The sequence below is a fragment of the Oryzias latipes genome, chromosome 17 (genome assembly GCF_053564925.1).
Source record: "Oryzias latipes strain Hd-rR chromosome 17, Olatipes_Hd-rR_3.1".
Lineage (NCBI taxonomy): Eukaryota > Metazoa > Chordata > Actinopteri > Beloniformes > Adrianichthyidae > Oryzias > Oryzias latipes.
The window spans coordinates 12616492-12688580 of record NC_136253.1 but is presented as its reverse complement, the minus strand read 5'-3'; the positions used below and the strand labels follow the sequence as shown (position 1 = coordinate 12688580).

Below are 72089 nucleotides of genomic sequence, written 5' to 3'. Positions count from 1 at the left end.
AGGCCAGCAGTTCTCGTGCCTCATGTTGCAGTTCTCGTGCCTCATGTTAGGGGGCGCCGGTGAGCCCTGAGATTATGACGCTAAAAAATAATAGAATAAGTGATAGCAAGCGGCAAGTCATTTTCTTCAGGAGGAGCGGCGTATGGACTTTATTTACAAGTAAAGGTAAGATGATAATAACATTTGTGCTTTTTTCTATGCTGCAGTTTGTGTATGAAAAAAAAACACGTTGAAATGATATTTTAAACAAAACACGTTAACTGTTGTCAATTAAATGGTGAATAAGTCACTCAGTATGGTTCAGATGTTTGTAAATCTGACTGATGACGTCAGTGCCTCACCAGCCATTAACCTCACCGCACGTCACTGTCCCTCACATACAGTTATTTATAAAAACAAGCACTGTGCATCATATACATCTGCTAAATTATTTAAACTCAGCTCATATAGTACAAGTGATTGAACCGACATACAGAGAGACAGCAGTACCGTCTGACTGCATAGGTATTGCGCAATCCAAGGTGAGGCTCAGCGGGCTGGTGCCTCATCGCACGTCACTTAGTATCTGAACGGCAAATGCGGAAATTCAGCGATTTTGAAAAGAAAAAAACACCCAAAAATGGTACATTTAAATGGAAAATGACCGCAAAGCACAACTTACTGATTAAATATAATAATTGAATTTATTTGTTCTCTTTTCTTCCCATAATGACAGGTGAGGCTGTGCCTCACCTGCCTCTCCTGACTGCACGTCACTGCTCCAACACACATACACACATGCACACCTACAAACACACAAACATTATACTAAGGAGGGTGGGACCACGGACCATCTGTCCCCTACCCAATCCCTGGTAGGGTTAACAGGCCCTTGGCAACGGTGGCCGTGTTCCTTGGGTGCTGGCTTCCTGGGCCCGACAATCCTCTCTTCACGCAGGGAGAGGGTTCCCTATGCTCTTTGGGCCGGCGTTCACATCACACCTTATCCGTGTCCCTGTGGTATGGGTTCTGGTCCTCGCTCTCGAGTCTGGGTTCTGGTCCACGCTCTCCAAATTCCATCTATGGATGAACCTGGTTGGACCATGGTAACAACACTCCTTGTGGACACCCACCGCTCTTGGGGGTCTTCCTCCTGGGCAGGGGTGGCTGGCCCCTGCCTAGCTCTCACCTAGACCAACCGTGGACAGAGTGGGCGGTTGTCTGGAACTTCAGGCGGGTCTCTCCTGCCATCCCTCTCTATTCTTCCATTCTTTTCTTTTCTGTCCAGTCCAGCAAAAGACTGTTACAGATATGAGTAAGATGAATGAAGTTTAGCCTAAATTACATTATTATATATTTAAATATACACCTGGTATTTCAAACGATTCATAATCCCTATTGTAACAGTCAAATATGTCCAACACAAGACACAAGACTTAAACATGTGATTTCATTTTGATTTTAAAAGACATTTAAAACACAATTTTGTTTTCTGTGAAAGGGTGTGCCAGTAACTATCTATTTTATTTATTTATTTTGCACTTTCCACCACCAGCCAAGGGGACCTTTTAAAAAAAAAGTTATTAACAAATAGTACACATACAAAATGCCATAGAGAAAACTCTCGTTTGTTTTTGTTTTTTATTGACATCCGGGTCATTGTGTCGACTTTCTGCTTCCGGTCTCTAGCTGTTACTGTTTGTTGTCACTGGCAGTGCTTGAAAACTGCGTTTTGTCATCAAGACACACTATTTCACCGAAGCTTTTTGCTGTTCCAACCAACAACCCGACTAGAGCTGCATTCAGCTGCTCCTCCGTTAGTTTTGCGTCCACGGTAACTGGGTTTTATCATTAAATACGGTGTGGTGTTAACCAAAAATGCTAAAGCTAAGCTAGCACAGCTGCAGATCTACTTTAATTTACTAACGGAATTACTTTTAATGTTGTTTTGTGGCCGGAATGAAGGTACGTCTTATAAATTTACACGATTTAGCTTTTTTTTGACAGCTTTGTATAATTTTAGTTATTTTTATTTTTCTAAAATCCTAAAATATAGCCATGTCTGTCTGTGCTTGAATCAAGCTTCACAAAGATCATTACAGTAATACCTTCAAAGAACTGATGCTCATTTCTTTTAATATTAACACAGCAGGAGTTTGGTCAAGAAATCCAGACAACACAAGATAAACGTTTCATTTGATTGTATGATGAGAACATTGTATTTTGCTCCGATGAACCGTTTCTTTTCTCTGTGAAGCTTCATCAATGTCCATATTATCAAAAATCCTGTTTGCTTTCATGCTAATCATTTTCCTGGACTCTGGCACCTTTCCATCTTTGCTCAATCCTCCACGTTAAAACCTGTTCTTCTAATTCGTTGCTGGCGGTCTTTGCACATCCTTAACGCAATTGTTTGCTTGTTGTTGCACTATTCTCTGATACATTTAGGATTCTCCCTAAACGTCGTGCAGATTCCTCACCAGAATATTATTTGGCGAATTCAACTGCACAAAATTAAAACGCTAAATTTAATGAATTACATTACTGAACATTGCAGGTGAAGTTTTCCAGATTCGTTGTATTTCTGTGTACAAGTAAGGAATTAATGGCATATCTATTCACATTTTAGTTTAAAAAAATTTAACCCACTTGTTGTTTTTCCACATCAAAATCATACAAATTATCCATATTAGATCATTTACCACACTGTATGGTCAGGTCTTTGCAAAATTCAAAGTGTTTCCACACATTGGACTTGAATGATGGTTTGATTATTTCATGCTGTCATCACATGTGCTTTGGTGTCACTTAGCCGTTTTTGCATTATTCTAAAGATAAAGCTATTGTCTCTCAGTCCTAATGGTATTTTCCAAGATCAATTATAGATCGATTATTTTCATTTTAAACCGTTTTTTTTTAAAGGTATAGTTCGATTTGATTAACAACTTGCCTCAGACAGATTGATCTGCTTGAAATAATTGTTACACCCCTATGTGGACGCCTAAAGCGTGCATTTACATGCATTTATATGGACTTTTCATTAAAAAGTGGGTGCTTGAACTCATGTTGTCGAGTCTGGTGTGACCGTCGCATAAAAGTGGACTTCCTCAAATATTTAGTTCTCAATTGCTTCTTTTTGGAAATATTAAAATACTGAGAGATGGGATTTGGGTTTAAAATGTAGGAAAAAAAGTTTAATAAAAAATTCTATAGAGAATATTCTCTAATTGGATGATTAAGGATCTTAACAGTTGATATATAAGTCCCATTAATAAAAGTTTGGGTAATAAGGTGTCTGTAATGGATCTTATAAAACACAAACAGAAAGAAAACTGAGTTGAAAATATTTTGAGGAATGGCCTAAATCATTTGATCAAAAACTTTATTTGTGACCCATAAAAAACGGAAACCCTCTGGACATGAAGTGGTGCGTTAAGCACCGTATTCAATTTTCAAACTACTTTGGTGCAAAAAGTTTTTTGTTTTCAAAGTTATGTACTGACAGTTCCATAGAGGAGTGTTATGTAGATTGTAAATTTTCTTTATAAATTAGTCTCCAATAAAGAAGAAAATAAAATTACAAAATTAGCTAAATGGGTAACTTTTTTATTTTGAATTCACAACTGAGTAAAAATGTGATTCCTGATAGATCAAAAAATATTCTACTAGAAATAGTAAACCAAATACTGTTATGATTTGTAATACATTATTTTAGCCAGTTTATTTTTCAGGTGCCATTAAGGCTGTTTAATTATGCAGCATGTAGGCTTCTATCTTTGTATTTTTTGTTAGATTTTCCTGTTTAATATAGTGCGTTATTTTTTTACTTCGGTAAAAATTCAAATTTATTTGATTAGTAGAATGAACGGCTTGTTTAGGGACACATTTAGAATAGGCCGGTATTTGAAATCTCACTATACTTTCAATGTAAGTAAGTGGAATCCTACAAAAAATGGATCGATCTCTTTTCCAAATTATTTACCAGCAGAAGAGAGAAACAGTTTTACGACAGAGGGCTACCATAAAAATAAAAAATAAAGTGTGAAAAAAGTTATAATTTTACGAGAATAAAGTTGTACGTTTATGATAGAAGTTAGTGAGTTTTCAAGGAAGAAGCTATGCTTTTTTTTTTTTTTTTTTTTTAAATATAGTTGGTTGTGTAAACATCCAATCCATCAATGCACCCAGTTGACTTTGCTATAAGGCTTCAGTTTGACATAGAAATCCATGTCCCTTATTGCATTTGGACTTCTTCAACTAAACTGCCAACAGTGACAACGCGTTCCCACCAGAAATCCACTTCTGTGGGTCAACAATCTTTTTCTGAAGTGGCCCACTTTTCTGCAAATTCTTTTAAATGTCCTTAGATTTATAATAAAACAAAGTCTTTCTCAGTGTAAGACTTACTATTTCCTTATTTGTGAAACCAATGCTGAAGTCACTGCTAACTATCTGCTTTACATCTCATACTGAAACACTTTTTTGTTGTTTTTACTTTTTCAGTATAACAACTTTTGCCTCAGAAATGCTTAAATCTGTTACATTCTTAATGTATACATCCTGAAATTATAACCTTGTTATTATAAAAAATTGACTACTTTACTCATTATTCTACAAGTTTATTGTTGTAAATTCACAACTGTTTTCTCATTCATGTAATTATTTTCTTATTTTCATGGTGCTGCAATACTTAATCATACATTTTTCTTGTTTTTCCCCAAATATTAAGCTTTTCCAGGTTACCATGGTATGAGTGCTAAAAATGCATGTAAAAGGAATGATAACATACAATAGATCATTTACATTGCTAATAGATAAGACCCCAAGTTCAGTTTGAGGCCTGAGGGTTTTAAAAAGAAGTCAGTGGTTTAAAGTATAATGGAGATGTCACGTTGGTTATTTAGGAATATCGATGTATCATCAGCTAGTTGTGTATTTGCAGCTGACAGCTACCAAAGTCGGCTTCTTTAAGGAACAGAAATAGCATTTCTGTAGCTGCAGTAAAAACGAGGTGAGACTGAGTTTTATGCTTTTGCTAATATTAAATCTTTGAGAGTATTCTGCAGTAAACAAACAGAACTACAGGTTTCATAATAACAGGTTTTAACTGCATTAAGGAATTTGAGCCTAAAACAAAAGTATTTTAGTGTTTAAAACATGAACTTCTCTTCCATTCTGTTTAAGGACTTGTAAAAATCTCAGAATAAAACCTTCCATATCAAAATGATTTCCTTAGTCAATCAGATGTAGAACGAGGCGTACATTAAGATTTGAGCGACCTTCTATTAAAACAAACTGATTTTTCAGTTATTATTTGGGTTAAATCTGATTTAAGTCTGTTTGCAAATATGAGTTAAAAGTTTGTGATGACTGTTTAAGAGGGTTCTGGAGATACTTTGGGTCTGTGGGATGGGGGGGTTGACACCCTGTGTCATAGTTTGTGTTTGAAACCCGTTTTGAATTACTTCATTAAATATTTAATAAGTTCAAGCTTTTATATGCTCCTTCACATCCTGGAGGTCTATCTTTGGACAGACAGCCTTTAGCTTTTTCAAATTCTTGCATAGTTATTTCTGATTCACTAGAATTTTTTTAATTGTCATTAATCTTAGGAATCAAATCTATAATTGACTGGAAGGAGGAGTCCAGACGGGGTTTGGAATCCCAGCAGTGCCAAACATTTGGAAATTCATCATGGAGGAGAAGTTAATAATTGCCGTTTGTGCCCGGCCGGAACTCTATGACACCAAGTTAGTCATGTACCGGGATAGAGCGGTGAGGAAAAAAACCTGGTGCAGTGTGTCGGAGGAGGTTGGATTACCACGTAAGTCATTTGCTTATTTTGAGGTCTTTGCTTACAATGTAGCATATGTGCTAGCATACGCTAATATTCTTTACTGTTTCAGCGGATCAGTGCAGGAAAAGGTGGAAGAGTCTCCGGGACCTCTATATGAGGGAAAAGAGGAAGGAAATGCAAAGAAGGAACAGGCCAGAAGGGGGTCCATGCAAAAGATGGAAATACTCTGCTGTCCCATCCTTCCTGGACCCGTTCTTCTCCCCACGAGAGATGAACGGAAACATGGACGCAAGTTCAGAGGACAATATGGTGGAATACGATCCTCAGGCAGAAGCAGCAACAGCGTCATCAGGTGCACAGAGGAAAGCTTTTTATTGGAATTGTTAAAGGAAAAACATTATTAATTGTTATGTCATTCATTTTATAGATGCAGTGAAGTATGTGTTATTAAAATCATGTTTTGTTGTTGTTGCAGCAATGAATGACTTCAGTGAGCCCGCCTCCCCTTTCTCAGACCAGGATTCTCTGCTGGGACCAGCTACTGCTTCTTCCAGCCCATCATCAGCTCGTGCCCGCTCCTCTTCTCCAGGCCCATCCACCTTTACCGGACACTTCTCTTCTCCAGGTCCATCTGCTGCTGCAGGACAACCCGTTTCTCCAGGGCCATCCACTGCTGCAGAACCCACACGTGCGTTTGTTTGAGGCTTTCAGAAGACTTGATTGTTATTACCACAACTAAAACAGTGTCATGTTTCAGCGTTCCACCATCCCAGTTAATAATAATCTTTTTATTTTTTACTTCTATAGGATCAAGAAAGAAGAGGAAAAGGTCCTGGGACGAGCATGTGGACTTTGAAAGGGAGATCCTTCGAGCTCTGCAGGCTGAGCCACAGCCTCTCCCCCCTCCACCTCCTCTGTCAGAAACTGAGCTTTTTCTGAAAAGTTTAATTCCAATGATTGACAGGCTCCCTCCTATGAGGAAGGGCGCTTTAAAGTTAAAAATACACAGCCTTGTTTTCGAGGCAGTATCTGAGTTCATGTAAAAATAATCGTCTTCATGTATATTGTGGGTTTACTTTGTACAAAATTATATTGTTGTGGTTTCTTACACGACTGACTTAATTTTACCTTCAATCAGGCCAATAAAAAGCCACCTTTTTTTATTTAGATAGGCTTTAATTACAGTGTCAGTAAAAGTAGAAAAGAACTAAATTTTCATCTATTGTGGTCTTTAATTTATGATTATGCCGTTTTTGGCTAAAACCAAAAAGCCTGTGTTGTTTTTCAAGACTTTTTCTGCAAGAGTTCAGGAGACTGTCGGCGCAGAAGTAATTCTAATATCCCATCATCCCTTTGTTTGGACTCTCTCCGGATGGTGTGCATCCCCTCACAACACCAAGCTAACATTAGCGGTGCAACAAAAATGACAAGCAATATCAGAACTACCTAGCCATAAAGTTTTTCAGTTTTGTGGCTGAGATGAGAAAATTGAAGATATTAATGTATTTGTTTGTCTGCAAGTGAATGTGTCAGAATGGAGCGGAGCAGGGAGACTTTGGCCCTGTCATTTCAGTCTCTGCATCGTGGCTGAGAGTTTTTCAAAAAGCGGGGTTTCATCTGCTCCTGATCCATCATGATTACACAGTATGTCAAAAACGTGCTTGTAAATTGATTATCTAAAATGAAATAATTGAAATTCTAAAAATGTGATATGCATTCTACAGTGACAAGATTTACATTTGCAGATTCATGCAGTTTAGAAAGCAGGACATAGTCTCATCAAGAGTGTGTATTGTTGTTGTTTTTTTGTATGTACACTGGGGGTGTACACTGTTCCAGATGGTAAATCCCTTAACAGAGAGAACAGATTGTCCAGAATTGGTCCGTCTGTAGGGAACCATGCAGTCACCCCTGACTACAGACCATGTGGATGCACCAGCTCTAGACTTAAACTTAATATATTCCCTTGATGGAGCAGCTGGAAGTCAGAGAAGGGTTTTGTACATTGTACATGCAAATTTAAAGTATTTGTAATTTTCAAAATTCAAGTTTCAATTCAATTAAAGTTTCTATGGTAAATATTTGGTGATGTGAAATTGGTTTCCAATGCACTTTTGTAAAAAAGATTCTGTTTTTGAGAGTTGCTAGTGAGTGTTTGGATTGTAAAATAATCTACATGTGAGAACACCACGCCATCAAAAATATCCTTGCTGCCATTATTGTCGTCGATTGTCTGATGTGTCTAAAATTTTGCATACTAAGATTGATTGTTCTTGATATTTTCTGGAAGTGGTTTCTGAAAGTAAGCGAGGAGTCAAGAATCACTCCAAGATATTTAAATTCTTGAACTAGTTTAGTGCATCTTGGTTGCCCAAAAATATTTTAGTTGGTGTATCGGTTCTGTTGTTTGGAAGATATCATACATAGTCTTTTTGGTGTTTAGAAGGAGACATGACATTGGGAGACAGTCTTGGAATGTACCATTGCTGAGGTAAGAATACGGCCAGCTTAATGTCAGGTTTTTGCAGGCATAAATATTACTGCATCGGATTCAATCATAGGATTCAATGGATTATTGGAACTACAGAAAGCATATTGATAGGTCTGTAATTGTGTTTGTCATTTTTAGCTCCAGCTTTAAATATTGGGCTAACCATAACCATTGTCCGTCCATGTTGGTGGGACTTTTGAGTGAGTGACAAATTTATCATATGGGTAATTGGCTTTCTGAGTATCTCTTTTTGTTGTTTTACGAAGTTAGCGTCAAGATTGTACTCATCCTTATTTTGAATTACCGTATTTAATGAGCCAATTATGTTGATAACTTCTGTTTATGTTATCTCTTTTATAGTAAATATTGGGTGAGAGTGGTCAATGCAAATGTCTTTATAGTTTTGGGGTTTGAAAAACTTCAAATACCAATACCATATATATTTCTAGAATAAAAAAAATTAAACTGTGGAGCAACTGTGCTCCTTTACCAATTGTCCATCAATGTTAATATGTATCTGAATTATAATTTCTGTTCTGTTTCCCAGAACAGACATTTTTATCTTAAGTTCTTGTTTATATGTCCTCCATCATAATCTTAAGAAAGTCGTTCTTTCTGCCGCAGCCCCCAAGATCGATCACCCTGAACTGCCCGAGGGCGACCAATACTGCCAAGAGAACAAATGGAGAAAGTTCCCTCGTAGTTGAGGAACTGGGATTGTAAATTGGGGTGTGCCTTCAGGGTGACATGCTTCCCATCCACAGTTCCATGATAGTCTGGGAAGTTCCACCACTGATGGAACTCCTCATTTGTGTTTAATATTAGGAATCTTTGCAGCAGATACATGTATTGTAGCTGGTTATAATTTATTACAAAAGGGTCCGTTTTAACAAACTGATGGCCAAAATATGGAGATTTATCCTGATATTATTGATTGATCAATATTTCATGTAATATTCATCCATCATCTTTACCCTTTTGATCCTGATTAAGTAACAGGGTTTAAAGAAATGTATTCTTTATTAATGTGCAGCTATTTATATCATACTGATTCAGCATAAACATGTTTTTTTTTCTTGATCATTTTCTTTTCAGTTGTGTAGACAAATGATACATGTAAAAATAGTTGAAAATAAGCAGAAAGATTCAATTCATTTCTTGAAGGTAAAGAGGCTGATAGTTAGAAAACAACACTGACAACTGCAGTCAGAACAGTGACTTTCAGAGTAAACTATACCCACATATATTATATTACTTTTGACACACTAAAGAACGAATGTTTTATTAAATATGAGTTATTTTCACAGTTCATTTTCCTACCCAAAAGTAAGGCGCCTCGAACTCTGAGTACCCGGCTTTGCTCCTTGTGTGTGCCGCCTATTTCCCTGTTTAGAAAACAAACAACATCCAAACCTTTGCAAGGACGGACGTGCAGATTGTGCATATAATTACCAATCACTGCTAGCTCCACAGAGAGTGTGTGTGTGTTTGCATGGGGGTGGTGCTGGCAGCATAGATTTTTCCTGAAGGGGGTATTCTCGCTGATGGACGTCATAATATGAGAACCCCGTGCTGAGCAGCATTTGTGGCAGGACTAACCGGCGACTAGAATCCTCGTTTGAGGCCGAGAGGACGGAGAAAACATAGATACACGGCTCACCAGTTGCCCTCTCACTGATGAGCCCTGGTGTTTTGCTGGACAGCTTCTGACGAACAGCCCGGGTCTCCAACAGGAAAGACACAAACCACCTTCCATGCGCCTCTGTCGTTCAGTTGGAGACAGCTGCCCCAAGCCCACCTGCATTGGTTCTGGAGGAGGCTCAGAGGATGGAGCCCAGTCATCGGGTTGATGATGGCTAGGGTCAAGTGGCGTCAATCGCTGACGTTGGAGACGTGTCCTAGAAACAGGAACGACCCTCATGGGTCCTCTCTCTCATGCGTCAGTCGATCTGAGTCGTGAGATCAGTCAGGGTCTCCGAATCGTCAGGAACCTCTCTCGCTGCTAGCTCATCCTTTGAGGGACAAGAAAGTCCTTGGTGGTTCACATCCACAAGCCTCATTGGGAAAACGAGTGCTGGCAGCAAGTGTGCAGAACTCTAGTGCCTGATCCGAAACAACACATTAGGGCCGCTCCGCACATTTTGGAGAAAATTTAAGACTTTTGAGTGCACCTTATGGTCGTCAAAGTACGCCATGTAGAAAATAGGATAAAAGGCAGCTCAAGAGCCGCCTGTTAGCCACAATGGGGAAGTGAGCGCGCAGAATCACTGCTCAGTTAGGATTGCAGGCGTGCAATTATAAAATGCGGGGTCGCTCAGTTAGAATTGCACCCTCCTGTTATGTTATGGGTCAAATTGACCCGTTTAAAAGTTTGAACATCTAGGAAAAATAGTTAAAAGTATTTTTTCAGCATGACACTTCTTCTGCCTGCCTTAATTAGCGTAATCAACATATCTTATGAATTTGGTTCATCTCACATATTTGCAACCACCCCCTGCATGTTTATATTACATAGATACTGTTCGGGTCAGTTTGACCCGGCTGTCAAACTGAAGGTACAAGGATGTCTTATTATTATTAGTATTCCTTTATTTGCAGCTGTGAGACATATTTCACCCCAATCACACACACACACACACACACACACACAAACACACAGGTGCATAGGTGTTTTGACTTTTGACAGGAACCATGTATTTTCTTGCGGGAAAACTCAACCCACATTCAGTGGACACTCAACAGGGGAGGGGCAAAACATATAAAATGTTCTCTGCATTCTCCAACATTACACAGGCAGACCTTTAAAAAATTAGTACCAGAAGCAGAAAGATGACAGTCCAGGAGGCTCTGGAAGTCATCACTAATCATGATCAGAAGAAGACTATCTTGAGCTAAATTCTGATTCTAATGATTCTGATTCTGAACCAGATGAGGGAATTGCTATTCCTGTTCCTTCAAGCAAGACATTCATATCAAAGAATGGTGAAATACATTGGTCTTCATCCCCAAATATGCGTCAGACAAACCTGTCTGCAGAAAACATAATAAAGACAGTGCCAGGGCCTACTAGGATGGCAGTGACTCATGTGACCATGTCAATTCAATTCAGTTCAATTGTATTTGTATAGTCCAAATTCACAACAACAGTCGTCTCGATGGGCTTCATATCAGTGATTGAAGAAGTAAAACATAAAATTGAAAGGATCATGAATTTATAGAATTCAATAGGAAAATACTAAATTGACCTACCAAACAGACTAAACTAAATGGTCATCCCTGCCCTCAGACCCCCCTTCGCGGTAAGGAAAAACTCCTAATAAAAAAAACGGATTCCAGAAAAAATGAAGAAACCTCAGGGGTGTACACATGAAGGGAAGATCCTCCCCCAGGACGGACAGGTGATTTACCAGAACTCATAGAGAAGAATTAATTTATCTAACGCTACAACTACATATTTAAAGTCCAGCAGATGAGCTTCATCCAGATTGAGTTGGGGGGACGGCCGGGGGCGCGAGTCGAGGCGGAGACAGGATCCAGGTCAAGACAGGCATGACTTGTGTGAAATGTGCAAAATTAATTTACACAAAGCACAGTGTGATGACTAATCACTCTTGTGCTGTGTACATGTACAGACACACACACACAACTTCATATTGCAATTGCTTGTCAGTTGTATTGTGATTTTGTTTTTTTCTGGTTTTACAGTGCATGTAAGTAAAACAAAATTTCAAAATTATGTTTCAATGTTATGTAAAACTATTGTATTTTATATGTTAGTCTTTCAAAAGTAATACAGTAGTGAAAAATTTAAAAAAAGTTTGGACATGTATGTTTTTAAGAAAAACGAGTGAATTATCTAATAATTGAACCACTACCTGTTAGAGGTAAGGAACACCATTTCACTAAGTTTTTGAAAGAATAATTGGTAATGAAGTTAGTAATGAAATATTCACACTGCTTGTTAGGATTTTTTGGGTTTCAGACATTTTTTAATGAATCAAACATGGACCGGGTCCAATTGACCCAGGAACATCATCTCTGTTCCTCAAAAATGAACATAACAGGAGGGTTAAGGTTCGCTCACTCTTTTCCTAAATACACCCGCTCAGTTGCCTTTGCGCTCATTGTGATGGATCAGACAAACAGGGCCAAGAGCACAGATATTTATTCCAAAAATAAATTATTTTTAATGTCAAGGGATCCCTCTGAACAAACACAGTTTTAAAAGGGCCTATAAAAGGGGTCAACAAACATGCAACTTAGGAAAGAACTCAAATGACTGACCTAATATTAACACACACCTGATGACTTTTAAAAAAGAGGGTTAAACCAATAATGATACAATGGGGGAGGGGGGGGGGGTTAAGACAAAAAAACAACACAAGCAGAACAGAGAAACCCATTCCCTTCCCCATGGAGTCCAGGTAATGGTAGAACCCTTTTTGAAAGCCTCTCCATTTGGCACCATCTCTGGACCACCTCAAGCCGGTACAGATCCATATGAAAACTCAAACAAAGAATCAATATACACAAATAACCATAGCAAAAATACATACAAATACAAATGGAACTGTACATTTCACCTTAATAATAATAATCTTGTGTGACTGCAGTCATCACATTCATTCAATTTATGGCAGTGATGAAACGCCATACCAGACTCTCACTGACCCTACGTCTCCATCACACACCGGCATGTTGAACGGACCCTAAAGGATTCATGTCGTTGTTAAACCTGCAGCACAATCTGAACCACATCACGAATCAGTCACGTGGTACAGCCGGGCAGCGAAGCTTCGGACACCATCCTTTTCAGCTCCTCCCCTAAATATAGCAAGCCTTCGCACGCATGGAAGCCTCAATACAGAACGTCATATCACTCATTTTTGGATTTCTGGGTTTATTGGACCGCTCATATCCCGATGGAGTGAAGACAACCATGCTGTGTGGACCTTTCCTGCTGGAGGACATTATTTCACTTTGGGTGTTGTTCTCTATTCAGCCCAGAAGACGAACCTTATACCAACTTTAATGTCATGAGCCCTGACTCGGTTTTAGTAATGGTTTTAGACTTCCAAGGTTTCACCCTGCTCCGACACCCTCCCTCCCCCCAATGGCTGTGACAAGCTGCTAGGTGAGGACACAGCTGAAGAAAATGGGGTGGCATCCAGTGTTTTTCCCATGCCACCAAACTAGCCAGGACCGCCTCTGGGGCACCAGTTTCTCTCGCTGTCCCTCACTCTGTCTCTCACTCTCTCTCTCTGTCTCCGGCAGCTTTGAGTTCAAGCTGCGCCGCAAAAACAGAAGCGACATCATGATGCTACACGCCTGACCAGTCAGCAGGTCCATACATAAAAGTCTGGTTCTAATGGAAACAACATCCTAACCGTTAATCCGGGTTTAGTTGTTCAGTATTCTGACAGCTTGTGGTAAAAATCTGCTGATGAGTCCGGAGGTTCTGCCCTTTAAGCTTCTGTATGTTGCACGAAGGCAAACATCATGTTTAAATGACATAATTGGTGCACAAAAACCTAACGAATTGCATTGAAGCAGTGCAATAACCACACACGGTTCATGTTCCACTTTGATTTACATGTTCTTTCCTTTGTTTATTCGTATTTCTGCCGTGGTTTGAACGTGGTTCATTCCTGATACATCTGTGAAAATTGAACGTAAAGACCGCGACTCTTCACTTTTTCCACATATCTTTACGTATGACCAATGTTCATCTGTGCTATATGCACAAATGTAATAGTTTTGCTGTTCTAAAAATGAGGAAAACAAATGACTACTAAAGGAATTAGCTGGAAAAAAACAGGTAACAATCAAAGATGTTTCAGAAACAGAAGGAAAGGAGAAATTAGTTATTCCTTTGGGGAAGTCGGACAAACTTTTGTTTGTTTTTTTGGGGGGAAAATTTCAGAAGACTAAGAGGTTCTTGAGATGACAGGATGAAGGGGTTTGGGAATAAACATGGTTGGATTTTTAGTTTCAGTAAAGTAAAGGGACTTTATGAGGGACTTTTCTCTCCACCATTTTTTTTCAGACTTGAGGAACCTACACTCATCAGATCTTGGTGAGGTAGACCATGTGAGCATCGCCAAAGGTTTTTATGGCCCATGTTCTTTTCATACATGACAAGACTGCAGGTTTGAATAAATTGAAGGTAAACTTTGTTTTTGGAGAAGCACATTTACAGCTTTGCATGGAGAAGAACTCACTGTGGAGGAAGCGGCACTTCTATGTGGAGCCCCGCCCACACCAAAAGCATAGAAATATGTTCATGTGAAGAGTGGATCTCGGCTTTAAGCTACACAGCAGAGTTACACACTTCATCTGCTCCACTATTTAAGAAACCTCCAATTCTTACTATTTATGACATTCATGTTTTATTTTTGGATCTACACTTCTGAGATCAATGAAACCTTTAGGGAGTTTCCTTTTGACAAACAAGATCCAAATAATCAAACTTCTTAATCAACAAATACAGGAATTCCATGTAAAATTTAAAAAAAGTAAAGTTTTAAGAAATCCTAAGCCAGATGGATGTTTCAGTCCTATTCATTCATAAAAGTTTCTCACTAAATAATAAATGGAAAACAAATAGAAAAACACTCCGCAGCTTAAACAGAACATTAGAATCAATTCGCTAATTTATAAAATATCGTATCCATGGTGACCACATTGTTTTTGTATATAGAATTGAATAGACTAGAATCCAGTTGTTCTATGCTGTTCTATTCTGTAAAAGTTTGGAATGAATTTGCTTTCTGACAAACTGTTGGTTGCCACGGCGTCTGGAACTTATTTTGGTTTAAAGGATCAGTCTTCTCACAATCTTCATTTTGTGCTCAGACTTCGCTGAAGACGGTACAAAAGCGACTTGAGAGATTTATTTGCTGAGTTTCTTGAAAGAAGTGATTCAGACCTGAAAGGTGAGTTTAGAGCTTTCTTCTTTTTTTACTTTTCTTTATGAACGCAGTCGTTTCTGTGCATTCAGCTCAGATAATGCTAGATACATTTTGTTGTTGTCTTGATAATCTTACACATGAACTTCATGATCTTAATTTCACATATCAGGTAGTACATTAATAAGTTCAAAAGCTTTTATAGATCGATTTTTGCTAAACCTTTTTAAAGCTTGTGGCTGTAGAGAAGAAGGTAACGTTTGCATTTTAATGTGGATGCAAACAGTTGTTAAAAATGAGAAACATTTGCTAATTCTGGACTTTTCTTCTGTTTTACATGCCAATCTTTCCAGATGTGTCCAGTTCCTCCTCATCTCCAGGACCACAACTACTTCAGGAGCCCGGTGACGAAGGTAAACAGACATCTGCTGTTGAGAAAAGGGCAGAAATGATGCTGAATGTTAGTAATCCAGTCCTAGAATCTCCATCTTATTGATTGGATCTCGCTGTAAGTTAGTGCTTTAGGATTTGTCTGTAAGACCAGCTGTGTTTGAATGACTGTAAGTTGAAAAAAGCCATGAAAGATGATTGTCTCATTTCTCAGCACAGGTTTATGTAAATCAGGTTGTTTTTCTGCGTCTTGATTGGAAGCAGCTCTGACCTTTGACCTTCTCTAGTTCAATGTTCTGCTGGCAAACGATCCTGCAGACGTTTGTTTTTCTGCAGTTTGTCTGCAGTCTGCCTTTCACACGCTGATCAGTGACTTTGTGGCGTTTTCCTTCAACAATTAGAGTTCATGACATGAGAAGGCCTGTGTCCCACATTTCTGTCATCTGTCTCAGAGTTTCTTGGTTGATGGCAGCTGGGAGTCCAAACTGTCCTCAAGCTCACTCATTTTTGATTCATCAGATCAAAAATGGACCAATTGTCTCAAATTCTAGAGATCCGATTGTTTAGATGAGATTCCCAGACCCTCTGATGTCCAGGCCTGTCTTTGGTGTTTGTCTTTGTGTTAGTTTGTGCTCCAGAGACGACAGAAGCAGCCGGCCAGCAGCTCAGGAAGAGGAGACGAACCTCCAGGCAGACGGCCGCGTCTGACTGCCGCTGCCCCACAGCCAGATGTGAGCATTCCAGATGTTTGTGGAAGAGTTCCTATGCTTTAAAAACAGACCCGTAGTGTCCCACACACCTCCACCTGCTGCAGGTGTGGTAAAGGTAAAGATGAAGGGTGTTCTGACTCCTCCTCTTCTGTCTCTCAAAGGGTCCGCCTCCAGTCTTCCAGGCTCCTCCCCGACCATCTGAGTCTGTTTCACAGGCCATTCAGGCGCTTCTTAATGGGTGGGGCTCTCCATACAGCCCGGAGATGTAACACACACACACACACACACACACACACCTACACACAGACACACACACAAACTCACTTTTTACATTATCCTCAATTTTCTTAAATAACTTCTGTTTTTCTGAGTCTTTTAGGAGATGGAAGACGAAATTTACTGGTAAGTCTCTTTACTTTTAGTCATTTAGGTTTTTCTTTAAACAAAAACTTGAAAAAAAAAGGAAAAAATCACAAAAAAAGTTTTCTCTCTTTTACCTATTTCATTTTCTTTTAGAAGTTTTTTTTATGTATTTTATTTATTATATAGTTTTCCTTATTTATTTCGATTTTATTTTTATAAAAGGTTTTAGTTTGTAAATTACTTTTCATTCTTAAAAAAGTAAGTATTTTTTCACTAGTTTATATTTTAGTTTCCTCTTTTTCTCAATGTGAACTTTTCTTTTACAAAATAATAATTACTTTTTCAAACTATTTTTTCTCCATTTTTTCCTTTTGAGCAGCAGAAACACAAACCTGTTTCTAGAAATCTGTAAGTTCAATTCTCTTTAACATTTAGCAAACTTGTGCTAAATTAAATGACAAAAAGAACAAAAATGACCAATTCTTTTTTTTTTTTTTTTTTCCAATTCTTTTTTAAACTAATAGGATCTTCTTCAGGATGAAGGTGAGTCAAACTTGAATGATTTACACAGATTGATTACAGAATAACATTTCTGGTTTTTCAAATGTTTTATTTTTTGTTATTCAAATGACTAACATGAGCTTTTTTAACTATTTGTTGTTGTTTATGTTTACTGTTTGGAATGAGACTAACCGAGTCATGTAAGTAGAAAGACTCTTTCTTTCAACCTTTTGATTGCAAACGTTTAGCTTTTATTTTGAAACGGTTTTGCTGTTATTGTGTTGCTGATCATTAAGGAGATATTTTGTGATTTTTTTTTTCCCCTTGGTGTTGGTGAAGAGAACACCAACACTGAGCGTTAAAAGAGAAGCTGCAGAAATGACTTCATCTCAGAAACAAGCTGTAAGTACGGCAGCCTTTATTCTGAAATCCCTACAGACTAAAAAACGCAGCAAGTTCTATGTTTCTAATGACTGAGAGTTTTGTTTCGGTCCCTAAAGGCCTCATCAGTCAGAGCCTGGATCCCAGTCATGGTGAGCTCCAGCCTGTAGGACCGCCATTTTATTTCTGCTTCAAGATTGTAAAACAGAGACGACTTTCCTTTTCTAACTTGTTCTCCATTTTCACAGGTCTGAGGCTCCAGCAGAACAGAGCAGAGCAGCTGGAGTCTGATGTGTTCAGAGGAGCAGCGTTCTTCAGGATGACCAGCATCTGTGTCTGGAAGTGGACTGTTCTATTTCCTCTGGACAGCATCTTCGTCATCCTCCTCCTTCATCCTTCACGCCGTCCTTCAGCTGTTCAAATTCAAACAGATCCAAAGGAAAGTAGCAGTAAAAGCGCATTTTCAGCCCTAAAAAACACAGAGAATAAAATGTCTTTTTCTGTTTCTGCTTCAGGTCAATGTTGAAAACTGAGAGTGAAGCAGGAGATCATCCTTCACAGGAGGCTGAGTTTGGTGACAAACTGAACTTTGACCACAAACGCGTCTTAGTTTCAGATGCTTCATATACAAAGTAAAGATCTTTGGTTTCCAGCAGTTTTCTGACCACGAACGTCCTGAAACTGTGTTTGTCACAAAGCTTTCCTTCCAGCCCAGCAGATGGTGAGTTCCTCTCATTCATGGTTCTTTGCAGCTCCAGACCTTCCTCAGCCCTCAGTCTGGATCCACATGCTCCAACACAGCAAACCTGGACAAACATGTCAGCAGCACAAACCAAACGTCTCAGTGAATGAATCAAATCATTACAGATGCATGTTTCTGTTTCCTGTAGGAGAGGCGGATCCTGTAAAGAAGTCATGGTGGGAGACGGGCTTATCACCACGACTTCACAAGACAAGGAGAGAAGATGCTGAGATGTTTGGAACCAACCCAGAGGAAACGGGAAACCCAACTACGGATGGGCAGCCTAATTCCGGATCTTCTGCAGCGTCAACAATGACCAAAAATTAGACAAATTTTACAAGTAAGAACCAACATTTTTATGTGGAACACGACACCAAGAAGTGCTCTTTACAGGAAATAAAAGTTTAAAAAAATGATGTTCATGTTTTCCAGGAGGCTAAGATCTGCACCTGTTGGAGTTCCCCAAACCACCACTAGGGGGACGTCTGCAGCTGCCACGGGCCGAAGTTCCTCATGAGGACATGTCCTTCAGAGAACACGGAGTGTGGACGTCCTGTTAAATCCCCACGGCTTCCCCTGAAAGAACAACCAGGATGCTGACCGAGAAGCGACGCCACGCAGCTCCATGATGACACCTTCAGCGCCTCAGAGCCGCTCTACTTCATGTCAAAGCAGATGGCAGACATTGTTCCATCAACAGTTCTGAAGAACCCTGCTGGCTCAGAGGAACCACCACACTGCTGACCAGCAGACCCTCTTTTTGTGCTGAAAGGACGTTTTCGGTTCTGTTTGGTTGTTTCAAATGAGTCTATAAAAAGCTGTAAAAATATGGTTTTGAGTGAAGTTTTCATTTTTCAATCTTCTGTCCAGCAGAGAGAAAAACTTTTTGAGTCAGTTTTACTAGAACTAGTTTGAAATGGACTTTTATTTTTTCTTAAAGTGTGTTTGAATACATTTTATTGATGTTAAAACTGTATCTTTGTGTTGCTGCTGTCAGCTTTCAGTGCAGCTTCATGACTTTTATAAGTAACATAATCTGCATATATTTTGGATACTTCATTGCCATGTTGATTTCTAAAAGTTATTTTTACAAAATAATTTAAGTAATTCATCTTTGTCATGTGCTTTCTAGGAACCGGACATTGATAAATCATGTTTTAAAATGGTTACAGTAGAACAGGGGTGGGATTATATAAATTTGCTTCCTTCCACTCCCTTTCAGGCAATATTTAATTTTATGTCTAATTTTTCTAAGTTTGATTAGTTATTGTATGAATGTATAACTGATGATTGTGTTGTTTTTGTGTATTATTCCTATTTGATTGCTTGAAATAAACCATTTAAAAAAAAATTCTGCACTGATTCTTTATTTAAACTTTATGATGGAACAAATGTTTTTAAAAATGTAAAAACAAAATGTAAAAACTGTATTCTAGCTAATTAGTTGACGTTTAATGCAAGCTTGATGTTACTATAATGTGTTTTTGAGTTTTATTGATGTAAAGTGTATTTTTGTTTTGCTCTAACTGTTATCAAGGTTTCAATTTGAAAAAGAGCAGCCATTCCAACAGGTCTTTTATTTTGAAATCCAGTTTTTACAGACTGGAGGCTTACTGACTTGCATGAACTGGAATCACATGAAATAGCTACACAACACATGAACACAATGTAACACAATGGGTCAAAGCGTTGTCTAAACAGAAGGTCCACCATTGAAATGTGTCATTTTGACATTCAGTTAATATTTAATAATAATTACTATCAGTTAGCAGATTAATTTACTAGTTTTCGTTTCCTTATGTACTTTCATTCAATTCAGCCATTTTTGTGATACACTACAGTAAAAAGATGCCATTAATGAACAGTAAAATATTTAGACTTTATATTTTATAGCTGATGTTGAAAACAGATTTTTGTTTCTTTTCAAAACAAATACAAAAAACTTCCTTGTTTAAAAATGTTCAAAAATGTCTTAAACAAACAAAGTTTAAAATTTATATACAACAGAAATCTTTTGTTTTCTAAATAAAAATAATAATGAAAGCACAGTCAATTCTAGACGTTTAACTAATTTAGCATTATTGCTTCTTTAACTTCAATAGATAGCTGGATGGCTCAGTTGTCTGGATGTAGGACTGACACACAGCAAACCTGGGTTTGCTTCCTAGAATGTGGAATGACCCTGATCTAGTGTGGGTCCTTAGGCAAAACCCTTCATGCTACATGTCTGGGTCTCTGTGTGCCTTCAAAATACAAGCTTGTGTCAGGAAGGACATCTGGCATAAAACCTTTTTCAAATCACATGTGAATCAGTGGTTTCAGTTAAAGTTGATTCGCTGTGGCGACCACTAACAGAATGAGCCGAATGTTAAACAATTTACCTTCAACACCACTGAAACAATATTTCCAGAGAGTAACGACAGAGCAGATAGGGGGTTGATGCAGCAGCACATCTGAATCTGCTTTCTGTGGTTTGATTGACAGGAAATGTTAATGACAGACGATTAGACTTCCTGCAGCTGTGTGTGTGTTTGTGCTCTGCAGCCTTCACACTGTTAGCTGTGGGTTCATACAAACTCTGAGCTCCAAAGATCCTTTCAGGAAGGATCTCCTCACATTATCAGCAGGTTTTCAGATGAAGGACATAGCCTAGATTGATAATATCCAGGGTTTAGATATGTTGTTTTTCTCATGTCATGACAGTAAATGATGTTCTCATGAAAAAGGCTAAAGAACACAAACCACACAACCACAGAAACACAAACTGCTGAACAACACCTGTTTGTCCTCTTCATGTCTGCGTGACAGATTTCATCTTTTGGAAACTGCATCAACTCACACCTTTATACCCAACAAATAAAATTAGTTTAAAATAATAAAAAATTAACTGCTGAACTGAAAGACATTATAATTCTAAACATTCTATATTGATCAGCTTCCATAATTGCAAGTTTTGACATTTTCTACTTTTCCTTAAAAAAGCATTTAAAGATTTTCACAGAGTTGTAAAGTATTTCAAATACATTCCCTTTATTTTCATACATTTTGTGAAGACTAAGCTTAGCTAATTGATGATTTTTATCCTAGTTTACTCTAATCATTTGTTATTTTAATGTACATTTGTTATGTTTTAATGTAAAGCACTTTGTGTTGTACTTTTATATGAAAAGTGCTTTATAAATAAAGTTTGATTTGATTTGATTTTTCTGTGGTATGTTTTATTACTGGTGTTCTCTCACCCTCAAATATGTTTGCTGTTTTTGTAAAATAAAAATGTGTAAGATGCCTTTTCAAAATAATTAAATAAAATCTAATTAAGCAAAACTTTAGAGGCTTCAGGCTTTAGAGTCTCTGCGGTTTCTTCCACAAAAAACGAATACTGCTTTGGAATGATCAATAAAGCTCAGTCTTTCATTTTAAATATATTTGTATTCAAAGATTTACACTGATCCCAGCCTTTGAAAATAAAACAATACTTTAAACGTGATTTCTCTGCTAAATCTGTATCAATTTGACAGTAGTTTGTTCCTTCACTCCAGAACAGGTTAATAGACAGCACTGACATCTTGTGGTTAGTTGGTGGTACTACATGCAGTTCAGAAGACGTAATATTTCTGATCCTCAAAATCAAAAACAGGAATCTAAGTATGTTTGGATTGACATCCTTAGGTTTTCTTTCGCCACATTATATGGTAAGAATTGAATGTGTTGTCAAAACGGGAAGGATTTATTTAAAAAAAATACCATACCTTTAATGTATTTGTATTTTTAAATTGAAAAGTTGAAAAGACAGTTGTCCCAGTCTGCATATAAGTGTAGTGGTTAGCATTCTCATCTTACAGTGAGAAGGCACTGATCTGAATACAGCTGGGACCTTTCTACGTGCATGGGTATTCTCATAGCACTCTGGCATCCTCCAAAACTCAAATGTTTTGCAGTGGTTCTTAAAAGAGCCTTTTTGGGTCGTTCTTTCTGCCGTAGCCAGGGTCGGCCCTGGTCTTCCAGGCGCCCTAAGCGAAATTTAATTTGTGGGCCCTCTAACTGATCAGCAGCACCTTCACTCCAGAACAGGTTAATCAAATAGACAGCACTGACATCTTGTGGTTAGTTGGTGGTACTACATGCAATTCAGAAGACTTAATATTTGACAAATGTATATAGATATATATTTTTAATGTAACATTAGGCACTCAACAAATGACATTCCCAAAACTCCAATTTATTAAAAACAGCAACTTAATAGCAAATTAAATATCAATAAAACAATCCAAAATAAAGAACACAACAGCTCAATGAGGGGGATTTTGGAAAGTCAGAGTCTTTCACAGTCTGAAAAGGACCTCTTTGCACCAACTCCATTCTTACTGGATCAGAGAGTGTGGTTGGACCATTCAGCTGGACCAATTGGATTTGAGGTTGGTGGAATTTTGGATCCAGTCGGCTCCTCTTCCAGACACGCCTCTCTTGGAGCCTCTGGAACAGAAGATGCTTAACTTCAAGAAAAGCAAACAGTGAAAAGTCAAACAGTCTAATCAAATGTACATCAAATTTGGCCGGAGGCAAGAGACTTCCGGGATCGCATGAAGCTGTGATGCGGATCTGTTCGAAACCTGGTAGAAAATAAGATGATTTAATCCTGGGAAACTACAACAAACAAGCGGCATATCTTTTACTCCCCCCTTCTTTTTTGGGATAAACACACCGTCCCAGTGTCTTTTTTCCCCTGAATTTATCAAGGTAAATTCCGACTGTCCTGGAGAGCGGCAGCAACAGCGAAGAGGATCTGGACAGCCTGACACGCTACATCGAAGAGCAATACGAGCACTTCGTCATGGGAAAAACCCCTCAGTCAGGCAAGCCAGCCGCCCCCACCAAACGGAGCCGACCCAAAGAATCACCGGGAGCTTCTCCACCGGAGTTCGAATCCAACGCGTAGGATATGCTTCTTAGCATTGATGCTAAGCTATCCAGCTTCGACAGCTGTCTTTCCCTCCTGGAAGTTCTTCACCGGGAATTTCAAGAGATCAAGGATGCTCTAGAATTTTCCCAAAAACAAGGGGAAACCCTGACCGCGGAGAACTCAGCGCTGAGGGAGTCGGTAAGTTCTCTTTCTGATGGAGTGAAAAGTCAAACAGTCTAATCAAAAGTACATAACAGTTGCTGTGACGCTGGAAGGAGAATGTTGGAAAGAAGTTGCCAACATTCAATTTCATGATCTTTCTATACATTTATGAGAGGTATATTGTTTGATTGTATATTTGCACAATATCATATTTAATTATTTAATTATGAACAACTTGGGACGCCATACTCTTCAGCTGCTGTTTATGAAAAAAAGGGTTATGCAGACACTGTTTTTTAAATTACACTACATGCTTTTATAATGACCTGAGATTCCATCTTCAGTGATGTCAAGATCATCTTGGGATGTGGATGCTGCACCACCTCCAATACTTTTTGAGAGCAGAAGAAACCTTTGGCTGAGGAAGAAACTGTGCAAAACATCATTATGTAAAACCAAAACTGCAAAATACAAATAAGAAATAAATGTGCCCATTTATAAATAATAAATGTGAAAAATAATTTGAGTATAAGTGGAAATATAAGCATTTATACACTTCTTTATCTATTATTTTGTATGTTCATAATTTAATTTAAGACTTTCCTAAATGTCATAGCTACAGAACTACGGAGACCCAGATGCTGAAACCCGGAAAAAGACACAGTGCAGAGGAGGCGTGACGATGAAGCGGATTTAATAACCAGGCCAGAAGAGAAACACAGTTCCAGGAGGTTTGGAAGGCAAGATGCAGATTTCTGTGGCGTCACTGGTGGATCCGCCTGTAGGGTCCGGAGTCAGCAGCGTAGGGGGAGACTCGAGAAGGTGGCGGTTCGGCAGAGGCTCGTGGTGGGTTCGGATGAAACAGTCCAGATGAAGTTTCCTGACAGCGGCTTCAGGCAACCACTCGTGGCTTGGGGTAACCTGAAGACAGGTAAGACAAAGATACGTTAGGCGCCGGTTTGGAACAAGATAGTAAAGCATGAACTAGACGAGAAGGCTAAGTATGCACCATCAGGGGCAACGGACTAGCGATGGATACTGGTCCAGGGGCTCCTTAAGTAGGCAGGCAGTGATGATGAAGTGAGTGGTTGCAGCTGGGCTGAATCAGGAGCCAAGCGGAGAAGAGAGGGGGAGGAGTCTGACAGAGGCACCATGACAGTACCCCCCCCTCAACGACCGCCTCCAGGCGGTCAAGGGCGGCGATCCGGGTGGGCCCGGTAGAAATCCTCAATGAGCGAGGGGTCCAAAATGAGAGAGCGGGAAATCCAGGAGCGCTCCTCCGCACCATAGCCCACCCAGTCGACCAGGAACTGGAATCCGCGACCCCGACGACGGACATCCAGGATCCGATCGACGTCGTAAGCCGGAGCACCGTCGATGAGCCGGGCGGGTGGCGGGGAAGCGGACGGCGGGCACAGAGGACTGTCCAGAACTGGCTTGATCTGGGAAACATGAAACGACGGGTGAACCTTCAGAGCCTTGGGAAGACGGAGTCGGACGCAGGTGGGGTTGATGAGCTTCTCTATGACGTAAGGTCCAATGAATCGTGGAGCCAGTTTCTTGGAGGTGGCTTGGATGGGGATATTACGTGTGGAGAGCCAGACCCTTTGGCCGGGTTGGTACTCGGGTCCCACAACCCTGTGACGGTTGGCGATGCGGCAGTTGCTCTCCTTGGTGCGGAGGAGAGCAGCTTTAGCCTGTGCCCAGATGCGTTGGCACCGCTGGATATGATGTTGTACGGAAGGCACAGCCAAGTCCAGTTCCTGTGACGGAAACAGAGGTGGTGAGTACCCGAGAGCGGCCTCAAAGGGAGAGAGCCCAGTGGCAGTGGAGGGATGGGTATTATGGGCATACTCAATCCACACGAGATGTTGGGACCAGTCCTGTTGGTTCTGTGCCGCCAGACAGCGGAGAGCTGCCTCCAGTTCCTGATTCGCTCTCTCCGCTTGGCCGTTGGACTGGGGATGATATCCAGACGTGAGGCTGACCGTGGCCCCCAAGGCTGTGCAGAAGGCCTTCCAGACCTGGGAAATGAACTGGGGACCACGGTCAGAGACAATGTCAACAGGGATGCCGTGGTGACGAAATATATGGTTGACCATAATATCAGCGGTGCCAGTGGCGGTGGGCAATTGTGGGAGTGGAATGAAATGGGCCATTTTGGAAAACCGGTCGATAACAGTGAGGATGACGGTGTTACCGTTGGATGGGGGTAACCCGGTGACAAAGTCCATAGCCAAATGGGACCAGGGTCGGTTAGGCGTGGGGAGAGGATGGAGTAACCCCGCCGGGGCCGAGGTGGACGTTTTAGATCGGGCACAGGTGGTGCACGCCGAGATGTATTCCCGAACATCCTTCTCCATTGACGGCCAGAAAAACCTTCGGCGAAGTAGGTTAAGGGTTCGGTGGATTCCCCCATGGCACGCCAAACGAGAAGTGTGACCCCAGGAGATGACCTCAGGACGGAGATGTGTTGGCACAAACAAGGTGCCCCTAGGGACGGGTGGATGATTAGGTTCCCCATTAAGGGCTTGGAGTACCTTGGCCTCGATGTCCCAGGTGACACTTCCTATGAAGCATGAGGATGGGAGGATGGACGACGGGGTGTTCTCAGACGGACTGTATTTTCTGGAGAGGGCGTCGGGTTTGACGTTGCGGGAGCCTGGTCTGTAGGTTATAGTAAAATGGAAACGGTCAAAAAAGAGACACCAGCGAGCTTGCCTGGAGTTAAGTCGTTTAGCAGAGCGGAGATATGCTAGATTTTTGTGATCAGTCCATACGATGAAAGGCTGCTCGGCTCCCTCCAACCAGTGACGCCACTCCTCCAGGGCCAGCTTGATGGCTAAGAGTTCACGATTTCCGACGTCGTAATTCTGCTCCGATGGAGACAGTTTGCGGGAAAAGAACGCACAGGGCTTCATTTTACCAGAACTTTCTTCCTTCTGGGATAGGACAGCACCCACCCCTGAATCAGAGGCATCCACCTCAACTATAAATTGACGTGTGGGGTCAGGTTGGATGAGAATCGGAGCAGAGACGAAGAGTTCTTTTAATCTGTCAAAGGCCTGTTGGGCTTCGGTGGACCAGACAAAGGGATGTTTAGTGGAAATAAGGCGTGTCAAGGGTGCGGCGATGCTGCTGTAATTGCGTATGAAACGCCTGTAGAAATTTGCAAAGCCGAGAAATTGTTGGAGCTTTTTGCGGCTGTCCGGAGGCTCCCAGTTAGTTACTGCCTCTATTTTGGAGGGATCCGGACGAATGCAGCCCGCCTCGATAATATAGCCAAGAAACTGTACAGTGGAGGCATGAAACTCACACTTCTCGTGTTTAACGAAGAGTCGGTTTTCTAACAGTCGTTCTAACACAAGACGGACGTGATGCTCATGTTGAGCCAGATCATGGGAATATACAAGGATATCGTCCAGATATACAAAAACAAACCGATCAATGAAGTCGCGGAGGACGTCGTTAACGAGCCTTTGGAAAACGGCCGGGGCGTTGGTGAGGCCAAATGGCATGACTAAGTACTCATAATGCCCAAGCGGGGTGTTAAAGGCAGTTTTCCATTCATCGCCTTCCTTCACTCTGACCAGATGATAGGCATTACGGAGGTCCAATTTGGTAAAAATACGGGCCTTTTGAACGGAATCAAATACGGACGTGATTAATGGCAAAGAGTATTTATCCTTAACTGTGATTTGATTTAATTCGCGAAAGTCAATGCAGGGCCTGAGGGACTTGTCTTTTTTCTCTACAAAGAAGAATCCAGCCCCCACGGGGGAGGAGGATGGCCGAATGTGGCCCAGAGAGAGGGCCTCCTGGACATAATTTTCCATGGCTGCTCTTTCCGGTCCTGACAGGTTGAACAAACGGCCCTTGGGTAAAGGGGCGCCTGGCAATAGGTTTATAGCGCAGTCGTATGGTCTGTGAGGTGGGAGAGCACTAGCTTTAGTTTTACAGAACACGGCCTTAAGATCATGATAACAACGAGGGATATTAGACAGATCGACTTGACTAGGAGCTTCTGTGCTAGGAGGAGTTATGGTGGGCAGAGCAGACAGAAGACAATTAGCGAGGCAATACGGGCTCCATTTTATAATTGTCCCTTGGGTCCAGTCAAACTGAGGGTTATGCAACTTAAGCCAGGAGAACCCAAGTACAATGGGAGTATGAGAAGACTGAGTGATGAGGAAACGAATTGACTCACGGTGGTTGCCAGATGAAATGAGCAGAATGGGTTTGGTGCGATGTGTGATGCGGGATAGGTGTTGACCGCCTAACCCGGAAGCTTCGATGGGGTTCTCCAGGGGTTCTGTGGGAATGGACAGACTGTGAACAAGTTGCTGGTCAATCAGACTCTGCTCGGCCCCAGAGTCGACAAGGGCACGTAACTCATGCACATGGTGATCCAAACTTAACTTGACAGGGATAAATAGAAATTCATTACCGGCCAGGTAGTTGTTAGTTACCCCTCGCAGCCTGTCTTCTAGCGAGGGGCTCGTTGGTTTAAACGAAGCGGGCAGGAGGAGACAATGTGGCCTTTAACTCCGCAATAGAAACAGGCCCCTTCTATGCGTCGTCTGCGGCGCTCTTCTTCGGACAACCTGGAATGACCCACCTGCATGGGCTCATCTGGAGGTTTAGAGGGGATGAGGGAGTTGTGATTCGTGGTGTGGACGGCGGGAGGAACACTGGATGGTGATGTGGTAGTGGGTCGATGGAGTACTGGTGCTCTCTCTCTTTGACGCTCCCGCAACCGTATGTCCGAGCGTAGCGCCGCCGAAACTAGTTCCTCAAATGTCTGAGCTTCGGGTTGCGAACAAAGGTGATCCTTGATTTGTTCGTTTAGCGACTGATAAAAAATCCCCTTCAAGGCTAAATCAGGCCAGCCGGCCTCGACAGCCAAAATCCGAAAATCTATAACGTGATCGCTAACCGGGCGGTTACGTTGTCTGAGCGCGAGCAACCGCCGGGTAGCTTCCTCCTGTTTGCGAGGCTGATCGAAAATTAGTCGGAACTCACTGAGGAAACGTTCATACGTGAGATGATTTATGGGGTTAGCGGAAAGATAAGCTTGGGCCCAATGAAGAGCTTTATCACGTAGAGAGTTAACGATGAGTGATATTTTACTGTGATCCGACTGGTAATAGCGGGGGGCTTGCTGGCAGATCAGCTGGCACTGTAGTAGGAACCCTCCGCAGGCTTCCACGTCACCGGAAAATGGTTCCGGTTGCAGCCGGATGTTTTCATGCGTGGAGGGTGGCCCGGAAGCGGAGGGTGCTGGGTTAGCTGAAGCATGAGCGGAAGCGATAGACGCCTGGGTAAATTGTCCGGTTAGCTCGTGTAAAGTTTGGGTCAAACCATCCAGGCGGTGAAAAAGGTCTTGTTGGGCTGCCGCCATCTGGGACAGGGCATCTGCCTGGCGTCCGAGCATGATACCTTGCTGGGAGACTGCTAACCTGAGTCCCTCCGGGTCAGCTGGGTCGGGGTTATGGCTAGTCCGTTCTGTCATAGCTACAGAACTACGGAGACCCAGATGCTGAAACCCGGAAAAAGACACAGTGCAGAGGAGGCGTGACGATGAAGCGGATTTAATAACCAGGCCAGAAGAGAAACACAGTTCCAGGAGGTTTGGAAGGCAAGATGCAGATTTCTGTGGCGTCACTGGTGGATCCGCCTGTAGGGTCCGGAGTCAGCAGCGTAGGGGGAGACTCGAGAAGGTGGCGGTTCGGCAGAGGCTCGTGGTGGGTTCGGATGAAACAGTCCAGATGAAGTTTCCTGACAGCGGCTTCAGGCAACCACTCGTGGCTTGGGGTAACCTGAAGACAGGTAAGACAAAGATACGTTAGGCGCCGGTTTGGAACAAGATAGTAAAGCATGAACTAGACGAGAAGGCTAAGTATGCACCATCAGGGGCAACGGACTAGCGATGGATACTGGTCCAGGGGCTCCTTAAGTAGGCAGGCAGTGATGATGAAGTGAGTGGTTGCAGCTGGGCTGAATCAGGAGCCAAGCGGAGAAGAGAGGGGGAGGAGTCTGACAGAGGCACCATGACACTAAAATTTAGTACATTTATTTTGCTTGTCATTTATAAATGAGAACCTTTATTTCCTATTTGTATTTTTCAGTTTTGATTCTCCATATTTCATGCAAGATTTTAAGGCACACTCATTGTTGAAAAAGTCAAACTACCTGACTGTCTATGACAGAGTAATAACAGCAGTTTTTATTCTGACACAAACCGGAAAATGCAGAGCGCACAAAATATGTTTGCACAATGAAACAATACGATAACGTGAGTTTAAACATTTTTCTGCCACCATCATACCATTATAATTATTTACTTCGAAGGAAGGTGGGACATAGGACCATCTGTCCCCTGCCTCTTCCCTGGTGGGGGGTACGGGCCCCTTTGCAACGGCGGCCGTGTCCCCGGGGTGCCGGCTTCCTGGGCCCGGCGGTGCTCTCTCCGCGCGGTGGGGGGGTTCACATTACATCTGAGCCGGGGGTGTTCGTGTCCCTGGGGGGTGGGTTCTGGTCCTTGCTCCTGAGTGCTGGGCCCCGCCAAATTTCCAACAGCCCCAGACTCCCTTGTGGGGTCCCGGCTCGTACCTGGGGTTGGGGCGGGGGGATGCCCAGAACTCCTGGGTGGTGGTGGGGTGCTCGTCTGGGGCTGTGGGCGTCCTTCTCCGGTGGGGCCCTGCGTTGGGTTCTCCTGGCGCGGCGGGGGGACTGCTCTCCTGGTTGGGCTGGGGCGGCGCTCTCTTTCCCTCCGTGCCTCCCTGCTCTCTGGGGGCCTTGCGGCGGTCCTGCTGGCCCTGGCCTGGGTGGTGGGCTTGGTCGCCCGGGTGGGGGATGTTCCCTGCCGGTTCCCGTGTGGCGTTGGGGGGATTCCGGCTGCCGCCGCTGCTGCGGTGGGGGTCTTGGGGTAGGGATGGCTGGGCACTCTCCCTCCTTCTTTTCACGTTCCACCATCCATTTTAGAAGAACATAAACACTCACCTGAGCACAGGTGTTAGCTCAACAGTTTGCATGACTGAATGACTGAAATATTTCACACTAGTTGGTTTTAAGGCATAAGTATGCGTGTGAACACTATCTGTTTTGTGTACATGTCGACAGGTGGACATTTTTTGCAGCTAGCAGGTGTGTTTATAACATTTGAGGGTGTGTGTGGACAGGCTCCGCCCTTTTTGTACTACATTTGAACCTTACCATAATGATTAACAACCAGTAAACTTGTTGCTTTATGCTGCTTCATGGTCTTATCCCCCTTCCCCTCCTATTATCACCCTCCTACCCCCCCTCTCCCTAACGTCCCTCTCTCTTCTTCCCCTCTTTCCTTTTCCGTCCGGTCCAACACCAAAGGTTTTCAGACATGATTGAAATTAATAAAGTTTGGCCTCAACTACAAAAGGGGTTTATTCAGACATACCTTTGGTTTGTCTGAAGATTAATAACCCCTCTTGTTAAAGTAAAATATGTCCAACACAAGAGGCCCTCAGCTCTCATCTGTCTGCCCAGCTGTTGGACAGAACAAGTTAAAAAAAAAATAAAAAAAAATTATTTACTTCTCTCTGCTCTCCGCCGTTTTGGAAGCTCATGTCTGACCTCATCTTGGAAACTTGGGTATCAGAATTATTTTCGAGTTTCCATTGGAAATTACGACTGTCATAGTATTATTATGTTAAGAGTAAAAATGCAAGGAGACAACATAGATGTTGTTAGTCAAAGCACTTTTGTTATATTCCACTAGATGGCAGTGTGAGACACCAGATGCTTTATTTTACGCTCTGTATATTCAGTTCAGGACCCTCTTTGACTGTTCTGAATGCGAGTGTGCATTGATAGTTTGCTGAGAAAATTAAAATTACAAGTTGGCTGATATCAGGTATCCTCATTTCTTCCCACACCTCCGACAACGACAAAGTCACAAACGGGGTCGTTATGTGCAAACTTCACCTCGAATCCATTAGTATTTTATGTAAATTGCACAGCTGCACAGAAAGGCAGGATAATGTAAAAATATGCCCAACATCCTCCAAACTTACCTTGTGATTGATGTTTAAGTTCTTCTCTCTTTTTTCAGCGCCTGATGGATCAAGTCTCTTTGGCATGAAGTTCTCTTGTTGTTGCTTTGATCAGTGTGGCAAAATGCGCTCGTAAATGCACACTTTGACAGGCTCAGATGCTGCTCAGATGATGTTGACCAATCGTTGCTAAGAGTGGCGAAACGTCATAATTTGGGTTACCAGATTGGTTCAGGTGTGCTGAGGGAGGGGGAGGGTTATTAAAGTGCGGGCAACTTTCTTTTGCACTACATTCAGAGCGCACGTTGGTACGGAAGTTCTATGAAATGGGTTGCCAGATTTGGGTCTTTTTTTATTTATTTGTTTTGCCACTTCGGGGCCCTGGTGGTGACGTGGGCCCTACACGGCTGCGTAATTCGCACATAGGGAGGGCCGGCCATGGCCGTACCCCCCAACATCGATCACCCTGAACCACCCGAGGGCGGCCAATACTGCCAAGAGAACAAATGGAGAAAGTTCCCTTGTAGTTGAGGAACTGGGATTGTAAATTGGGCTGTGCCTTCAGGGTGACATGCTTCCTGTTCACAGTTCCACAATAGTCTGGGAAGTTCCACCACTGATGGAACTCCTCAGCGATGGACTTCCAATCCTCTGCAGAGGGCACTGCCATAAAGACCTCCACCAGCCCGTCCAGTTGGCAGTTGTCACTTCGGGATGATTCTGGCAACTGTTGAGACACCACAACGGGAACTGTTGGCTGTGGTCCTGTGAAATAAAGCAAATATGAAATCAATTATTTATTAGAAAATGATTGTTCTCAATATTGTTCTCAATATCAAAATTTGTGTTTTATATTGGGAATCTTTGCAGCAGATATGTGTACTGTAACTGGTTAGAATATGGAGTTTATTGTCCTGATATAATTAATCAATATTTCATGTAATATTCATCCATCATCTTTACCCTTTTGATCCTGATTAAGTCACAGGGTTTAAAGAAATATATTCTTTATTAATGTGCAGCTATTTCAACCATACTGATTTAGTAAAACATGTTTATTTTCTTTCTAGATAATTATCTTTTTAGTTACAGCGGGGAAAATAAGTATTGAACACGTCAACATTTCTCTCAAAAAACACATTTCTAATTGAGCTATTGACACGAAATTTTCATCAGATGTCGGCATCAACCCAAGTAATGCACACATAGAGAGAAATCCAAACATTTATGTCCATAAATGAAGTTATGTGTGATAAAGTGAAATGGCACAGGGAATAAGTATTGAACACATGAAGAAAAGGAGGGGTAAAAAGGTCTGGCAAGCCAAGAAAGCAGCTGGAGTTTGTCAGTATTCAGAAGGTTAACCTGCCCCTATTAGTGCAAAGTAATATCAGCTGGTATAGTCCTGATTGATGCCTTTTAAAAAGGTTTCTCACCAGCAAGGTGTCAGACAAGAAGCATTGCATGATGGGTAAAAGCAAAGAGCTGTCCAAAGACCTACGCAACCTTATTGTTGCAAAACACACTGAAGGCATTGGTTACAGGTGCATTTCTAAACTTCTGAAAGTTCCAGTGAGTACCATTGGGGCCATCATCCGGAAGTGGAAAGAACACGGCATTACCATAAATCTGCCACGGCCAGGTGCTCCTTGCAAGATTTCAGACAGAGGAGTCAGAACAATCATCAGAAGGGTTCTCCAACAGCCCAGGACCACTCGTGGAGAGCTTCAGAAAGACCTGGAATCAGCAGGTACCGTTGTTTCAAAGAAAACGATAAGTAATGCATTCAACCGCCATGGCCTCCATGCACGCACACCACGCAAGACTCCATTTTTGAAGAAGCATGTTGAAGCTCGTTTGGAGTTTGCGACACAACATTTGGATAAACCCATGACATTCTGGGAGAAGATACTCTGGTCAGATGAGACCAAAATTGAACTCTTCAGATGTCATAAGACACAACATGTTTGGAGGAAAAATGGCACCGCACATCACCCCCAAAACACCATACCAACAGTCAAGTTTGGAGGTGGGAGCATCATGGCGTGGGGCTGTTTTTCAGCATGTGGTACTGGTAGACTTCATATCATTGAAGGAATAATGACTGGAGAAAAGTATGAAGACATTCTTGATCAGAATCTGCTGTCATCTGCCGGGCTACTGAAGATGAAAAGAGGGTGGATCTTTCAGCAAGACAACGATCGCAAGCACACAGCCAAGGTAACACTCAACTGGTTGAAGAAAAATAAAATAAAGCTGCTAGAATGGCCCAGTCAATCACCAGACTTGAATTCAATTGAAAATCTTTGGAAAGAACTGAAGATCCGGGTTCACAGAAGAGACGCCCGGAACCTTGAAGATTTGAAGGCCGTTTGTGTGGATGAATGGGCCAAAATCACACCTGAGCAATGTATTCCACTGGTTTCTCCATACAGGAGGCGTCTTGAGGCTGTAATCACCAACAAAGGTTTTTGCACTAAGTATTAAATAAATTTCAGTAAGCGTGTTCAATAATTATTCCCTGTGCCATTTCACTTTTACACATAACTTCATTTATGGACATAAATGTTTGGATTTCTTTCTATGTGTGCATTACTTGGGTTGATGCCGACATCTGGTGAAAATTTCATGTCAATAAGTTTAAATTCTTGTCTTGAAGGTAAAGAGGCTGATGATTAGAGAACAACACTGACAGCTGTAGTCAGAACAGTGACTTTCAGAGTAAACTTTACCCACATGTTTGATATTCCTTTATGCACACTCAAGAACAAATGTTTTAACAAATAGGAGTTTTATTCACTGTTCAGTTTCCTACCCAAAAGTAAGACGCCTTGAACTCTGAGAACCCGCCTTTGCTCCTTGTGCGTGCCGCCCATTTCATGACATAAACGTAGAGTCAGCCTCGGCATTGTGTCTGTGATTTGAAAGTTGTTCTGCATTCATTTGGTTTTGGAAGATTTGTTTTTTTTTTTTTTGAAGATCATGTTTAGAAAACAAACAACAGTCAAACCTTTCCAAGGACGGACGTGCAGATTGTGCATATAATTACCAATCACGAAGCAAGAAACAAATGGCAAGCTGTGCCATCAAAGTGTTCAGGAGGACCAAGCAATCCCCCCCATCATGGGAAAAAGGCCCCATCTGCTGGAGGTAACAGAGCTTCACAAGCCTGAGCAAACTCTGCTGGGTCTGTCATATTGGTTGGAGTGTAATGTTATGGTTTGGAGCTCAGGAATCCAGATGCAGAGAAAGGTAAATTGAAAACTGTTTAATAACACCAAGTCCAAAAACCAAGGAGCAGCATCTGCAACACCAAATAACTAGAGAGCAACACAAAACACTCCAACTAGGGATGGCTCGTTTGACACAGACGCTTTGGTGTGCGTTTCACCTTCATGAAACAGAGTGGTTCGGCAAAATGTTTCGGGTCGTGTGTCAACCAGCGCAGATCACATGGCTGATGACGTATGAAGCGCCAAATACATCGTTTGGTCGAACGACGGTTCAGATGTCACTTGTGTTTGAACAGTTGGGCGCTATTCTCTGTAAATGCAAATGAATCCCAAACGTTTCCCGACAAGTTCTATTGTTTCCCCTGTTTTGGAATCCGCATCAGTTCATTGTACTTTACCATGGCTCCTGGTAAAAAAATGTACTGTGGCTCAGGGGGGTATTCCAGGAAGCAGGTTATGCTAGCTCCCACGATAAGTTTGAGGCTAAGGAAGTTGATAACCTCAGCTTTCGGTTCCAGAAATGGAGGTACGTTTCAGGGTAGGTCCAGTTACCATGGCAACTCATGCTCTGAACATAACCTGGTCCGGAGCAGGTTTAGTTGAAGCTTAGTTTGTTTACAGAGAGGTGAAGCAGCATGGCGTGTCCATTTGAAGACGATTTAGTGGATGAAGAAGCTCAGATAATACTTTTTCCACCGTGAGAGGGTGATAAGATCACATATGGATGTTGGAAAGTTTACTTGATCACTCGTTTACTTGATTACTTGTTTACTTTGATCTAACTTAATTATTTGCTTCAGTTAAGATAAATCATTTTTTCGTTAGGTCACCTTAAAAATAACACGTAGTTTTCAGACAATTATTTTCCTTTCGTTCAAAATAATTCAATTAAGTAGGTGTAACTTTGATGCTGCTGTTAGATCGGCACCGCAAGGGATTCTGGGATATCATTCCCTTTGCCTGTCTGGACGGATTTGGGTTTAAGTGTGGGTTTTTTACAAAATGTGTTTAGTTGTATAGCTGTTTTACTGTGTTTCACAGTGTTTTGCCAAGCTATTTTGTCCTACTATGCTTACGTCTCTGCACCATGAGTGAGAGTAAAGGAAAGGATGATGAGTTTATATAGCACCCCTACCACCCAAACCTGTTATGACAGTGATGGAATATTCTGTGATGAATTTTTGCACTCCGTGCATTTTTTTCCGTTCTTTTTATTGTTATAAAAATGAGCATATCTGCCGGCTCAAACTTAGACATATGAAAGTTCAAGAAATATAAGTAATTAAGATGGAAAAAAGATTGATGGAGTAATGTGACATTTAGTTAGATAAATACGTAAATTTGAGTTGTATAAACAATTATTGAGTTTGAATTAATTTAACTAAAGTATTTAAATTATTTTTCAGCCGTGTTACTTTTTTGATGGACTTATAATTTCTATCCGCCGTCATTAAAATCTCAGACTCCGTCTCACTTCCGTCTCAAGTGTCGCGCTTTCTTTTTTTTTTCCGCCACGCGTTTCCATGGTGACTCCAGAAATCGGCGATCTATTGAGAATGTCTTTATGTACCGCGTGTAAACCCAGGGTTACCAAGTCGAGCGTAATTTCGCCAACTCATATCCGGTCTTTTGGAACCGACATACCCAGAGTAAGCAAGTTCAGGCGGATTTCAGCCAGAGTTCAGGCTTAAAGTCAGGCTAATTTAAACATGCTTCCTGGAATACCCCCCAGGATCGTTTCAACTCTATTTCTCCCAATAAAACAATACACTGTGAACGTTGTGTATAAAAAAAATACTACAAGGAATGTATAATGGCAAAGTACTGCAGTATTAATAGATATAGCTCAATGGAAAAGTCAATGGGTTTTGCATTCAGAGGTCCTGGATGCAAAACCAATAGCCTACGTGAACGATAGAACTTCCGGTTAACTTCCGTGTGTTGAGTGTGAGGCTGACAACTTCCTGTTGGTCGTGTTATTGTTGTGGGGAGTTTTGTTGAGTTGCTAGTTTTGAGTGAATAGGAGCGGATTTCGGGTAAAAGAAAGGCGTTTGTTGTTTCAACGCGTGACAAAGACATCACAACATTGTTGTGTACCCGTGTGCGAATTTGTCAAAGTACAACAGTACTAATATAAGCTTTCATAGCTTTCCAGTATATGTGTCGATGAGATCCGAATGGATGGTGAACACGGCGGGAGGACTTCACCCCAAGCAAGACGAGTCGTGTTTCGTATTTGCAGCAATCGGAAAGAAAATGCGTCATGTAAACACGCCGTTCGGAATACTTTGCCCCGGTCAGACTCGTTCGGATCAAAATTTCTTTCCGATCGAGATAGCTGGGTATACCGATCGTTGTTCATGTAAACGGTCATTCCCATCGTGTGTCACTGCTGCTCTGGTTTACGTCACGCATAGACGGTGTTTCACTGAGAGAAAGCTAGTGAGCTCATACGGGACCGACCGGCGGCTCTGCGGACGGCCCGCGTAAAGCCCCGCTCCGCTTTCGCCCCGCTGGGTCTCCCCTCTCTTTCACCCCTCACGAGGGAGATGCCGGGGGGATGCGTGTCCACTGACGTCTGGACCCGGCATCCGAGCTCTGCGTTCGGGCTCCGGAGCCAGTGGACCGAGTGAACCTCTCTGAGCAGAGCAGCCAGATTTATTAATGTGTTTGAGGGGAGGGTGCTTTGTTACGTGTGCGTTTTGTTGTTTTGTTATGTGTGAGAATTCGGACTGCGAGCCGAACCGCCGCTCTGGGTTAGCGGCTGCCGGACTCGCGAGGACAGAGCAGAGCACACAGTGTGTGTGAGCTTTTCAGAGCAGAAATGCCGCTCAGTCCTTAGAAACTGTTCAAAAAATCACGACACATAGAATTGTGTTTCTAATTGTGCCCCGACAAATAAAGGCTGATGTTATTCCCAGACATTTACGTGCAGCCAGGATGCAGATTGCAGCGTTTCCCACATGGTTTGTCCTGGATTTTATTTCCATCAAAAGGCTAATGTTGTTAGCCCGTGTTGTTAGCCTCTCCTAACACTGGGTTGTTCTTCAGTTCTGTTCTTCTTCCACAAAAAAAGCACTGACCACAAGGATTAAATATAAAATGATGAGCGAACAGGCACTTCATACTATTCATTAAAATTAATAAAAGCACGTTTGGAAGATCGCCTCGTATATTACCGAGCTGCTGCATAAACATGTGACAGCACAGGTTTGTTTACAACGGGACACATTTCCTTTCGGTATTTTCGACACTATATATTTTAGACAGGATATTTTGCCCATGTAACCACGCACTGGTCGACAATCCTGTAGATGTCGTTCACGTCGATTTTTGGGAGACCTTGTGGAAAACGGGTGAAATATACCATCTTTCGCAATCAAAATCTGCCGTGTCGCTGCTATAGAAGTCGCAAGCCGGAAATGGTCGGCCTCACACTCAAGGTGGCGGAAGTAGAACTCCTTACTTTCGTGCACGGAGCCTATAGTACACGCTTCTTTTTTTTCTTCATGTGATGTGTATTTTGCTGTCAAGCACTTCTTACAGAAAACGTCACATGTTGTGCTGTTTTGCATTGTTGTTGTTTTTTATCATCATTAACAACATTGTTTTGTTTTACGTTTTTTCATCATCAATTCCACATTGAAGTGTTACAAGGAGCTTAGTTGAAGCATATGTCGATATATGTCCAGTGCGCCACCAGATGCCGCTGTTCTGTGTGGTTTCAAAGCCCTGAATGGTTGGTTCATTTTTCCGGCACAATTACATGAACCCCTAAGGAAGCTCATGGGGCTTCTATTCCCATCCCTAACTCCAAACAGAGACATAAAACAAGGTGACTTAAGGCAGACTACTCAATCACTAACAAGATGCAGCTGTAGACTCCAGCAGGAAGCACAGGTGGTCGGCGGAGCATCAAGTAGAAACCACAGCAGACCATTCCAGAAAGCATGTTTAAACTACCTTAACTCTGGCTGAAATCTGCCTGAACTTGCTTACTCGGGATATGTCGGTTCCAGAAGACCGGATATGAGTTGGCGCAATTACGCTTGACTTGGTAACCCTGGGTTAATGCACGTGCATGTCAAGTACATAAAGACAGATAGATAGATAGATAGATAGATAGATAGATAGATAGATAGATAGATAGATAGATAGATAGATAGATAGATAGATAGATAGATAGATAGATAGATAGATAGATAGGACTTTATTGATAGATAGGACTTTATTGATTCCCGGAGGGAAATTAGGTTGTCACAGCAGCCAAAATAAGAAAAATAGCAGTTGGAAGGTATGAAAAACAAAGTAGCAATGAGTAAGAATAAAAAATAGTAATAAAACAAGGTGGAAGTAAAAGTACAAGTCATAAATAACGGATTAAATAAGGCAAATACTAACAGCAGCGGTTTCAGCAGTCCTAGACCGTGTTGTTGAATAGTCTGACTGCTGTAGGGATGAAGGACCTCCGGTAACGTTCTTTTTTGCACTGTGGGTGCAGCAGTCTCTGGCTGAATGAGTTACTCATAGTCCTCACCGTTGCATACAGGGGGTGAGAGGGGTTGTTCCGGATGCTGCACAGCTTGGTCAGCCTCCTCCTCTCACCTATTGTGTCCACTGAGTCCAGGGGACAGCCCAGGACATAGCTAGCTCTCTTCACCAGCTTGTCCAGCTTCTTTTTGACCCTTTCATTCAATCCTCCACACCAGCAGACCACAGCATAGAAAGTTGCTGATGCAACAACAGTGTCATAGAAGGTCTTGAGTAGTGGCCTACACACACCAAAGGACCTCAGTCTCCTAAGGAGATGGAGGCGACTCTGGCCCTTCTTGTGCAGGACTCTTGCGTTATCTGACTAGTCCAGTTTATTGTTGATGTGAACGCCCAGATACTTGTACACATCCACCCTCTCAATGTCCAGTCCCTGAATGACCACTGGAAGAGACTGAGTAGCCTTTTTCCGGAAGTCGACCTCCATCTCCTTCGTTTTGGTTGCATTGATGTGAAGGTGATTGAGTTCACACCAGTCCACAAAGTCCTCGATCACCTTCTTATATTCCAGATCGTTTCCCTCTGACACGCGTCCAACGATGGCTGTGTCATTGGAGAACTTCTGGATATGGCAGCTGTTTGAGCCATGGTGGAAGTCTGATGTGTAGAGTGTGAAAGGAAAGGGAGAGAGCACTGTCCCTTGTGGAGCCCCCGTGCTGCAGACCACCTGGGCATTCTCAATGGATCGCCGATTTCCGGAGTCACCATGGAAACGCGTGGAGAAAAAAGAGAGCGGGAGGTTTTAATGACGGAGTATGAAGATTATATTCCCATCAAAAAAGGAATGCCACTGGATCAGCAAAAGAAAGAGTTTCTGCTTGGATAAAAAGAACAGACAAAGTAAAACGCACGAGTTTCTATCTCATTTCTATTTTCGCTGTGAGGCATATAGATATATAACTTATCCAACTTAAGCAAATTAATTCAGTTGGTATCAAGTAATTGAATTAAATGTATTCAACCTAATTTCTTACACCTATCCAAATCAATATTTTTTTACAACTCAGATTTACATATTTATCTATCTAAATGTGATATTACTCCAATTCAATTAAATGTTTTTACATCTTATCTTAATTTATTGTACTTCTTGAACTCTCATGTGTCTAAGTTTGAGCCTGCAGATATTCTCATTGTTCCACACTCTGATACCAGATTCTGTGGAAAGCTGATGTAACCCTTGTGCTGTCCTAGGCACTATAACATTGGGAGTTGGGTCATCTAGAGATCCCTGCACCCCTGAAGACTGGTTTGGTGAGACCCATTATAAAGAAGAAGAGGTTTAGATGTGTCCAATTAAAATAACTACCGGCCGGCATCCAACCTGTCATTTTTAGGTAAAATTTTAGAAAAGCTTGTTTTTACTCAGCTGAATAATTTTATTACAGTTTTTCTCCATTGGTTTGGCTCATTTTTTAAACATAAATTACATTCTCAAAACAACATGGACAAACCTCCAAACCACTTGGCAATTGTTCACAACAGAATGGCATTTCTCATAAGTTTCATCAAATTTCAAATGTCTTAGTACATGTCTCAATGTCTCAGTCCATATTTCAAATGATTAAGTACAGGTAGCCTTCATTTAGCACAATTTCCAAGTGAATAGATCTTGTTGATCTAAACTGATTGTTGATTCTCAGTCTAACGGTTGTTCGCTAAAACATTAGTTGGCATTATTTCATTGTGTAAGTCATAACATGCACAATAGTCTGTTCAATTGTCAAAATTAGTCAAGAACATAATACCGGTACATGAATACGATATATGAATCCCTTGGAACACTTGATACATTTACAGTTTTTCTCCTTTGGTTTGGCTCATTTCTTGAAACAGAAATTAAATTCTCAAAACAACATGGACAAACTTCCAAACCACTTGGCAATTGGTCACAACAGAATGGCATTTCTCATTAGTTTCATCAAATTGCAAATGTCTTAGTCCACGTCTCAATGTCTCAGTACATCTTTTAAATGATTAAGTACAGGTAGCCTTCATTTAGTACAGATTCCAAGTGAATAGATCTTGTTGATCTAAACTGATTGTTTATTCTCAGTCTAATGGTTGTTCGCTCCAAAATGAGTCAGCATCATTTCATTGTGTAAGTCATCACATGCACAATAGTCTGTTCAATTGTCAAAATCAGCCAAGAACATAATATCATCAATATGATATATGAATCACTTGGAACATTTGATACATTTATTACAGCAATTGACAGTTTGGTGAAACTAGAACTTGACTAACGAAGGAGGATGTCCCAGGCCAGTGAGGGGGCAATATGACTATGTGTGCTGCCATATCTGAGAATGGTGTGGCCACTCACATCCCCAGTCTTGGGCCATACAATACACAGAAGATCCTCATCTTCTTGGACCGCCTTCATTTTGATTTGATCCCTGAAACTGAGAGAGGTCTCTTAGGGCCTCACCTACCACTATATGTTATTGTATGGGACAATGTGAATTTCCACCATAGCCCCGCTCATCAGGGCCTGGTTCACTACTCATCCAAGGATAGTCATAGTGTTCCTACCACCTTACTCTCCTTTTCTCAATCCTATTGGGGAGTTTTTCTCCGCTTGGAGGTGGAGGGTGTATGAGCATAGAGCTCAAGATCACAGGTCCCTGCTCCATGTGATGAATTCTGTGTGTGAGGATATTACAGGAGATCAGTGTAGGGGATGGTTGCCACATGCACGCCGTTTCTTCCCTCGTTGCATCACAAGGGAGAAAATACACTGTGATGTGGACAAGAATCTGTGGCCAGACAGACAGCAGCGTGTGGATGGCCAGCAGGGTGAGGACGATGGCCAGAAGAGGGAGGGTGAGGACAGCGACCAGTGAAGAACTGTTAGTTGTGAAACTCAACCATTATTTACAGCACTGTGGGCTGCATATCATTTTCATTGTTTTTTGTTTGTGTTTAAATTATAAAGTATATAATGCTGTATATATTTTCTTTTTACTCTGATGTATGAAAGTTACTTTATGTGTGTAATGATAATGGTTAGAATTTCCTTGGCAGTATGAGTGCAATGTGTGCTGTTACAGTTATTCTCCTTTGGTTTGGCTCATTTCTTGAAACAGAAATTACATTTTCAAAACTTTAAGATCATTTGGCAAAACAGTATTACAGTTTAGCACAACACTATAGCTCACTTGCAAAACCTAATATATCTCCCAAAACTATTCACTCGTGCTTCAAAACTAAATTCCTTCCCCATGTAAAGAGTCAGTGCCACCAAAAAGGCAAAGATCCTTCTCAATTGCTTTGGCTTATTTCTTGATCAGACCGGACGTTCTCAACACTCTTAGTACTTTTCTCAAAATAATGTGGATGGTTCGGCACAACACCATGGTTCACTTGCAAAAGCTCATATCTCTCCCAAAGCAATTCACTCATGTGTCAAAACTAAATTTCCTTCTCATCTAAACAGTCAGTGCCCCCAAAATACTTTGTCCCTTTGGCATTATGTAAGCACCGCAAATCAGAATGATTAGATGTTTTGTCACTATAGCAGAGGACCATTGAAATATCCCTCATGTCCACCTTTCAGTTGTAGCTCAGTCCTTTATTGACAATGGTAACTGTACTGGTTTTGTATAGCTAACAGAATACAATTTTGTACAAAACTGAAAAAAAGAAAAAGGATTTTAGGATAAGAGTAGCCTCTTAGTTTTACAGCACACATTGCACTCATACTGCCAAGGAGATTGTAACCTTTATCATTCACACACATAAAGTAACTTTCATACATCAGAATACTCAATCATTTGAAAGATGTACTGAGACATTGAGACATGTACGAAGTAGTGATGGGACGATGATACCTCAAGGAGTGTATTGACACACTAAACAAACTGTGTCGTCACTGTATTGATACTGTGTTGGTCACCCAATAGTGACCCCTGCAGTAGTTATAAAATCATTGCAGGTAAATACATTCCTTGTTCGTGTAAATGCTAAAACTGAGTTGGTATGTAAAATATAGCAAATTAGAATAAAAATTCAGAGTTACAATTTCTTTAACTTTTTATGTGCACATTTGTCAACTTAACTGTTAAATCATATGAAAAACAGACAAAAAAGTGATTAGTTCATTAATTTTTATTGAGGAACAAAAGTTTTTGGAGTGTCTTTGCTCCAAGGCAATTTCTCCTCTTATACACCAGCTCCCCAGTCTTGGAAAATACTCTTTCGCATGATGATGGTGAGCAGAGAGTTTTAAGTGAAAGTTGATGAAGATGTGGGTATATTTCCTGGTTCAATTTCCAATATTGCAAAGAATCTTGGTTTCTGGGTGTGTTTGTTTCTGCCAGGTAGCGTTGGACTTCAATACTGGAGTCAGCTGTTGCGTTCCTCGTCTTCTAGGTCTCTGCAACCTCCATATCTAACGTCTTCCAGAGATTGTGCCCTAAAAAAATAGTTAATCAATACTTTGTTAGCACATGATAATAAACAGGTGATACAGGAGCTCCCTGAATCCCTCATTTTCAACAAAGCTGAGTGGCTGACAGTCTTTGATGATCATATTGACCACTGCCTCATCCCCTGCTTGCTTGTTAGGAACTGCAAGCCAAAAGGAACTATTTTGTCAAAAGCTTAATAAAAGGACTGTAATTTTTTACAAACAATATCAAATAGACATAAGATGACATGGTGGGGTAGTGGTTAGCACTTTTGCATCACAGCAAGAGTGTTGGAGGTTCAATACCAGGCCTGGAGCCTGTCTGTTTGCATGCATGTTTTTTCAGCACAATTTTTAGAGAGAATTTCAACATACCTGGGGTACTCTCACGAGTAGCTGCCAATTCTTCATTGCCATGCCGAGCTCTATAATGCCTCAGCATTGATGAAGTGCTCTTATTGATATAAGATAGCTCTGTGGAGCAGAGCCGACACTTCACCTACAATAACATAAAAAGTTAATTTATCTGAAAACAATTACAACCTCTTACCAGAACATTGGATTAAAAAAAATAGACACCCTATCTCATGATTATGAGATCAGGATCTCATAATTACATGATAACATGAATAAAGTAACTGTAAGGCTCTTAACTGACCATTATATGTATCACAGGTCATTCACTTGATAAACTGATAAAGTGAGTGCAATGCGCCACCTTAAAAAATAGTATATAAAGGAGAAAAAGATTTACCTTGTTTGGCATCACAAGATCAAAATTATTCCACACCGGGGAAAACTTCCTAGGATGATCCATGATCAAGCAAAACTCCATCCGACAAACCCACGACATGTTGATACAGTTTGTTTCCTGATAAACACACTTTGGCGCGGCACATCCAAACGATACAGTTCCTGTATCGGTCACGTGATTCTTTCTTAAAGCAATACACGCACCGATATGAGGTTTCCCTCTTGAGCTCTCGGCACAGTGCTGATGCACCAGTGTCGCTCGTCCCATCACTAGTACTAAGACATTTGCAATTTGATGAAACTAATGAGAAATACCATTCTGTTGTGAACAATTGCAGAGTGGTTTGGAAGTTTGTCCATGTTGTTTTGAGAAGGTAATTTCTGTTTCAAGAAATGAGCCAAACCAATGGAGAAAAACTGTAAACCTAAGAGGCTACTCTTACCCTGAAAATCTTTTTTTCAGTTTTGTACAAAATTGTATTCTGTTAGCTATACAAAAACAGAACAGTTACCATTGTCAATAAAGGACTGAGCTACAACTGAAAGGTGGACATGAGGGATATTTCAATGGTCCTCTGCTATAGTGACAAAACATGTAATCATTCTGACTTGCAGTGCCTACACAATGCCAAAGGAACAAAATATTTTGGGGGCACTGACTGTTTAGATGAGAAGGAAATTTAGTTTTGACACATGAGTGAATTGCTTTGGGAGAAATATGAGCTTTTGCAGGTGAAGCATGGTGTTGTGCTGAACCATCCACATTATTTTGAGAAAAAGTACTAAGAGTGTTTAGAACGTCCGGTCTGATCAAGAAATAAGCCAAAGCAATTGAGAAGGATCTTTGCCTTTTTGGTGGCACTGACTCTTTACATGGGAAAGGAATTTAGTTCTGAAGCACGAGTGAACAGTTTTGGGAGATATATTAGGTTTTGCAAGTGAGCTATAGTGTTGTGCTAAACTGTAATACTGTTCTGCCAAATGATCTTAGAGTTTTGAGAATGTAATTTCTGTTTCAAGAAATGAGCCAAACCAATGGAGAAAAACTGTATTACAGCAATTGATAGTCAGGTGAAACTAGAACTTGACTAACGAAGGAGGATGTCCCAGGCCAGCGAGGGGGCAATATAACTATGTGTGCTCAAACTCAAACTCAAACTTTATTTATTTATATAACCTTTCATTTCAGTTAAAAACACAAAGCGCTTACAGTTTTTCTCAGTCGCTTTAGTACAATTCTCAGATCAGAATGAAATTCCCAAAACTATGTGTCCAATCTTCACATCATGAAGTCACTTGTGCACATCATATAAGCAGTTTTTCTCTTCTTTGAACAAGTTGCTATTTCTTTGTTTGTTACATCCATGCAAATGATTATGTACAATTCTCTGCTCTTTGCTACATTATCAATTGTTTATGTCATGTTGAACAAAATGTATTATATAGTTCACTGTGCAATAGTCTTACTCCTCAAACATTTTGCAGTCATTAAACGCAAAATGGTTGACCAAGTTGTCGTAATGTGACAAACATATTTCGCTGCATTGCAAGAGAGGATATTCACTGTGATGTGGATGAGAATTTGTGGCCTAACATACAGGAACGACAAGAGGTGTAGGAAGACCACACCAATTCCTACTGCACTGCCTGTACTGTTGTACAGAATATTGTCCTTTTTTTCCCTTTGTGTTACTGTTTGCAGTGGGTTTTTTCTATGTTGATATGACATGGTCTGTCAACAAATTACAATATGAACAATAAAAGTGTAAATGGGAATCCTGTCCAGTCTCTTGAAATCAAACAAAAAGGTGTAACTTGCATTTTACAATAGTTGTCATCCAAACTTTAGCCATAGTTTACATCAGAACCTCCCTCTAAAGGACACAGTTATTTTGACAACATGACTAAGTAATTTGACTGTCTTGTTCGTAGACAATGACACAAGGACTTGACATTCTGATGGCACTGACACGATCAATGACATAAAGACTTAGTTTTGAGAGATGAACTAAAGATTTTGAACAAGTTACAGGCTTTTGCAAGAAATCCATAGTGTTTAGCTGTTTGTTCAAATTGTTTTGGGAAATGCACACACGTATTTGCAAACTTCAATTCTGATCTGAGAATTGTACTAAAGCCACTGAGAAAAACTGTAACATAAAAGCAGATAAAACAGTCATAAAAACCGAAAATTGTTAAAAACAGCAAACAAAGGACAATCACACAAAGATGGGACCCCTCCCTCCCCCCCCCCCCCCCCCCAACCCACCCACACCCCACTGACCCAGTTCCCCCAGTAGAACCCTGAACAGAAACAAGAACTACAGTTTAAAGAAGGTCTGGCTTGGTTCTGCTGTGAGGAAACGATATCATGGGGACCCACTTATTCAAAGGCCCAGCCGGACCCCTGGGGTCACTACCACAGTGCCCGCCCAACACAGAGCAGCCCAGGGCCCACTCCATGGCTATTAGACCACAGAGCGGGACCCCAGCCCGCCCAACCAGAGCGGGCACCACAGCAACAGCACCCCTACAGCTCAAGTTGGTGGTGCCCCAGAACAATGGATTCCCAAGAGGAAACACTGGATTAAAAACATCAGAATAAAAATTATCATAAAATAACAACAATAAAAATAGAAAATAAGTAAAAAGTAAAATACGGTATAACAATGTAAGTAATTAAAAAAAATACGTAAACTGATTAAAACATAACCTACGTATCATTGGTAAAATAACAATAAAAAGAATAGCATATTAAAAACAGAGATAACAACAGTCCTTACAAATAAATAAATGAATAAATACATATATTAATTAATAGATAGATAATAAAAAAAGACATAAGAAATTATCAAAGTCATGTAAAAGCCAGACTAAAAAGGTGGGTCTTGAGCCTCTTCTTAAAAACCTCTACAGTCTCTGCGGCCCTGAGGCTCTCCGGCAGGCCGTTCCACAGGTGAGGACCGTAATGATGGAACAAAGCCTCACCGTGTGTCTTGGTCCTCACCTTAGGGACAACCAAGAGGCCAGTGCCAGAGGACCTCAGGGGCCGCGAGGGTTCGTATTTTAAAATAACATCATTTAAATAAGAAGGCCGAAGACCATAAAAACATTTATAAACCATTAAAAGAACTTTAAAATCAATCCTGAAACGCACAGGGAGCCAATGCAGCGATTTTAAAATCGGTGTAATGTGTTCCCGCCCTCTGGTCCTCGTCAGAACTTGTGCCGCAGAGTTCTGCAATAGTTGTAGATTTGAGATTGACTTTTTGGGTAAACCAGAGAGCAGGGCATTACAATAATCTAAACGACTAAAAATAAAAGCATGCATCAGCACATCTGTGCTGGCAAGAGAGAGGAACGGGCGGACTCTGGCTGTAATGTCTGTTCTTGTCTTACAGACATAAAATAGAATGCAGGACACTCTGCAGGTTCAAACTATTAAACTTTTATTCCTCCGTTGCTCTCTGACATACTTCCAGTTCCAGTCATTCATCAATTACTTCTTCGTGCTCTTTCCACATCAGTCGCTTCATGCTCAACTTACCAGTGCCCTCTACTGGTAACATTACTCCACTTCTATCATTACATCTCCCCCTTCAAGTAACAGTTCTTTAGAAAACTCTTAGTGGAACAAATAACTTCCTGGTGTAACTGTTATTTTAATATCAACTCAATTGCCTTATAAAAATTCTAGGCTTCATATTCTTACATGATATTAAACATGCTTCCTTATTCTAGGCTTCAACTTATTACCTAAAATTAGCATTCTTCCTTTAACTTATTACCTTAGATTAACATTTTTCCTTTTCTCTTACCCTCCTTTTCTTTCAGAACAGCTCCAGCAAGAATGGCTTAACTAATTGAAACAGATGCTGAAATACCTCAACAAAGAAAGCATACATATTTCAGAGATTACTAATCTTCTCTACTAAAGTCCGAAATCACCAATCTAGTCTGACTGGGGCTTTACTCACTCTGCCTGAGCGAGTGACGGTACCTTTCCCTGGGGAAGTTGTAAGAGTTTGTTGCTTTTCCCCTTCCTGCGTGTCTTCTAGAATGTGCTGGTTGGTGGTCTCACTGACAGGTTTAGGTGGTGATGGGATGAACTGCAGGTTTCTTCTGTTACTTCTGTAGCGCTCTCCTTGTTCTGTTTCCACGACGTAGGACCTTGAAGTGGAGCTAGAACTGTGAACCACAGCAGACGTTGTCCATCCTTTCTGTCCGTCCAGTTTGGTGAGCACTGGGTCTCCCGGCTGCAGTGGACGTAAAAGTCTTACTCCATTTCTGCTATTGTCGTAGTGAGCTTGCTTTTGCTTGGCAGCTGCATCTGCCTGTCGGATCTCCTCCTCTGTGGGCCATCCCGGTTTCAGGTTGTCCTGCAAGGTGGGTAGCGTTATTCGTATTTTATGGCCCATCAGCAGTTCCGCTGGACTATCTGTGGAGGAGGAAGGTGTCGCTCTGTGCGACATTAAGGCAAGAAGTGGGTCATCCTGACTCAAAATGGTTTTAGCTGTCTGAACTGCCCGCTCAGCCTGACCATTACTCTGTGGGTAGTGAGGGCTTGACGTGACATGAACAAAGTCATATTCCTGACTAAACTCTCTCATCTCTGCAGAAACTAGCTGGGGTCCATTATCGCTCATCAGCACCTCCGGGATGCCAAAACGTGCAAATGTGGCTTTCAGCTTAGCTACAACCTGACTGCTGGTAGTTGTGGGCAGGTTCAGTATTTCAAGATATCTGGAGTAATAGTCTGATACCACTAAATAGTGTTTCTTCCTAAACTCCAACAAATCTATGGCAACCTTTTGCCACGGCCTTGATGGGAGCTCACTAGGCATCAATGGCTCTTTCTCTGCAAACATTTGTTTTCCCTACAGCAGTGGTTCCCAAACTGGGGGGAGGTATTGCAGGGGGGGCGCGGTGGAGTTTTATTTTCATACTTTATTGACAAACAACATAATACAATAACAATGGGAATGTCTCAGGGGGAATTGAAATGTGTACATATTGCAGAAAAATATAAGAAATAAAAAAAAAAGTATATAAATATATACATATACAAAATAAGACAAAAAGAATTATTATTTAAAAAATCTTTGGGGTTTAAAATTTTTTAAATCTTTCAAAAATTAAATTAGTTCGAATTGCTTTTTGGTTTAGCAGATGTTTGATAATGGTACATTACTGATTGATTTCACTCAAAAACTGCTGGAATTTAGGTTTGGAGTTTGACCATTTGGCTTTATGGATATGGAATTTTGCCAAAAATAAAAACAATTGTGTAATGAAGATACAATCTTTGTCTACTTTGACATTAAGGTAACCCAGAATAATGTCTTTATCTAAAAATGTAACAGTTTGTTTAGTTATATTTCCAATATAGTTTCCCACTTCAATCCAAACTTATTTGTATGACTGCAGTCCACAAACACATGATAAATAGTTTCCTCCTGAGTTCCACAGAATGAACAAAACAGGTCCATGTCCAGAATAAATCTACTCAAAGTCTTTTTTGGTAGGATATATACAATGCAATACTTTGAAGGACACCTCTTTTATTTTGTTATTTAGACAGTATTTATTGCTAATAGTCCAAGCATATGTCCATTTTATGTCCACAAATTTGGATTCCCAATAAAACCTCCCAGCAGGTAAGTTTGTTGTATGTAAAAGATTTCTTATTTGCTTATTGGAAACTGAATTAACACAAATATCCACATTGTCCAAAAACATTGTCTGGGTTCTTAATTAACTTGTGTTATAAATCCCTTTAAACAGTTGAAGTAGACTGGTTGGAACGACATCTAACACTATTGCATATTCTCTGGGTGGAACAGGAATACCGAATTTTAAAAGAAATTCTTCATGCGTCAGAAAATGTCCATGAGAATAGAAAAGTTGTCTGATTAAAACAATATCATTATCATACCATCTAGAAAAAAAGTGATTTATTCTTGTATTTTACATTACTGATGTTCCAAATAAAACAAGTTGTTGGAGAAAATTTATGTTTACAAAGGAGTTTCCAGGCCAGCAGAGCTTCTTTGTAAAAGTTTGAAAGTTTTGTGGGTAATTCTTCTATTTTATAATTACATTTTAGCAAGAATTTAATGCCTCCCATTGTGTCAAATATATATTTGGGAAATGCTTTCCAGATATTGTCTTCCCCTTTCAATAAATTACTTAACCACTTTATTTTAAAAGAGTTGTTTAAAGTTTCAAAGGTTAATACATCAATGCCCCCATGTTTTTTGGTGTTACACAAAACAAATTTTGCTTAAGTAATTTGTTCCTCCAAATAAAATCAAATAATGTTTTGTTTAATAGGTTACAGATGTGTTTTGGCATTTCTAAAGACAGAGACACATATACAGATCTAGAGATTCCTTCAGCTTTAGATAACAGAATTCTACCATTCAGAGAAAGATCTCTCATTAACCACATGTTATAAGGCGCGGTGGAGTTTCGAAACAAAGGATTTGTATGTTTGTGTCAGTGTGGGGGGGCTCGAAAATATTCTAATTTTCAGAAAGGGGGGCCCTGCAGAAAAAGTTTGGGAACCACTGCCCTACAGAATGCACACTGTTGCACCGTTGTCACAATCTCCTCAGACATTCTGGGCCACCACACCGACTGATTAGCTCTTTCTCTGCATTTAACCAAGCCTTGATGTCCATCATGTAGTCTCCTCAATATAATCCCTCTCATTTCTGTGGGAACAACAATGCGCCTGTCTCTGATGACTAACCCATCGACCTCTGACAGTTCTCCTCTGACATGATAAAATTCCCTGATCAACTCTGGTACCATGTCAACATACTCAGGCCACCCATTTCTGATGAAACCTATGACTGCCTGTAGTTGACTGTCATTTTCTGTGTGTTGTCTTAACTCTGTCATCCTGTATGTTGTGGCTGGGACCTGACTCATGACGACCTCAATGTGTGTTGCCACATCTTCATGTTGTGTTTCTATATTATGTAATTAATAATTTGTTCCACTAAGAGTTTTCTAAAACACTATTGCTAGAAGGGGGATATTTAATGTTAGAAATCACCAGTAGAGGGCACTGGTCAGTTGAGCATGAAGCGACTGATGTGGAAAGAGCGCGAAGATAGTTGATGAATGACTGGAACTGGAATGTATGTCAGAAAGCAACGGAGGAATAAAAGTTTATTATGTTTAGTATTTGTAATTTTCAAAATTAAGGTTTCAATTCAATTAATGTTTCCATTGTAAAAATGTGGTGATATGAAATTGGTTTCTTGGCAAATTCTTTTTTTTTTTAACTTGTTCTGTCCAACAGCTGAGAAAACAGATTAGAGCCGAAGGCGTTTAGTGTTGGACAGGTTTTACTATCACAAAAAGAGGTTATACAACTTCAAGAAACCAGAGTGTAGATTTGTATAAACCCCTTTTTGTTGTATTATTTTTTATTTATTAGTTACATTTAGTGTGTGTGGGGAGGGGGAGTGGAAGAATGTGTGTGTGTGTGTGGGGGGGGGGGGGGGTGGAAGAGAGTAAAGGGAAGACAGGTGGAGAAAGTGGGGATTTGAATAAGTTATTATTTTAAGCTGTGTAACAATTATACCAGATCTGCTGGAAAGACAAGTATTACATCAAAAGTGAAATTCTGACATGAAGATGAGCGGAAAATATCTGTCCATCAATACACTGTGGGTTAGGAGGAGGGATGACGCAGACAGGGAGCAGTGTGCACGTGCACGTGGGGGTGGAGATACATGCATGCTGCCAAAGTGAACCGTATGTTCATAAGGGGAACCAGATCCTCCCCAGCCCGACATGACAGACCAGGAGAGGGGAGGAGAGACCCCCAGGCCAGGAGCCCCCCCGGCATCGGGACCCAAGCAGCCCGGGAGGAGGGGATCGCCCAGCCAGGCGCAGAGAAGGCCCCCCTTCAGGGGCCCCCCCGGCGCCCGAAGGCATAGGCGAACCCGGCTTCTGGGCCCCCCAGGCCACAGGACAGGAGCGCTTAGCCGTTCCAGGCGGCCTCCATGGGGGCCACTGGGCGCCAGACACCGAGACAAGGGCCAAGGTTTCTTGGCAAATTCTTCCAATGCCCTTTTGTAAGAAAATTTGTTTTTGAAAGTTGTTTTACTAGTTCGGATTTTAAAATAATATTCTGCGTGAGAACACCACGCCATTGAAAAATATCCTTGCCATTGTTATTGTTGTTGACTGTCTGATGTGTCTAAACTTTTGCATACTAAGGTTGATTGTTCTTGATATTTTCTGGAAGTGGTTTTCGAAAGTAAGGGAGGGGTCAAGAATCACTCCAAGATATTTACGTTCTTGAACTAGTTTAGTTCGTCTTGGTTCCCCAATAATATTTGAGTTAGCGTATCGGTTCTGTTGTTTGGAGGATATCATGCATATGCTTTTTGGTGTTTAGAAGGAAACATGACATTGGGAGACAGTCTTGGACTTGTACCATTGCTGAGGTAAGAATACGGCCAGCTTCATGTCAGGTTTATGCAGGCATAAATACTACTATTACTGTCATCTGCATACATTTGTATATGGATGTTTTTGCTTACTTCTGGAACTCGATGGACCTCCAATCCTCTGCAGAGGGCACTGCCATAAAGACCTCCACCAGCCCGTCCAGATGGCAGTTTCTACTTCGGGATGATTGTGGCAAATGTTGAGACACCATGACGGCAACTGCTGCCTGTGGTCCTGTGAAAGACTCTAATGAAATAAAGCTATATGTAATCAATTATTTACTAGAAAATTATTGTTCTCAATAGTTCATTTGTTTTTAATATTGGGAATCTTTGCAGGAGATACATGTACTGAAGCTGGTTAGAATTAAGTTAAAAAAAAGGTCTGTTTCAACAAACTTATTGATGCCCAAAATATGGAGATTTATCCTGATATCCTTAATTAATCAATATCTCATGTAATATTCATCCATCATCTTTACCCGTTTGATCCTGATTAAGTCACACGATTTAAAGAAATGTATTCTTTATTAATGTACAATAATACTGATTCAGTAAAACACATTTTTTTCTTTCTTGATAATTTACTTTTCAGTTATGTAAACCGATGATAACATATTTGATATTAAACAGAAAGTTTCAATTAATGTCTTGAAGGTAAAGAGGCTGATAGTTAGAAAAAACCACTGACAGCTGCAGTCAGAACAGTGACTTTCAGAGTAAACTATACCCATGTATATGATATTACTTTTGACACACTCAAGAATGAATGTTTTACTAAATATGAGTTATTTTCACGGTTCATTTTCCTACCCAAAAGTTAGATGCTTCAATCTCTGAGACACCGCCTTAGCTCCTTGTGCGTGCCGCCCATTTCATGACATCAACATGACATCAACTCATGACATCGAGTCGGCCTCAGCACCATGTCTGTGTTTTGAAAGTTGTTCTGCATTAATTTGGTTTTGGAAGATTTGTTGTTTTATTAAAGATCATGTTTAGAAAACAAACAACATCCAAACCTTTGCCATTACGGACTTTCAGATTGTGTTTATAGTTACCTATAACTGCTTGCTCCACAGTGAAAGTGTGACTTGATGAACCTACACTCATCAGATCTTGGTTAGGTAGACCATGTGACCATCGCCAAAGGTTTTTATGGCCCATTTTCTTTCATACACGACAAAACTGTACGTTTGCATAAATTGAGGGTAAACTTTGCTTTTGGAGAAGCACATTTGCATGGAGAAGAACTCACAGTGGAGGAAGCGGCACTTCTATGTGGAGCCCCGCCCACACCAAAAGCATATAAAAATGTTCATGTGAAGGGCGGAGCTCGACTTTAAGTTAACACTTTATCTGCTCAACTGTTTTAGAAACCTCCAACTCTAACCATTTACGACATTCATGTTTTATTTTTGGATCTATACTTCTGAGATCTATGAAATCTTTAAAGAGTTTCCTTTTTACAAACGAGATCCAAATAATCAAACATCGTAATCAAAAAATACATGAATTACATGAGAAAAAAAAGTTTTAAGAAATCCTAAGCCAGATGGTTGTTTCAGTCCTATTTCTTCATAAAATTTTCTCAATAAATAACTTCTTGAAAACAAATAAGAAAAAAAAACACACCGCAGCTTAAACAGAACATGAGAATGAATTCGCTAATTTATAAAATATCGTATCCATGGTGACTACATTATTTTTGTATATAGAATTGAATAGACTAGAATCCATTTGTTCTATGCTGTTCTATTCTGTAAAAGTTTGGAATGAATTTGCTTTCTGACAAACTCTTGGTTGCCACGGCGACTGGAACTTATTTTGGTTTAAAGAATCAGTTCTCACAATCCTTATTTTGTGCTCAGACTTCGCTGAAGACGGTACAAAAGCGACTTGAGAGATTTATTTGCTGAGTTTTGATTCAGACCTGAAAGGTGAGTTTAGAGCTTTCTTCTTTTTTTACTTTTCTTTATGAACGCGGTCGTTTCTGTGCATTCAGCTCAGATAATGCTAGATACATTTTGTCGTTATCTTGATAATCTTAACTTTACATATCAGGTTGTACATCAATAAGTTCAAGAGCTTTTATTGATCGGTTTTTGCCAAACCTTTTTAAAGGACGTGGCTGTAGAGAAGAAGGTGACGTTTGCCTTTTTATATCGATGAAAACAGTTGTTAAAAATAAGAAACATTTGCTGATTCTGGACTTTTCATCTGTTATACATGCCATTCTTTCCAGATGTTTCCAGTTCCTCCTCATCTCCAGGACCACAACTACTGCAGAAGGCCACAGCAGAAGGTAAATAGACATCTGCTGTTGAGAAAAAGAGCAGAAATGATGCTATATGTTACTAATCTAGTCCCAGAATCTCCATGTTATTGATTGGATCTCACTGTAAGTTAGTGCATGTTAGATCTTTAGGATTTGTCTGTAAGACCAGCTGTGTTTGAATGACTGTAGGTTGAAAAGGTCCATGAAAGATGATTGTCTCATTTCTCAGCACAGGTTTAAGTAAATCAGGTTGTGCTTCTGCGTCTTGATTGGAAGCAGCTCTGACCTTTGACCTTCTCTAGTTCAATGTTCTGCTGGTCTCAAAAATGGACCATTTGTCTCAAATTCCAGAGATCCGATTGTTTAGACGAGATTCCCAGACCCTCTGATGTCCAGGCCTGTCTTTGGTGTTTCTCTGAGATCTTTGTGTTTGTGCTTCAGAGACGGTGGCAGCAGCAGGACAGCAGCTCAGGAAGTAGAGACGAACCTCCAGACAGACGGCCGCGTCTGACTGCCGCTGCTGCACAGCCAGATGTGAGCATGCCAGATGTTTGTGGAAGAGTTCCTATGCTTTAAAAAGAAACAGAACACACACCTCCACCTGCTGCAGGTGTGGTAGAGGTAAAGATGAAGGGTTTTCTGACTCCTCCTCTGTCTGTCAAAGGGTCCGCCTCCAGTCTTCCAGGCTCCTCCCCGACCATCTGACTCTGTTCCATGGGACATTCAGGCGCTTCTTAATGGGTGGGGCTCTCCATACAGCCCGGAGATGTAACACACCCACACACACACACCTAGACACGGACACACACACACAAACTCACTTTTTACATTATCCTTAATTTTCTTAAATAACCTCTGTTTTTCTGAGTCTTTTAGGAGAAGGAATACGACATTTACCGGTAAGTCTTTTTTACTTTTAGTCATTTAAGTTTTTCTTTTAAAAAAAAACTTAAAAAAATGGAAAAAACTCACAAAGAACAAAAAAAGTTTTCTGTCTTCTACATATTTCATTTTCTTTTAGAAGTTTTTTTTAATGTATTTTATTTATTTTATAGTTTTCCTTATTTATTTCGATTTTATTTTTATAAAAGGTTTTAGTTTGTAAATTACCTTTCATTCTTAAAAAAGTAAGTATTTTTTCACTAGTTTATATTTTAGTTTCCTCCTTTTCTCAATAGGAACTTTTCTTTTACAAAATAATAATGACTTTTTCAAACTATTTTTTCTCCAGTTTTTCCTTTTGAGCAGCAGAAACACAAACCTGTTTCTAGAAATCTGTAAGTTCACTTCTCTTTTATTTTTAGCAAACTTGTGCAAAATTAAATGACAAAAAGAACAAAAATGACCAATTCTTTTTTAAACTAATAGGATCTTCTTCAGGATGAAGGTGAGTCAAACTTGAACACAGATTAATTACAGAATAACATCTCTGTTTTTTCAAATGTTTTATTATTTGTTATTCATGACTAACATGAGCTTTTTTAACTATTTGTTGTTTATGTTTACTGTTTGGAATGAGACTAACCGAGTCATGTAAGTAGAAAAACTCTTTATTTCAACCTTTTGATTGTAAATGTTTAGCTTTTATTTTGAAACGGTTTTGCTGTTATTGTGTTGATGATCATTAAGGAGATATTTTGTGATTTTTTTTTCTCCTTGGTGTTGGTGAAGAGAACACCAACACTGAGCGTTAAAAGAGAAGCTGCAGATATGACTTCATCTCAGAAACGGCAGCCTTTATTTTGAAATCCCTACAGACACAAAAACGCAGCAAGTTCCATGTTTCTAATGACTGAGAGTTTTGTTTCGGTCCCTAAAGGCCTCATCAGTCAGAGCCTGGATGCCAGTCATGGTGAGCTCCAGTCTGTAGAACCGCCGTTCTATTTCTGCTTCAAGATTGTAAAACAGAGACGACTTTTCCTTTTCTAACTTGTTCTCCATTTTCACAGGTCTGAGGCTCCAGCAGAACAGAGCAGAGCAGCTGGAGTCTGATTGTGTTCAGAGGAGCAGCGTTCTTCAGGATGACCAGCATCTGTGTCTGGAAGTGGACTGTTCTAGTTCCTCTTGACAACATCTTCATCCTCCTCCTCCTTCATCCTTCACGCCGTCCTTCAGCTGTTCAAATTCAAACAGATCCAAAGGAAAGTAGCAGTAAAAGCGCATTTTCAGCCCTAAAAAACACAGAGAATAAAATGTATTTTTCTGTTTCTGCTTCAGATCAATGTTGGAAACTGAGAGTGAAGCAGGAGATCATCCTTCACAGGAGGCTGAGTTTGGTGACAAACTGAACTTTGACCACAAATAGGTCTTAGTTTCAGATGCTTCACATACAAAGTAAAGATCTTTGGTTTCCAGCAGTTTTCTGACCACGAACGTCCTGAAACTTTGTGTTTGTCACAAAGCTTTCCTTCCAGCCCAGCAGATGGTGAGTTCCTCTCATTCATGGTTCTTTGCAGCTCCAGACCTTCCTCAGCCCTCAGTCTGGATCCACATGCTCCAACACAGCAAACCTGGACAAACATGTCAGCAGCACAAACCAAACGTCTCAGTGAATGAATCAAATCATTACAGATGCACGTTTCTGTTTCCTGTAGGACAGGCGGATCCTGTAAAGAAGTCATGGTGGGAGACAGGCTTATCACCACAACTTCACAAGACGAGGAGAGAAGATGCTGAGATGTTTGGAACCAACCCAAAGGAAACGGGAAACCCAACTACGGATGGGCAGCCTAATTCCGGATCTTCTGCAGCTTCAGCAATGACCAAAAATTAGACAAATTTTACAAGTAAGAACCAACATTTTTATGTGGAACACGACACCAGGACTCAGTGCTCTTTACAGGAAATGAAAGTTTAAAAAAAATGATGTTCATGTTTTCCAGGAGGCTAAGATCTGCACCTGTTGGAGTTCCCCAAACCACCACTAGAGGGACGTCTGCAGCTGCCACGGGCAGAAGTTCCTCATGAGGACATGTCCTTCAGAGAACACGGAGTGTGGACGTCCTGTTAAATCCCCACGGCTTCCCCTGAAAGAACAACCAGGATGCTGACGAGAAGCGACGCCACCAGCTCCATGATGACACCTTCAGCGCCTCAGAGCCGCGCTACTTCATGTCAAAGCAGAAGGCAGACATTGTTCCATCAACAGTTCTGAAGAACTCTTCTGGCTCAGAGGAACCACCACACTGCAGACCAGCAGACCCTCTTTTTGTGCTGAAAGGACGTTTTCGGTTCTGTTTGGTTGTTTCAAATGAGTCTATAAAAAGCTGTAAAAATACGGTTTTGAGTGAAGTTTTCATTTTTCAATCTTCTGTCCAGCAGAGAGAAAAACTGTTTGAGTCAGTTTTACTAGAACTAGTTTGAAATGGACTTTTATTTTTTCTTAAAGTGTGTTTGAATACATTTCATTGATGTTAAAACTGTATCTTTAGTGTTTCTGCTGTCAGCTTTTAGTGCAGCTTCATGTTCTGCTCTGATTCTTTATTTAAAACTTTATGATGGAACAAACGTTTTAAAAATGTAAAAAAGAAAATGCAAAAACTGTATTCTAGTTAATTAGTTGATATTTAATGCGATATTGATGTTACTATAATGTGTTTTTCAGTTTTATTGATATAAAGTGTATTTTTGTTTTGTTTCAATTGTGACCAGTTTTTACAGACTACAGGCTTCCTGACTTGCGTAAACTGGAATCACATGAAGTAGCTACACAACACATGAACACAATGTAACACAATGGGTCAAAGCGTCATCTAAACAGCAGGTCCACCATTAAAATGTGTCATTTTTACATTCAGTTAATATTTAATAACAATTACTATCAGTTAGCAGATTAATTTACTAGTTTCCTTATGTACTTTCATTCACTTCAGTCATTTTTGTGATACACTACAGTAAAAAGATGCCATTAATGAAAAGTAAAATATTTAGACTTAATATTTTTTAGCTTACGTTCAAAACAGATTTTTTTGTTTTTCAAAACAAATTAATTACTAAAAAACTTCCTTATATAAATATGTTCAATAATGTCTTAAACAAACAAAGTTTATAATTTACATACAACAGAAATCTTATAGAAAAATAATACTGAAAGGGCAGTCAATTCTAGAAATTGAACTAATTTAACATTATTGCTTCTTTAACTTCAATAGGCAGCTGGATGGCTCAGTTTTCAATTCAATTCAATTTTATTTGTATTCTGGGTCTCTATGTGCCTTCAAAATACAAGTTTGTGTCAGGAAGGACATCTGGCATAAAACCTTTTTCAAATCACATGTGTATCAGTGGTTTCAGTTAAAGTTGATTCGCTGTGGCAACCTAACAGAATGAGCTGAAAGTTAAAATTTACTTTCAACACCACTGAAATAATTTTTCCAGAGAGTAACGACAGAACAGAGAGGGGGTTGATGCAGCAGCAGATCTGAATCTGCTTTCTGTGGTTTGATTGAGAGGAAATGTTAATGACAGACGATTAGACTTCCTGCAGCTGTGTGTGTGTTTGAGCTCTGCAGCCTTCACACTGTTAGCTGTTGGTTCATACAAACTGAGCTCCAAAGATCCTTTCAGGAAGGATCTCCTCACATTATCAGCAGGTTTTCAGATGAAGGACATAGCATAGATTGATAATATCCAGGGTTTAGACAGAAATGTTGTTTTTCTCAATCATACCATGACTGTTATGAAATTATGTTCTCATGAAAAAGGCTAAAAGAACACAAACCACACAACCACAGAAACACAAACTGCTGAACAACACCTGTTTATCCTCTTCATGTCTGTGTGACAGATTTCATCTTTTGGAAACTGCATCAACTCACACCTTTCTACCCAACAAATAAAATGAGTTTTAAAACAATAAAAATTAACTGCTGAAGTGAAAGAAATTCTAATTTTAAACATTTTATATTGATCAGCTTCCATAATTGCAAGTGTGATTTTTTCTACTTTTCCTTAAAAAAGCATTTAAAGGTTTTCACAGAGTTGTAAAGCATTTCAAATACATTCCCTTTATTTTCATACATTTAGTGAAGACTAAGCACAGCTAATTGATGATTTTTATTCTAGTTTACTCTAATCATTTGTTATTTTAATGTACATTTGTTATGTTTTAATGTAAAGCACTTTGTGTTGTACTTTTATATGAAAAGTGCTTTATAAATAAAGTTTGATTCGATTTGATTTGATTTTTCTGTGGTATGTTTTATTACTTGTGTTCTCTCACCCTCAAATACGTTTGCTGTTTTTATACAATAAAAATGTGTAAGATACCTTTTTAAAATAATAAAATAAAATCTAATTAAGCAAAACTTTAGAGGCTTCAGGCTTTAGAGTCTCTGCGGTTTCTTCCACAAAAAACGAATACTGCTTTGGAATGATCAATAAAGCTCAGTCTTTCATTTTAAATATATTTGTATTCAAAGATTTACAGTGATCCCAGGCTTTGAAAAAAAAAAACAATACTTTAAACGTCATTTCTCTGCTAAATCTGTATCAATTTGACAGTAGTTTGTTCCTTCACTCCAGAACAGGTTAATCAAATAGACAGCACTGACATCTTGTGGTTAGTTGGTGGTACTACATGCAATTCAGAAGACTTAATATTTGACAAATGTATACAGTGATCCCTCGCTATAACACGGTTTACTTTTCACGGTTTCGCTACTTCACGGATTTGCAGCGTGCATTGTGTTCTGCATTCTGATTGGCTAAAAGGCCACTCTGCTTCTTCTCTACCTGTGCGTCAATAACGTTGCAGTTTAATATGTACACGTACGTAAAACAGCTTGCCAAATTTACATTATGTACTAGCAAATTCTCTTGATGTTGGCATGTCGGTGTATAAGGATGTTTTTGCGAAGAAGAAAAAAGAGCGACACCAACTGCCGATCACTATGTTCTTCTCCCGAACAAACACACCTGCAGCTGCACCGCGGGCTTTAAAAGAAGAAAAATCTGCAGAGCGGAGTCAGGATGCAGCGGCTCAGTCTGAATTTAGAGCAGTTAAATACACCCGCAGTGGCGGTTCTACACCAACTTACTCCCTGGGCGAGTAACCCCACAGCCCCCCCCCCCCCGCACATATACATATACACATATACAAAATTTGACAACATCCTGTTGTTTTCCCTATCAATTTTCTATATTCGTATTACAGGGGGGTTATACTCAGTCACACAGGGGGCCTAAATTAAAAACACGCTTAAGGTTTTGGGCCGAAGAAGATAAACATTAACTGAACTACACACTAAAGCTAAACTTTTAAAACTTTTAAACTGAACTTTTTAACATAAATATGAATAAAAACAGGAACACAAGTTAACTTAAACCCTAAATAATTTTAATATTTTGCTCTCCATAGAAATATATTATATCAAAATTATACAAATATGAACATGCTGCAGAACAAAACAAAGAAAGCCTGGAAATATTAATAAGAAATTACATATCAAATAATTCCATTTTTTTTTTTTTTTGCTCTTTTATCATTTTTTAGAGCATTTCTTTTAGAGCTGGACTCCTGCTTCATTTTTAGCAATAATTTCTTAATGTGTGATGTCCTGTGTGTGTCTTTGTGAAACATATCAGAGGGATTAGATCTAAAAAAAAACTTATTGTGATTAATATGTTTATGTCTTATAAAACATTAAAGACTAAATCATAGAATTCATCAGTGGGATTACTACAAAAATATTTGGCATTTCCCTAAATTTGTGCAACACCAACAGTAGAAATCCTCCAAAAAAAACTCAATCCATTAAAAATGGTCTGCACCCACCACCCCTGTTATGGTTTCTGTTTCTTTGCCCTTGTGGTTTGTTTCCTTTTTGTTCTGGCATGTTTTGAGTTTAACTTCCTGTTTTATTTTGTAGGGTTTCCTGTTTTGTTTTTGTTGTGAGTTTTACTTTGGTTCCCCATCCTTCCTGATTGTGTTCACCTGTGTCTCGGTTGTCTGTATGTATTTAAGTCTTGTCATTCCCTTCTAGTCCCTTGTTAGTCTGCTCTCCCCGTTTCGAGTGTTTCGAGCTTCTAGCCTGCCGTCTGCAGTGGTTTTGGTTTTGTGTCCTTAGTTTTGTTTATTAAAGCCCCCGTTCCCCTGCAACCTCCTGCCTCCTCTCGCTCTCTGCGCCTGGGTGCTTCCTCCCTTCTCCTCCCGTAACAACCCCTCCCCCTCCCCTTCCCTCTGACACAGGCGGCTCCGTCTCTATGACGGGAGGCGCAGTTGCGGCTCAGAGTTGATTGTCAGATAGAAAAAGACTCCCAATCACCTGTTAGTGTGATTCAGCCCCCGGCGAGTTGCGCTCCCCTCTCGGGTTTTTTGACTTATGTTCCAAAGACTACCGCAAAGAGGTGTGGCCGCAAGCGTCTTGCAGCAGAGGGCGGTGCTCACGTGCGCGTCGGGTCTGCTGTGTCGGAGCAAGTAATTGTGGGAAATAATCCCCATTGCCTGCTTTTGTCAAAATTGGGTTTTTCAGGTATTTCATCTTTTTCTTTTTTTTTGCACCATAAATGTGAAGAGGAAACCAGATGAAGACATTCTTAACAGTCTGATGTGTAAATCTAAAAATGTTAAGTGTCAGCAGCTGAAGCAATTTCAAATTAAAAGCGCAAAGCCTCCTCCTCGAATATAGTAGCACATTATATGTAACGCAGGGCACGGCAAATGCCGCCCCCTACGAGGTGCCGCCCTGGGCGACCGCCCACATCGCCCATATCAAAAACCGCCACTGTACACCCGAGTCACTATTTGTGCGACTGTACTTTGTATTTTTTCATAATCATCATTTTATATTTTCTCCCGTTTAATCCAATTACGCGGGTCGTGGTGGGCGGGGCTAATCTCCGCGATTTGACGCCTTCTGTTCACATTGATGATTAAAATTATTATTTGACAGTACAGAACAGAAGTTATTTGTTAAAAAACGTTTCTAAAGTACTTTGATTTGTGAAACAAATGCTTGAGCCTATGGTTTGTTCTTTCTTTTCAATGTATAATAGAGTATTTAATTGTATCATAATTGAAAAAAAAATAGAGGTTTCTACTTCACGGTTTTTGACTATCACGGGCTCTTTCTGGAACGTATAACCCCCGCGAAAAACAAAGGTTTACTGTATAGATATATATATATTAATGTAACATTAGGCACTCAACAAATGACATTCCCAAAACTCCAATTTATTAAAAACAGCAACTTAATAGCAAATTAAATATCAATAAAACAATCCAAAATAAAGAACACAGCAGCTCAATGAGGGGGATTTTGGAAAGTCAGAGTCTTTCTCAGTCTGAAAAGGACCTCTTTGCACCAACTCCATTCTTACTGGATCAGAGAGTGTGGTTGGCCATTCAGCTGGACCAACTGATTTGAGGTAGGTGGAATTTTGGATCCAGTCGACTCCTTTTCCAGACACGCCTCTCTTGGAGCCTCTGGAACATAAGATGCTTAACTTCAAGAAAAGCAAACAGTGAAAAATCAAACAGTCTAATCAAATGTACATAACAGTTGGCCGGGAGGCAGGAGACTTCCGGGATCGCATGAAGCTGTGACGCGGATCTGTTCGAGACCTGGTGGAAAATAAGATGATTTAATCCTGGGAAACTAAAACAAACAAACGGCATATCTCCCCCCCCCCGCATTTTTTTGGGGGGGGGATAAACACACCGTCCCAGTGTCTTTTTCCCCCCGAATTTACCAAGGCAAATTCCGACCGTCCTGGAGAGCGGCAGCAACAGCGAAGAGGATCTGGACAGCCTGACGCGCTACATCGACGAGCAACAAGAGCACTTCGTCATGGGAAAAACCCGTCAGTCAGGCAAGCCAGCCGCCCCCACCAAACAGAGCCGACCCGAAGAATCACCGGGAGCTTCTCCACCGAAGACGGAGTTCGAATCCAACGCGTGGGATATGCTTCTTAGCATTGATGCTAAGCTATCCAGCTTCGACAGCCGTCTTTCCAATTTCAAGAGATCAAGGATGCTCTAGAAATTTCCCCAAAACAATTGGAAACCCTGACCGCGGAGAACTCAGCGCTGAGAGAGTTGTCAAGTTCTCTTTCTGACAGTCTAATCAGAAGTTTTGAACATTCAATTTCATGATCTTTTTATATATTTATGAGAGGTATATTGTTTGATTGTATATTTGCACAAGATCATATTTATTTATTTAATTATGAACAACTTGGGACGCCATACTCTTCAGCTGCTGTTTATGAAAAAAAGGGTTATGCAGACACTGTTTGTTAAATTACTTTACATGCTTTTATAATGACCTGAGATTCCATCTTCAGTGATGTCAGGATCATCTTGGGATCTGGATGCTGCACCACCTCCAATACTTTTTCAGAGCAGAAGAAACCGTTGGCTGAGGAAGAAACTGTGCAAAACATCATTATGTAAAACCAAAACTGCAAAATACAAATAAGAAATAAATGTGAACACTAATTTGAGTATAGGTGGCAACATAAGCATTTATACACTTCTTTATCTATTATTTTGTATGTTCATAATTTTAAAATTAGTACATTTAGTTTGTTTGTCATTTATAAATGAGAACCTTTATTTCCTATTTGTATTTTTCAGTTTTGATTCTCCATATTTCATGCAAGATTTTAAGGCACACTCATTGTTGAAAAAGTCAAACTACCTGACTGTCTATAACAGAGTAATAACAGCAGTTTTTATACTGACACAAACCGGAAAATGAACGCACTAAATATATGTTTGCACAATGAAACAATACGATAACGTGAGTTTAAACATTTATCTGCCACCATCATACCATTATAATTATTTACTTTTCTCTGCTCTCCGCCGTTTTGGAAGCTCATGTCCGACCTCATCTTGGAAACTTGGGTATCAGAATTATTTTCGAGTTTTTCATTGGAAATTACGACAAAGTCACAAACGGGGTCGTTTATGTGCAAACTTCACCTCGAATCGATTAGTATATTACGTAAATCGCACAGCTGCACAGAAAGGCAGGATAATGTAAAAATATGCCCCAACATTCTCCAAACTTAACTTGTGATTGATGTTTAAGTTCTTCTTTCTTTTTTCAGCGCCTGATGGATAAAGTCTCTTTGGCATGAAGTTCTCTTGTTGTCGCTTTGATCAGTGTGACAAAATGTGCTCGTTTTATTTCTTTTCCCAACTTTATTCAAACAACATGCACTCGTAAATGCACACTGTGCCAGGCTCAGATGCAATGATGTTGACCAATCGTTGCTAAGAGTGGCGTAACGTCATAATTTGGGTTGCCAGATTGGTTCAGGTGTGCTGAACCAATATATTCAGAGCGTGCGTTGGTACGGAAGTTCTATGAAGTGGGTTGCCAGATTTGGGTCTTTTTTTTTTTTATTTGTTTCGTCACTTCGGGGCCCTGGTGGTGACGGGGGCCCTACACGGCTGCGTAATTCGCACATAGGGAGGGCCGGTCATGGCCGTACCCCCCAACATCGATCACCCTGAACCACCCGAGGGCGGCCAATACTGCCAAGAGAACAAATGGAGAAAGTTCCCTTGTAGTTGAGGAACTGGGATTGTAAATTGGGCTGTGCCTTCAGGGTGACATGCTTCCTGTGTACAGTTCCACGATAGTCTGGGAAGTTCCACCACTGATGGAACTCCTCAGCGATGGACTTCCAATCCTCTGCAGAGGGCACAGCCATAGAGACCTCCACCAGCCCGTCCAGATGGCAGTTGTCACTTCGGGATGATTGTGGCAACTGTTGAGACACCACAACGGGAACTGTTGGCTGTGGTCCTGTGAAATAAAGCAGATATAAAATCAATTATTTATTAGAAAATGATTGTTCTCAATAGTTCATTTGTGTTTAATATTGGGAATCTTTGCAGCAGATACATGTACTGTAACTGGTTAGAATATGGAGTTTATTGTCCTGATATAATTAACTAATCAACATTTCATGTAATATTTAAAGGTTTAAAGAAATGTATTCTTTATTAATGTGCAGCTATTTCTATCATACTGATTTAGTAATAACATGTTTATTTTCTTTCTTGATAATTTTCTTTTCTGTTCTGTAGACTGATGATACATAAAACAAAGTTTCAATTCTTGTCTTGAAAGTAAAGAGACTGATAATTAAAAACAATACTGACAGCCGCAGTCAGAACAGTGACTTTTAGGCCGCATTTACACTGCAGGTTTTGATGCTCATATCCGATTTTCTGACTATATCCGATTTCTTTGACGACCCGCTTACATCATCTTTTAAAAGTGACCCGTATCTGATTATTGCATTTACACTAAACAATGCTGAAACTATCAAACGTAGACGTTCTGAGGACTACGTAGCAGCATTTCCGCCTACCTCTTTCGGACTTTTGTGATTGCGGTTGTCATGGAGGCAAGGCGGCGACGGAAGGAGGCGTTGCCTTGGGCGCTCCAGAGGGGATGCGCGGGAGAGGAAGAAGGAGGGCTGCTCGGCCGTCTTATGTGCTCTCTCTGAGTTTTGAATGAGGAAGTGTTTGCAGACGTTGTGCTGTACTAACAGTTTGATCCAAGTGTTGAACCTTTCCTGCGCGATGACCTCTCTTTTCCGACCGTGGTCAGAAACACACGGGAGATTTCCTCGGGGTTCTCTTTTCCGTTGAACCCTAAGCCTCCAGAGTGGGTTAAGAAAGACTCCAAAACTTTTTGGCGAGACACCTTATTTTTAATTTACTGTTCTCCGACAGTCCCCCGCTCCGCGCTCACACCCCCCCTCTCTCCTTACACACACACACGCAAGCACGCGGGCGCGCGCTCACACACACACACACGGTCCCCATCATACACGCCCCGCAAAGAAATAAACGGCTTCTAGCCTGTTCCATAGCAACGGTGTCCCGCTTCATTAGTTACCGTTTGCGTCCGGACCGGACATAACAGCGGTTTCCAACTACGGTCTGAAGCCTGAGGCTGAAAGGTAACACGCTGACAGCAAAATCAGCGCACAAAAAGCACCCTAATAAGTCATGTGACCTCAGTTGGTGGTGTCCTGAATTGACGTCACCGAGGTACGACTCGCATTTACTGGGGAATATCCGATTTGTCTGCTTACATGGCACACGCAAATGCACGTATCCGATTCGTTTCCGATTTATTTCCACATAAATAGGCCTGTATCCGATCTGAGAAAAACGGAATCCCATACGCTTTTGTCCTGCTTACACATTCACCGATCATATCCGATCTGTGCCAAATGAGAGGAAAAAATCGGAATTGGGTTACTTGAACCATGCAGTGTAAAGGCGGCCTTAGAGTAAACTTTACCCATGTATATGCTATTACTTTTTGCACACTAAAGAACAAATGTTTTATTAAATAGGAGATATTTTCACAGTTCATTTTCCTACCCAAAACTAAGACGCCTTGAATTCTGAGAACCCGCCTTTGCTCCTTGTGCGTGCCGCCCATTTCATGACATCAACTTCGAGTCAGCCTCGGCATCGTGTCTGTGTTTTGAAATTTGTTCTGCATTCATTTGGTTTTGGAATATTTGTTGTTTTTTTGAAGATCATGTTTAGAAAACAAACAAAAGTCAAACCTTTACATTGACGGACGTGCAGATTGTGCATATAATTACCAATCACGAAGCAAGAAAAAAATGGCAAGCCGTGCCATCAAAGTGTTCAGGAGGACCAAGCAATCCCCCCCCATCATGGGAAAAAGGCCCCATCTTCTGGAGGCAACAGAGCTTCACAAGCCTGAGCAAACTCTGCTGGGTCTGTCATATTGGTTGGAGTGTAATGTTATGGTGTTAAGGAATCCAGATGCAGAGAAAGGTAAGTTGAAAACTGTTTAACCCTTGTGCTATCTTAGATGACCCCATCCTTACATTGACGTGTTATTCCTACCATGACAAAGGTGGATAAAGGTAGAAAGATTTCATGTAATTCATGGACACCAGTGAAGATCACAAATCATTGAAGAAAAAAGGTTCAGAGCACTGTCTAGTGGGTCTAGATGACCCAACTCCTAATGTTAAAGTGCCTAGGATAGCACAAGGGTTACTAACACCAAGTCCAAAAACCAAGGAGCAGCATCTGCAACACCAAATGATAACTAGACAGCGACACAAAACACTCCAACTAGGGATGGCTCGTTTGACACAGACGCTTTGGTGTGCGTTTCACCTTCATGAAACAGAGTGGTTCGGCTCAATGTTTCAGGTCGTAGGTCAACCAGCGCAGATGACGTGGCTGATGACGTATGAAGCGCCAAATGCATCGTTTGGTCGAACGACGGTTCAGATGTCACTTGTGTTTGAACAGTTGGGCGCTATTCTCTGTAAATGCAAATGAATCCAGAACGTTTCCCGAGAAGTTCTATTGTTTCCCCTGTTTTGGAATCAGCATCAGTTCATTGTACTTCACCATGGCTCCTGGTAAAAAATGTACTGTGGCTCAGGATCGTTTCAACTCGATTTCTCCCAATAAAACAATACACTATGAACGTTGTGTATAAAAAAATACTACAAGGAATGTATAATGGTAAAGTACTGCAGTATTAATAGATATAGCTCAATGGAAAAGTCAATGGGTTTTGCGTTGAGAGGTCCTGGATGCAAAACCAATAGTACACGCTTCTTTTTTTTCTTCATGTGATGTGTATTCTGCTGTGTCAAGCACTTCTTACAGAAAACGTCATATGTTGTGCTGTTTTACATTGTTTTTTTTTATCATCATTAACAACATTGTTTTGTTTTACGTTTTTTCATCATCAATTCCACATTGAAGTGTTACAAGGAGCTTAGTTGAAGCATATGTCGATATATGTCCAGTGCGCCACCAGATGCCGCTGTTCTGTGTGGTTTCAAAGCCCTGAATGGTTGGTTCATTTTTCTGGCACAATTACATGAACCCCAAGGGAAGCTCATGGGGCTTCTATTCCCATCCCTAACTCCAAACACAGACATAAAACAAGGTGACTTAACGCAGACTACTCAATCACTAACAAGATGCAGCTGTAGACTCCAGCAGGAAGCACAGGTGAGTGGGAGGAGCATCAAGGAGAAACCACAGCAGACCTGGGGGGTATTCCAGAAAGCATGTTTAAACTACCCTGACTTTAACCCTGAACTCTGGCTGAAATCTGCCTGAACTTGCTTACTCGGGTTATGTCGGTTCCAGAAGACCGGATATGAGTTGGCGTAATTACGCTTGACTTGGTAACCCTGGGTTAATGCACGTGCATGTCAAGTACATAAAGACAGACAGACAGACAGACAGACAGACAGACAGACAGACAGACAGACAGACAGACAGACAGACAGACAGACAGACAGACAGACAGACAGACAGACAGACAGACAGACAGACAGACAGACAGACAGACAGACAGATAGATAGATAGATAGATAGATAGATAGATAGATAGATAGATAGATAGATAGATAGATAGATAGATAGATAGTCCTAGGCCGCGTTGTTGAATAGTCTGACTGCTGTAGGGATGAAGGACCTCCGGTAACGTTCTTTTTTGCACTGTGGGTGCAGCAGTCTCTGGCTGAATGAGTTACTCATAGTCCTCACCGTTGCATACAGGGGGTGAGAGGGGTTGTTCCGGATGCTGCACAGCTTGGTCAGCATCCTCCTCTCACCTACAGAGTCCACTGGGTCCAGGGGACAGCCCAGGACAGAGCTAGCTCTCTTCACCAGCTTGTCCAGCTTCTTTTTGACCCTTTCATTCAATCCTCCACACCAGCAGACCACAGCATAGAAAGTTGCTGATGCAATAACAGTGTCATAGAAGGTCTTGAGTAGTGGCCTACACACACCAAAGGACCTCAGTCTCCTAAGGAGATGGAGGCGACTCTGGACCTTCTTGTGCAGGACCCTTGCGTTATCTGACCAGTCCAGTTTATTGTTGATGTGAACGCCCAGGTACTTATACACATCCACCCTCTCGATGTCCAGTCCCTGAATGACCACTGGACGAGACTGAGTAGCCTTTTTCCGGAAGTTGACCTCCATCTCATTCGTTTTGGTTGCATTGATGTGAAGGTGATTGAGTTCACACCAGTCCACAAAGTCCTCGATCACCCTCTTATTTTCCAGATTGTTTCCCTCTGACACGCGTCCAACGATGGCTGTGTCATTGGAGAACTTCTGGATATGGCAGCTGTTTGAGCCATGGTGGAAGTCTGATGTGTAGAGTGTGAAAAGAAAGGGAGAGAGCACTGTCCCTTGTGGAGCCCCCGTGCTGCAGACCACCTGGGCATTATCAATGGATCGTCGATTTCCGGAGTCACCATGGAAACGCGTGGAGAAAAAAAGAGAGCGGGAGGTTTTAATGACGGTGAATGAAGATTATATGCCCATCAAAAAAGGAATGCTGCTGCATCAGCAAAAGGAAGAGTTTCTGCTTGGAGAAACAGACAAAGTAAAACGCAGGAGTTTCTATCTCATTTCTATTTTCGTTGTTAGGCATATATATATATATATAACTTATCCAACTTAAACAAATTAATTCAATTGGTAACAAGTAATTGAATTAAATTTATTCAACCTAATTTCTTATGTCTATCCAAATCAATATTTTTTTACAACTCAGATTTACATATTTATCTATCTAAATGTCATATTACTCCAATTCAATTAAATGTTTTTACATCTTATCTTAATTTATTGTACTTCTTGAACTCTCATGTGTCTAAGTTTGAGCCTGCAGATATTCTCATTTTTATAGCAATAAAATTAATGAAACAAAACAGATTTACAACACAGAGCATAATGTCATTTTACATTTTCCTGACTTTAACATTATATCACCCACCAGTAGGGGTGGTAAATAATCTCATCATCCTCTCCCTCCCTCTCAGTCATGTTGTAGAAAGAATTAAACATAACAGGACAAATAACAAAAAACAGCAAAACAGCTAAACAACTAAACACATTTGGTCAAAAACCCACACTCAAACCCAAATCCGTCCAGACAGGCAAAGGGAATGGTATCCCACAATCCCTTGCGGTGCCAATCTAACAGCAGCACCAAAGTTAAACCTACTTAATTGAATTTATTTGTGTGATTTTTAATTTGACTTAACAAAATAATAATTTATCTTAACTGAAGCAAATAATTAAGTTAGATTAATTTAAAAAAGTTTATCTTTCCAACATCCAAATGTTTCTATGGCAACTTGACATACCCTGAAACATGCCTCCATTTCTGGAACAGAAAGCTGAGGTTATCAACTTCCTTAGCCTCAAACTTACCGTGGGAGCTAGCATAACCTAGCTCCCCCTATGCTTTCTGGAATACCCCCCTGCAGCAGATCAAAAAGTGAAAACCAAAAACAAAACAAGCAGAACGTGTCAGTTAAATGTTACTACAGTCAGTGTAGAAAACATACAAAGCAGAAATTTTAAATCAGATTTCTAGAGTAGCATGTTTCACTTTCATGCAACAGTCAGTCAAATATTAAATCATGGATCAAAGAGATTCATCAATTTAAAAAAAACTGAATTTATATTCGTGCATTTTCTCCACAGCTGTTAAACAGCAGTTATACCATGGTCCGGGTGAATACTCGATTCTCATTGGCTGCTGGGTGTACATTAAAAAATGATATACCACGGGATAACCGCACGGTGAAAAAATAAGTTCCGGTCAGCTAGCTTAAATGTTTTGTATCACTGCGCCAGCTTCTTTAAAACAATCTTTCGCTTCATCATTTGGACAAAAACAAGCAGTAAGGGGAGAACTTTCTCTCTGAACTGATGCTTTATACAATCCATCGGAAAGATCAGCATATATATACCGCAGAATCTTGACTGCAGCGGTGGTGCTGCGCGACCGCATCACGTAACAAATAGTCAACTTCTTGTGAGAAAAGCGATCCAAATCGGAAAAAAAACAAGAATTAAGGACTAAAAACTGGTTAATATGTATTGCTTTTGTAAGTGACCTTGGTTTTAGTGGGTTAATGGCCTTCGAAGTGTGCATCATTACTTTTTAACGCACTTCGCGGACGCAACCTGAAGCAACCTGAACCCTTCCACGGCGTGCGTTAAAAAGTAATTACATACACTTCT

At 40.7% G+C, this 72089-nt stretch overlaps 2 protein-coding genes and 1 long non-coding RNA gene across 31 annotated transcripts; 2 read left to right on the top strand and 1 right to left on the bottom strand.

Annotated features, from left to right (window-relative positions):
* The first annotated feature begins 1633 nt into the window (after positions 1–1633).
* Positions 1634–7872, top strand: LOC101173523 (uncharacterized). Of its 2 annotated transcripts, none has more exons than XM_004084885.5 (5): positions 1634–1813; positions 5592–5803; positions 5886–6128; positions 6252–6464; positions 6584–7872. In XM_004084885.5, the coding sequence occupies exons 2-5, from the start codon at positions 5674–5676 to the stop codon at positions 6817–6819; spliced, it is 822 nt and encodes a 273-aa protein (XP_004084933.1). In that variant the 5' UTR covers positions 1634–1813; positions 5592–5673; the 3' UTR covers positions 6820–7872. The 2 variants fall into 2 exon arrangements, with proteins under 2 accessions (XP_004084933.1, XP_011491516.1); XM_011493214.4 differs by having other exon boundaries at positions 1638–1944.
* Positions 7873–15046: 7174 nt separating this feature from the next.
* Positions 15047–58328, top strand: LOC110016961 (uncharacterized). 28 transcript variants are annotated; one of them, XM_078934461.1, is made up of 13 exons: positions 54584–54713; positions 55019–55078; positions 55493–55585; positions 55716–55819; positions 55928–55950; positions 56283–56328; positions 56420–56438; positions 56571–56584; positions 56871–56903; positions 57001–57356; positions 57454–57476; positions 57646–57837; positions 57934–58328. In XM_078934461.1, the coding sequence occupies exons 2-10, from the start codon at positions 55019–55021 to the stop codon at positions 57041–57043; spliced, it is 435 nt and encodes a 144-aa protein (XP_078790587.1). In that variant the 5' UTR covers positions 54584–54713; the 3' UTR covers positions 57044–57356; positions 57454–57476; positions 57646–57837; positions 57934–58328. The 28 variants fall into 28 exon arrangements, 23 of the variants coding, with proteins under 23 accessions (XP_078790587.1, XP_078790580.1, XP_078790584.1 ...); XM_078934454.1 differs by having other exon boundaries at positions 57454–57573; XM_078934458.1 differs by lacking the exon at positions 57454–57476 and adding an exon at positions 57508–57573 and having other exon boundaries at positions 57001–57385; positions 57651–57837.
* Positions 58329–63208: 4880 nt separating this feature from the next.
* LOC144986687 (uncharacterized) lies at positions 63209–64891 on the bottom strand. Its single transcript, XR_013650535.1, has 2 exons — positions 64319–64891; positions 63209–63476 (listed from the first exon to the last, which is right to left on the bottom strand). It is a non-coding gene; the product is annotated as an uncharacterized LOC144986687 (long non-coding RNA).
* Between the last annotated feature and the right edge of the window lie 7198 nt (positions 64892–72089).

Excerpts from the sequence above, each read along its gene's own strand:
- LOC101173523 (XM_004084885.5), top strand. The coding sequence starts at position 5,674 with ATGGAGGAGAAGTTAATAATTGCCGTTTGTGCCCGGCCGGAACTCTAT. Across the intron at positions 5,804-5,885 it reads GGAGGAGGTTGGATTACCAC|CGGATCAGTGCAGGAAAAGG; the intron begins GTAAGTCATTTG and ends TTACTGTTTCAG. Across the intron at positions 6,129-6,251 it reads AGCAGCAACAGCGTCATCAG|CAATGAATGACTTCAGTGAG; the intron begins GTGCACAGAGGA and ends TTGTTGTTGCAG.
- LOC110016961 (XM_078934461.1), top strand. The coding sequence starts at position 55,019 with ATGTTTCCAGTTCCTCCTCATCTCCAGGACCACAACTACTGCAGAAGG. Across the intron at positions 55,586-55,715 it reads CCGCTGCTGCACAGCCAGAT|GGTCCGCCTCCAGTCTTCCA; the intron begins GTGAGCATGCCA and ends TGTCTGTCAAAG. Across the intron at positions 55,951-56,282 it reads AAGGAATACGACATTTACCG|TTTTTCCTTTTGAGCAGCAG; the intron begins GTAAGTCTTTTT and ends TTTTTTCTCCAG.